At 51.0% G+C, this 69574-nt stretch overlaps 3 protein-coding genes across 4 annotated transcripts; 2 read left to right on the forward strand and 1 right to left on the reverse strand.

Annotated features, from left to right (window-relative positions):
• Positions 1-12450: 12450 nt before the first annotated feature.
• TRIM63 (tripartite motif containing 63) lies at positions 12451-28947 on the forward strand. The gene is made up of 9 exons (XM_054446907.2): positions 12451-12867; positions 13775-13947; positions 18889-19057; positions 19862-19957; positions 21590-21823; positions 22564-22586; positions 22886-23010; positions 26252-26323; positions 28368-28947. The coding sequence occupies exons 1-9, from the start codon at positions 12709-12711 to the stop codon at positions 28376-28378; spliced, it is 1062 nt and encodes a 353-aa protein (XP_054302882.1). The 5' UTR covers positions 12451-12708; the 3' UTR covers positions 28379-28947.
• Positions 28948-34266: 5319 nt separating this feature from the next.
• On the forward strand, positions 34267-42441 carry SLC30A2 (solute carrier family 30 member 2). The gene is made up of 8 exons (XM_054499545.2): positions 34267-34547; positions 35221-35441; positions 35993-36139; positions 36886-37039; positions 37738-37897; positions 38629-38734; positions 40517-40651; positions 41124-42441. The coding sequence occupies exons 1-8, from the start codon at positions 34498-34500 to the stop codon at positions 41267-41269; spliced, it is 1119 nt and encodes a 372-aa protein (XP_054355520.1). The 5' UTR covers positions 34267-34497; the 3' UTR covers positions 41270-42441.
• A 1563-nt stretch (positions 42442-44004) lies between these two features.
• EXTL1 (exostosin like glycosyltransferase 1) lies at positions 44005-58642 on the reverse strand. Of its 2 annotated transcripts, XM_054499517.2 has the most exons (11): positions 56992-58642; positions 51145-51238; positions 50733-50840; positions 49857-49976; positions 49193-49325; positions 48892-48998; positions 47967-48056; positions 47137-47223; positions 46596-46756; positions 45446-45614; positions 44005-45289 (listed from the first exon to the last, which is right to left on the reverse strand). In XM_054499517.2, the coding sequence occupies exons 1-11, from the start codon at positions 57768-57770 to the stop codon at positions 45107-45109; spliced, it is 2031 nt and encodes a 676-aa protein (XP_054355492.1). In that variant the 5' UTR covers positions 57771-58642; the 3' UTR covers positions 44005-45106. The 2 variants fall into 2 exon arrangements, with proteins under 2 accessions (XP_054355492.1, XP_054355500.1); XM_054499525.2 differs by lacking the exon at positions 50733-50840.
• Between the last annotated feature and the right edge of the window lie 10932 nt (positions 58643-69574).

The following is a 69574-nucleotide window of genomic DNA, read 5'->3' on the forward strand; positions in this document are numbered from 1 at the left end:
TTGCTTGACATTCTATTTATGAGCTTCCCTCATGTTGTTACGTGTGGCAAGATTTGTTTACTCTAATTCTGTATAATATTCCACTAGGTGACCATACGGCAATTTATTTATTTGTCCTATTGATGGACATTTGGGCTGTTTCCAAGGTTTTGCTACTGCAAACAAAATTGCAAAAACGTCCTGGTGTGTAAATAGCTCTCTATAGCTGCATATCTGTATCTATCTATCTAATTATATCTTTCTGTTATCTTTCTAGTCTTTTGATAAGATAGAGTCCTCAGAATATAATTGCTGAGTCACATGTATGTATTGTTAACATTTTTCTTTGTCAGATTGCACTCTCCTGCTCCCCCAGGGCCAAGAGCAGTGCCAGTGCCCATGTCCCTACCCCTCACCGAGCTTGGATATTATTAATCTTTAATACTTTTGTCTATTGGATCAAAGAAAAATCCGATTTTATTGTGGTTTTAATGTGATATTTTTAAATTAGTGAGGATAAGCACTTTTTTTCATTTTTGTTTTTGGGGACATTGACATTTATTCTTCTGTGAATTGCCTTTTTATATCTTTTGCTTATTCTTAAAATTTTAACGTATTATGGATTTTGACATTTGGTCTTTTCATGTTTCTAGTGTTTTTCCCCCACCAGCTTTGTTTGTGAAGCAACTGCTGGTTTAAATATAGTTTGTTTTCCTCCTGCTCACTGTTTATGATCTGGATAGTCCCTGAGGGTGTGTGTGGCAAACCCCAGGTTCAAGCTGTGGGGGTGGGGAGCGGCAGGCCAGGTGGGGTGGGCAGCTGAGCCCCCAAGACTGTCTCCCAGGGGTATAAACAAAGTAACATCTGGGTCAGCACTGAACCCTTGGACTTGGAGTTTCCCCCAGAGGCTTCCCCCAGTCCTGTTTCCAAGTCTTCCCAGTGGCACGTCGGGCCTCACTGTCAGTGAAGAGAGCCTCTCACCCAGCCAACGGGCCAGGCGGGAATCAGAGGGCGCCAGGGCCTGTGTTAGTCCCGGAGAAAGAGGGAAAGGTTAAGAACAAGGGCTAAACAGTCAGCGCTCTGAAGTCAAATCCTGAACCCTCTGAGTGCAAAGCCTCATGAGTCTGCTAAAATCCCACAGCTTGGGTGGCTTAAACAACAGAAATTTACTTCTCACAGTTCTGGAGGCTGGCAAGTCCAAGATCAAGGTGATTTTATTCTGAGTTCTCTTCTCTTGCCTTGTAGGTAGCTACCCTCTTGCTATGTGTTCACATGGTCTTACCTTGGTGTGTATGCATAGAGAATAGGAGAGAGAGGCAACGGCCCAACAGGTTCACCTTGCCTGCTGCCTAGACAGAGCCGATTTATCAAGACAGGGGAATTGCAATGGAGAAAGAATAATTCACGCGAAGTCGGCTGTGTGGGAGACTGGAGTTTTATTATTACTCATATCAGTCTCCCCAAGCATTCGGGGATCGGAGTCTTTAAAGATAATTTGGGGAGTAGGGGCTCCGGAAGTGGGGAGTGCTGATTGGTCAGGTTGGAGATGGAATCATAGCGGGGGTCAAAGTCAAGTTTTCTTGCTGTCTTCAGTTCCTGGATAAAATCGCAGAACTGGTTGAGTCAGATTACTGGCCTGGGTGGTGTCAGCTGATCCATCAAGTGTGAGATCTGCAAAATATCTTAAGCACTGATCTTAGGTTTTACAATAGTGATGTCCCCAGGAGCAATCTGGGGGAGGTTCAGACTCTTGGAGTCAGAGGCTGCATGACCCCTAAACCATAATTTCTAATCTTGTAGCTAATTTGTTAGTCCTACAAAAGCAGACTGGTCCCAACAGAAGAAGGGGGTCTTTTCAGGAAAGGGCTATTATCAATTTTGTTTCAGAGTCAAACTAAATTCCTCCTTAGGTTAGTTTGGCTTAAGCCCAGGAATGAACAAGGACTGCTTAAAGGTTAGAAGCAAGACGGAGTTGGTTAGATCTGAAATCTTTCATTGTCATAGTTTCCTCAGTTATAATTTTTGCAAAGGTGGTTTCAGAGAGACATAGAGACAGCCACAGAAACAGAGAGAGAAGAGAGGAGAGCAAGCTTTCTTGTGTCTCTCTTCTTTTTTTTAAAGATGGGTCTCTCTCCGTGGCCCAGGCTGGAGAGCAGTGGTGTGATCATAGCTCACTGCAGCAGCCTTCAGCTCCTGGGCTCAAGAAATTCTCCCGCCTCAGCCTCCCAAGTAGCTGGGACTACAGGTGTGTGGAATTACACCCAGCTAATATATATATATATATATTTTTTTTGGTAGAGACAAGGTCTGTTCTATTGCCCAGGTTGGTCTCGAACTCCTGGGCTCAAGTGATCCTTCTGCCTTGACCTTCCAAAGTGCTGGAATTACAGGCATGAGCCACCATGCCCATCTGCCCATCTGCTCAGCTGCCCAGCCTTGTGTCTCTTCTTATAAGGGCACTAATCCCATTGGACCTACTTTCATGAACTCATCTAACCCTAATTACCTCCCAAAGGCCCCATCTTCAAATACCTTCACATTTGGGGTTAGGGCTTCCATATGTGAATTTTGGGGGAACACAAGCATTCAGTCCATCACAACACCCCAGTCCATTTCCTAGAAGTGTAACCTTAAGTAAGTCACCTAATCTCTGTGTGACTCAGTTTTCTCATCTGTAAAATGGGGATGGTAGTGGTATCGATGTCATGAATTAACACTGAATTAATACCTATAAAACACTTAGAACAGACTGTGATCGCCTCTACGATAGAGCTCAATAATTCTTGCCTCCTGGTAATCAGGTCCTGTGCAGTTGCCTCCCGTACTGTATCAGGGTTGGTCTGTGTGTCCAATAGAATACAGTGGAAATGATAGTGTGTGACTTCTGGGGCTAGGTCATAAAAGATAGTACCACTTTTGTCTTGCTCTTTTGGATCACTGGCCCTGGGGGAAGCCAGTGCCATGTTATAAGGATGCTCAAGCAGCCCTATGGAGAGGTATGTGTACTGAGGAACTGAGGCCTCCCACCAATTTGCCAACCATGAGTGTGCCATCTTGGTAGTGGATCCTCCAGCTCCAGTCAAGCATTCTGCTAAACTCAACTGCAGCCCCAGCCTATATATATATATATATATATATATTTTTTTTTTTTTTTTTTTTTGAGACAGAGTCTCACTGTGTTGCCCAGGCTGGAGTGGCACTATCACAGCTTGCTGCAGTCTTGACCTCCTGGGCTCAAGCAATCCTCCTACCTTAGCCTCTTGAGTAGCTAGGACTACAGGGACGCATCACCATGTCCAGCTAATTTTTTTTTTTTTTTTTTTTTTGTAGAGACAAGGTCTCCTTGTGTTGCCCACACAGGTCCCAAACTCTTGGATCAAGCTATCCTCCTGCCTCCCAAACTGTTGGGATTACAGGCGTGATCCACCGCACCCAGCCCCAGCCAACATCTTGACTACAACCTCCTTAGAGATCAGATCCAGAACCACCCAGCTTAGCTGCTCTTGAATTCCTGACCCATAGAAACTGTATGAGATAATAAATGTTTATTATTGTCTTAAGCTGCTACATTTTGGGATAATTTGTTATGCAACAACAGATGGTAAACAAGTCATGGGGTTACCCATACTAACTGTTCAGTAAATGCTAACCCGTGTTATTCCCAACTGTGATAATGTTAACAACGTTTGTTAAGTGTCTGCCATGTGTCAAACGTGTGCTATGTGCCTGTGCAAATGGACTCCCACTTCTGTGCCATCAGTTTTCAGCAAGGCATAGGATGCTGGGGGAGGATAGTCACTAGGAACCCTTGACTCTCAGGGCTAGAAATGCCCACAGACATCATTACTCTACCCATTTGTCGTTTCATAGATGAGGAAACTCACACACACTGGTCACGTAACCTGCCCAAGATAAAAGAGCTGATATGTGAAGAAGTCAAAACTTGAACTCAGATCCGTTCGTCCTGGGGCAGCCTCTTTGTTGCTCTGCACTCTTAGGGTCTTATAGTAAGGATTTATTGCATTTCACAGTTTATATGTTGCAGTTTATAAAGCACTTTCAATACTTCATTTCAGGAGCATCAATGCAGAGCTCCCTCCTGACCCTACTTGCCTCCATTCGCCCTGGGGCAGTCCCTTTCTCTAAAGACCACCCACTCCCCAGAGCCCTTGTAGCTGTCCACAAGCATTATCTGGCCCTGGGGAGAGTGGGAGGAGGCCTGTGTGGCTCCCAGCCCAGGCCATGAGTGAGGAGGTCCTGGGACATTCTGCTCCCCTTCTGTGGCATGCAGGCCAGGCCCAGTGGACTTTGCCCTGGCACTGAGGGCACTGCTTCATGTCCCAGACCCCATAGACCTGCCTCTGCCAACTGCTCCAGCTTTAGCCACTAGATCAAATGACCCATTGGTTTGATCCTGTGATTTGGGATGATTCTTCAATGAGGATGACATCAAAGCATGTGATGGGATCTTAAACCATAAGAAAAAAACAGTTCCTGTGCCATGCCTGTTCCACTTCCTGAGGGTGTTCCAAGCAGAGGCTTGAGGGGAAATCCAGAGCAAGGCAGGGCAGACCTCACGTTCCTAGGGAGGAAATGAGGGAGAACAGGTACACACATGTGAAAAAGATCTGCTCCATGATGTACCAGGGAAGCACTTCCACAAGCCTGAACTATGTGGACATGAAAGGGGAGACGGACAGTTGTTTCCTCTCCAGCATCACCACCCCTTGGGCCTGTGTCATCACCGGAGCACTCCTCTGAGAACTTGGCCACTAGGGATGTGGAAGGACTGTCCAGGATCATCTCCTGTAGATGCCCCATTTGGCAGATGAAGAAACTGAGGGTGGGTGTGGTTTGCTGGGCATCACATTTCAGGTCTCCAACAGAGATGGAGATGGAGCCCAGGTGTCTGGGCCCTAGGCCAGGATTTTCTCCTCTGAACCAAGAGGCGTCAAAAAAAATCTCAGATCTCTGAAAAGTCCCCTTTCTAGAGACAATTAAAAAAAAAAAACATAGGCTGGTAACGATGGCTCATGCCTGTAATCCCAGCACTTTGGGAGGCTGAGGCAGGCAGATCACCTGAGGTCAGGAGTTAGAGACCAGCCTGGCCAACATGGTGAAAACCCATCTCTACTAAAAATACAACAAATTAGCCAGGCATGGTGGTGGGCACCTGTAATCTCATCTACTCGGGAGGCTGAGGCATGAGAATCGCTTGAACCCAGGAGGTGGAGGGTGCAGTGAGCTGAGATAGCGCCACTGCACTCCAGCCTGAGTGACAGAGAGCAAGACTGTCTAAAAAAAGAAAAAGAAAAAGCATAGACTTTAAGGGTTAAGCAGGCCTGTTGCAGCTTTGCCTACAAGAGCTGTGGGTCCTGGGGCAACTCCATACCCTAATCTGTGCCTCATCTGTAAAATGAGGACAATAAGTATGACATGTATACTTGAAAATTGCTAAGAGAGTAGATTTTAAGTGTTCCCACCACAAAACAATAAGTATGTGAGGTCATGCATATGTTAAATAGCTTGATTTAGCCATTCCACAATATATACATGTATCAAAACATCATGTTGTACACCATAAACATATGCAATTTTTACTTGTCGATTAAAAAAAATTTAAGGATAACCTATTTATGGTTGTTGTGAGGACTGAATAAAATAGTGCCTCAAAACTCTTTGTAGATGCCCAGCCACTTGCAAGCATTGAATCAATAAAAAAATAGCATTATAATTGCTATTACCCTCTACCTGCCCTTTTTCCTTGCCAGGCCTAGACCATTCTCCCTGATGCCTTGCCTGTCTTCTACCCAGCTGGGACCCTCTTGGGCACTACATCTTCCTACACTCGTGACACAGACTTTGGGAACAATTCTAAATGACAGGTCTGTCGCTTTGCTGGGTGACTTTCTACAAGTCACTTCAGCTTCAGTGCCTGATATGCAAAAATGAGAATCATAATACCCAGAATAATTCTCTGATAAATCAATGGCACAAAAGAACGAGAGGGATGACTGTTGTTACAGTTTAAAAGAGATCCATGAGACAAAAACAACAGAGGTCTCAGCCTGAGTAACAGAGTGAGACCCCATCTCAGAAAAAAAAAAAAAAAACTTTAATTATTGTTTGTTAACATAATGGCATGGTGATTATGTACCAAAAATCCTTATCTATGAGAAATGCATATTGGAGTATTTATGGGTGAAATGACTTGATGCCTAACATTTTCTTTAAAATATTTTAGAAAAGGCCGGGCATGGAGGCTGAGGCAGAGAATTGCTTGAACCCGGGACGTGGAGGTTGCAGTGAGCCAAGATCGCACCACTGCACTTCAGCCAGCCTGGACAACAGAGTGAGACTCCTTCTAAGAAAAGAAAAGAAAAGTAAAGAAAAAATGAAAAGAAAAGAAAAGAGGCTGGGTGCAGTGGTTCACGCCTGTAATCCCAGCACTTTGGGAGGCTGAAGTGGGAGGATCACCTGAGGTCAAGAGTTTGAGACCAGCCTGGCCAACATAGTGAAACCTCGTCTCTACTAAAAGTAAAAACAAAATTAGCTAGGCGTGATGGCAAGTGCTGTAATCCCAGCTACTCGGGAGGCTGAGGCGGGAGAATCACTTGAACCTGGGAGGTCAGGTTGCAGTGAGCCAAGATCACACCACTGCACTCCAGGCTAGACAATAGAGTGAGACTTTGTTTCAAAAAAAAAAAAAATTAGAAAAAAGAAGCGTGGGCCAGGCACGGTAGCTCACGTTTGTAATCCCAGTAGCTTGGGAGGCCGAGGTGGGCTGATCACTTGAGGTCGGGAGGTCGAGACCAGCTGGCCAACATGGTGAAACCCCGTCTCTACTAAAAATACAAAAATTAGCTGGGTATTGTGGCATGCGCCTATAATCCCAGCTACTCGGGAGACTGAGGCAGGAGAATTGCTTGAACCCGGGAGGCAGAAGTTGCAGCAAGCCGAGATCGCACCATTGCACTTCCAGCTTGGGCAACAAGAGCGAAACTCCATCTCAAAAAAAAAAAGAAAGAAAAGATAAAAGAAGTGTATGGGAATATTGGGGCAATGATGAACGAGTTAAGCTGGGTTTGATTACATGAGCTCATTATACTGTTCTCTCTAGTTTTGTGTGTTTGAAACTTTCGTTCATAAGGAATAAAAATAAATGAAGTGACTTGCAGAGCGGGAGGCAGTAAAAGTAGTGGTTAAGAGCTCTGGGTCCAGACACCCACTGGTGTTCCGTAATTGTCTCTTCATCTGCCAGTACTATAGTCTTACGGTATGTTCTCATAACTGTAATGATGCTGGTTTATAACTTCCTGATTCTGATGCTGGCTCTGCTACCCACTGCTGGGGGACTTTGGCTGTGTGACTGATCCTCACTGAGCCTCTGAAGCTCACCTGCAAAACAGGGAAAATTATGATCCCTGCTGTACCAAGTTATTTGGAGGACTGAACAGGAGGATGGATGGAAAGGACTTAGCACAACGCCTGAACATAATAAGAGCTCAGTAAATCTTCCAGTGAGGGGAGCACAGGTTGAAGAATCAGGCTGCTGTGGATATGAACCCCAGCTCGGCTCTGCCACTTGTGGCTGTGTGACTCTGGCCAAGCCAATTAACTCTCTGAGCCTCATTTCCTCCTGGGAAAAAACCCGAAGATCATAAAACCTCCCCTGCAGGACTGTGGTGAGGATTAAATGACATGTTTTGATGTCCAGCACAGCCCACGTGGGAATTTCCCTTCCTCACCCCTTGACTTTCAGCAGCACTGGCCTTGCCAGCGCCCCGGCTGGAGTCGATCCCACTGTCCATTTGTTTGGCATCTGCACCTGGACTGCCAAGTGCGGCTGGAGAAAGTCAACAGGGCCATGTGAATGGTTCCTCGCAAATGACACATCAGTACTGGGAAACATCAGCAAGGCTCTTCTTCCCCTAGACAATCCTTCCATTTCTCTCCAGGGCACTTCCTGTTGTGTTCCACACTGGCCAGTCCAAATCTTTTTCACCACTGATTCCTTAGCCTCAGAAGTTGACCTCAATGCTCTCTTGATCAAGGTCATCAAATATGAACACTTTCTCTCCATCTCCCAACACCTCCATCCATTCCTCTCCTTCCATCCTTCCAACTCAAAGGTTGGAGCATCCCTCTCCTTCCCAAGGCTTTAGAATTTACTCCATCATCCCCAAAACCCCATCTCCAGTACTTTTTTTCCATAAGCTGCACCATCTCAGCTGGGATCACGCCTGTAATCCCAGCACTTTGGGAGGCCGAGGGGGGCAGATCACGAGGTTAGGAGATTGAGACCATCCTGGCCAACATAGTGAAACCCCGTCTCTACTAAAAATACAAAAATTAGCTGGGCGTGGTGGTGGGCACCTGTAATCCCGGCTACTCGGGAAGCTAAGGCAGGAGAATGGCTTGAACCCGGGAGGCAGAGGTTGCAGTGAGCCAAGATCATGCCACTGCACTCTAGCCTGGTGACAGAGTGAGACTCTGTCTCAAAACAAAACAAAACAAAACTTGCTCAAGTATCTGAACCTTCTCCAAGTCTGACAGTAATGCAGCTGCTCCTTTATATTTAACCCACTCATTCACTTGTCCACTCATTTAAGAAACTTTTTTTTTTTTTTTTTTGAGACAGGTTCTCACTCTGTCACCCAGGCTGGAGTGCAGTGGTTTGATCACAGCTTGCTGCAGCCTCAACCTCCCAGGCTCAAGCAATCCTCCCACCTCAGTCTACTGAGTCGTTGGGACTACAGGTGGGCAACACTACACCTAGCTAATTTTTTATTTTTTGTAGAGATAGGATCTCACTATGTTGCCCAGGCTGGGCTCACACTAACTCCTGGACTCAAGTGGTCCTTCCACCTCGGCCTCCCAAAGTGCTGGGATTCTAGGTGTGAGCTACCGTGCCCAGCCAAGAAACATTTGTTGAGTGCCTACTATGTGCCAGGCATTGGGGGTACAGAGATGAATAGAGACCATCTTTGCCCTCAACGTCTTCAAAGTCCAGAGAGAGAGTCGGACTCACAAGCAGATGGTAATATGGCAAGTGAAATGCAAAGATGGGCCATGCCTGACATAGAGATTAAGTAGGCATGTGATAAGAAGAAGAGGGAGCCCTAAGATGACTCTCAGCTTCCTGGGGAGAGAGCTTAGGGGAGCTCAGCTTAGGGGAGCTCAGTTTAGGGGAGAGCTCAGCTTAGGGGAGAGAGAAGTCGGAACTGGAATTAGAGAGTTGAGAATCATCAGCATATGGGAGTTGGAATCTTGCATGTTTATGAGGTGCTTACTGCTTCAAGTAACAGAGTAATTACACTGTAATGGCATTTGTTATCTCATGTCTTAAGTAGTCAAGAGACGGGCAGCTCTAGGGTTGGATAAATTGGCAACAAAATGATGGTATCTCTAACCCAGGTGCCTCCTATGGTTCCTCTATGCCATCCTCAGGGTGTTGACATCATCCTCAGCCTTGTCCCCTTGTGGTTGCAAGATAGCTGCTCTACCCTCTCACAGCCCCATTCAAAGGTAAGGACGAAGCTTTCTTCTTGCACATTCATTTTTATCGTGGAGGAAATCCTTTATCTTTAGCCAACAGACATATCCTTGGGTCTCATTGGCCTTAACTGCATCATTAGGCAAAAGAGAATGGGGTTGTGTGGTAGGCTTAAACTGTATGTGACTCATCTCCTGTGGCAGTGGAGAGGGCCATCTTCCTGGAGCACAATGCTGCCAATTCCTTAACTAAACTGAGGTCCCATGAGCAAAGAAGAAGAGGTGGCCTTTTTTCAGTCAGTGTTGACTTGACCCAAACACAGTTCAATAGAGTCTACGTGAGGAGCTTGGGTTCCTAAGTCAAGCATATTTGGGTTCATGTCCTAGAGCCACCTCGTGCTATCTGTGGGACCTCATACAAGTCATTTTACCTGTGTGCCTGAGTTTCCTCACTTGTGGAATGGGGATATTATGGGTCTTTCGTTATTGGCTGTTGAGATGGTAAAATGAAATAATGCATACAAAGCATTTAGCACAATGCATAGCACATAGTAAGTGCTCAGCAAAACCTAAGTGCTCAGCAAAATTTTGGGGGGACAACTCTCTCCTCGAAATCCTCCAGCCCTTTGTTTTTAAGGCCTCCTCCTTTTTCTGTAACTTGTTCCTCTTCTTCTCCTCCCATTTCCTCTCTTCCAAGGTTTGCTTCTCTGCTCTATGTCTTGTCTCATTGCTCCCATCATTCCTCTTTCTTGAAATCCTTCATACTCCTCCTGAGTATTCCACGGCCTCTTAGGCTCATCTTGGGCCCTGATACTACTGCTCCATATCTCTGCCCCATCGCCTTGGACCAGATGACCCCACAGTCCTTTCATTAGATGCTACCTTAAAAACAGCTACTGGAGGCCAGGTACGGTGGCTCACACCTGTAATCCCAGCACTTTGGGAGGTCGAGGCAGGCGGATTGCCTGAGGTCAGGAGTTCAAGACCAGCCTGGCTAACATGGTGAAAACTCGCCTCTATTAAAAATACAAAAATTAGTCAGGTGTGGTGACACATGCCTGTAGTCCCAGCTACTCAGGAGGCTGAGGCAGGAGACTCACTTCAACCTGGGAGGCGGAGGTTGCAGTGAGCCGAGATGGCGCCACTGCACTCCAGCCTCTGGGCGACACAGTGAAACTCCGTCTCGGAAAAAAAAAAAAAAAAACCACCAGCCACTGGAACTGCTCTAATGACTTCTACTTGCCAACGTGGAAGATGTCCTAAAATACATGGAGAAAAGTTAAAATGTGTGCAGCGAGCTGAGGGAAGCCTTCTAAGTGTCCAGGCAGGGCTTTGTGGCACCGCATGAGGGGTTTCCCTTTCTTTCTTTCTTTTTTCTTTTCTTTTTTTTTGGAGACAGAGTCTCACTCTATCACCGGGCTGGAGTGCAGTGGCGCAATATCGACTCACTGCAACCTCCGCTTTGTGGGTTCAAACGATTCTCCTGCCTCCAAACGATTCTCCTGCCTCAGCCTCCTGAGTAGCTGGGATTATAGGCACGTGCCATCATACCCAGCTAATTTTTGTATTTTTAGTAGAGACGGGGTTTCACCATGTTGGCCAGGATGGTCTCCATCTCCTGACCTCGTGATCTGCCCACCTCGACCTCCCAAAGTGCTGGGTTTACAGGCGTGAGCCACTGCGCCCAGCGGGTTTTTCCTTTCTATCTCCCTTCCTGGGCTGTGAGTTTCTTGGGGCAGGGAAACAGATCACTCATCCATCTGTCATGTTGTGATATATACTAGTTACCTGATGTATACTAGTACTCAGAAAAATATCTGATGAATGAATAAAATTTCTGGCTTTGCCACTTACTTTCTTTCTTTTTTGTTTTGTTTTGTTTTGTTTTGTTTTGTTTGGAGATGGAGTTTCACTCTTGTCACCCAGGCTGGAGTGCAGTGGCGGGATCTCAGCTCACTGCAACCTCCGCCTCCCGGGTTCAAGTGATTCTCCTGCTTCAGCTTCCTGAGTAGCTGGGATTACAGGCGCGCACCACCACACCCAGCTAAGTTTTGTATTTTTAGTAGAGACAGGGTTTTACCATGTTGGCCAGGCTAGTCTCGAACTCCTGACCTTAAGTGATCCACCTGCCTCAGCCTCCCAAAGTGCTGGGATTATAGGTGTGAGACACCACGCCCGGCTGCCACTTACTTTCTAACTGACTTTGAATATAATCCTTTTCTTCTTTAGTCCCATTTCAAAATCTATAAGATGAGGGGACTGGACTGCGTTTCAAAGGAAGCTTTTCAGAACTAAGTGAAATAAGTGGCCGAGGGATGGAGGATGGGCTGGCCGGGGTGGGGGTCTCCATCATCTCCAGCAAAATGCTGTGCTGAAGTCTGAGGCAGAGGGATGGGCTCAGAGAGAGGGGCTGCCCGACCCCTTCCATCTAGGAGCTGCCCAGGACTCCAGAGGAAGGGATGGAATTGATTTAGGACAGTGAGGGTTTGAGTGGGGCTGGGAGGGGGTTGAGGTCAGGAGGCTGAAGGAGGAGACTTACTTCAACCTGGGAGGCAGAGGTTGCAGTGAGCAGAGATCGCACCACTGCACAATCCTTTCTATCTCCCTTCCTGGGCTGTGAGTTTCTCGGGGCAGGGAAAGAGATCACTCATCCATCTGTCACGTTGTGATGTATACTAGTTGTCTGATGTATACTAGTACTCAGAAAAATATCCGATGAATGAATAAAATTCATTCATCAGACATTTTCATCATAGCATTGGCTATTAACCCCTTCAATCCCAGTGGCTCACTTGCTGGGTCCCATCCCTGACCCATTAGCCTGGTGCCGGGGGGAGACCAATTTCTGGAGGAAGCTCTGGGTACCCAGTCTTGCCCTAAGCCTGCCTCTGAACAGGCTGTTCTTGTTTATGACCCCCATCCCAGCAGAACAGTGATTGCTCATCCCTGCATGTGATTTGAGAGGGCCAGTCTTTCAGGCCTGGAGGAAACTCAAGCCCCACCAGCCGCTTGGCATCGGAATGCTCAGCTGGTCCCCTCCTGGGACTCATGTGACCAAGATCTAGCTATAAATATCAGAGGGGCCTCAGACCAAGATAGAATTCGGGCACCAGGAGAAGGAAGCCAACAGGATCCGACCTGGTGTTTCGTGACAAAGGCAAGACCCCCCAGGTCTACTTAGAGCGAAGTTAGTAGAGGAGGCAGCTAGGCGCGGCTCTCATTCCTGCCCACAGAATGGATTATAAGTCGCGCCTGATCCAGGATGGGAATCCCATGGAGAACTTGGAGAAGCAGCTGATCTGCCCCATCTGCCTGGAGATGTTTACCAAGCCAGTGGTCATCTTGCCGTGCCAGCACAACCTGTGCCGGAAGTGTGCCAATGACATCTTCCAGGTAAGTGCTGAGTGCAGCTTCATCCAGGGGCCCCAGGTGGTTACTTGGCTTCCCTGTGATGAAACCCTTCTTCTCCCTTAGCCTTCCAACCTGGACAGGCTCTTTCCCCTTGGAAGTGAACCCCTGCAGAGGCCTCTGGACAGGGCTGAGAGGGGGCTGGGAGGCGGTTCTGGCTGCTGCGGTTCTTCTCCATGACACATGTTTCCCCTCCCCACCCTGCCCACAGCTCTCCCACCCCTGCCCTGAGCACTGCTGTTGACTCTCCAATCAAGAGTCAAATGCCTCAAGTGATAAGCGGGGGAGGCAGGGACAGGAGAGAGAAACCAGACCCCTGGGGCTGGAGCCAGGTCCTGGTGGCAAGAGGCCCAGAGCTTTGGGAGGAGGGTGTCAGGGAGGCAGTGGGCAGTAGAGGCATCTTCCCTTTCGAGGCTGTTCCCTACAATATGGGGACAGAAGGGGCTATAACTCCCAGAGAAAGGAAGGGGGTAGGTGTCCTGGCTGGGAGGCAGGATGCGAGGTTCCCGAGGGACACTTTACAAAATGTTCTTTCACGATATTATCTTTAAAGTAGCAGCCTTAGGAGCTTGCTTACAATTATGAAATTGTAATACCTATTTCATAAGTGAGCAAACTGAGGCCTAGACAGATAAGGTTGCTTGCCCAAAATCACTCAGAGAATAAACATGACTTGAACCCAGGTCTCCTGCCTCCCCATCCTGACGACTGCTTAGCTGCTTCTCAGGTGCTCTGTGTGTGACGACTGGTTCTCATCGCAGTCTGCGGAGCTCCAGGTCATTAGGTTTGACGGGGGTGGTTGGGATAGGCAGAGGAAAGGATAAGAGGAGATTAGAAAGGAGAAGGGCTGAGGAGGGAGCCCAGGCCTCACCTTGACCTTTGCCACCTGCAGGCTGCAAATCCCTACTGGACCAGCCGGGGCAGCTCAGTGTCCATGTCTGGAGGCCGTTTCCGCTGCCCCACCTGCCGCCACGAGGTGATCATGGATCGTCACGGAGTGTACGGCCTGCAGAGGAACCTGCTGGTGGAGAACATCATCGACATCTACAAACAGGAGTGCTCCAGGTCGGTTCTCGTGCCTGCTGGGGGCCCACCCTCCTTCCCAGCCATGCTGTGCCCTGCTCCCCCAAGCTCCTTCGCCCTCCTTCATCTGCTCAGGATCCAGGCCTCTAGCCGGACTAGCTACACGAGCCATTCAGAGACAGGACTGGGGACCCATACACCCCAACCCAGCTCTCAGGATTGCTCAGCAGATGGGAAGGGGCCCAGACATTAGGCTGCCCTTCCAGGCGATACCAAGAGAGAGACTGGGGGAAAGATGAGATGTGAGAGGGAGAGAAAGGCCCTGGGGCCAGCTAAGTGGCTCTGGTCAGCAGAGAAAACGCCTAGTGAGAAACAGCCAGGTTGTCTATAAGGATAGCAGCAGCTACTCTCCCGTGTGCCACGAGGAACAGCATCAGGCACTGGGAATGCTTCATCTAAGTACCTCCCAATAACTCTATGAATCAGACATGACTTTATTATCCTCATTTCACAGATGAGGAAACTGAGGCCCAAGAGGAGAAGTCAATTAGCTAAGGTTTCCCAGTTGGGAAGTGAAAGAGCTGGGAGTTGACCCAGTCAATCTAGCTCTGAGTCTTCCTGCTAATAAAATAGCAGCTCATTCATAGGCAGAATGTGTGAGTGGTGGAGGTTGTGAAGGGTTGGCCTTAAACTGGGGAGAGAGGGCCAGGCATGGTGGCTCATGCCCATAATCCCAACACTCTGGGAGGCCAAGTTGGGATCATTGTTTGAGGCCAGGAGTTCAAGACCAGTCAGGGCAACATAGTGAGACCCTGTTTCTACAAAGTTTAAAAACTAGCTGGGCGTGGTGGGGCAAGCCTGTAGTCCCAGCTCTTCAGGAGAATTGTTGAGCCAGGGAGGTCAAGGCTGCAGAGTCATGATTGTGCTACTGCACTCCAGCCTGGGTGACAGTGAGACTATGCCTCAAACAAACAGACAAAAAAACTGGGAGGCCGGGTGCGGTGGCTCACGCCTGTAATCCCAGCACTTTGGGAGGCCAAGATGGGTGGATCATTCGAGGTCAGGAGTTGGAGACCAGCCTGGCCAACATGGCGAAACCCCATCTCTACTAAAAATACAAAAATTAGCCGGGCGTGGTGGCGCATGCCTGTCATCCCAGCTACTTAGGAGGCTGAGGCAGGAGAATTGCTTGAACCAGGGAGGCAGAGGTTGCAGTGAGCAGAGATCGTGCCACTGCACTCCAGCCTGGGTGACAGAGTGAGACTCCATCTAAAAACACACACACACACACACACACACACACACAACACAACACAACACAAAAATTTGGGAGAGACACAGCTACAGGAAAGATCTTTACAAATCAGGACATCCTGGTAAGACTCCAGGAGTGCTGACCTCACAGCCTTTAAAGTCCAAAACCTTCACCAAGCATCTGCCTGCAGGCAGTGCCCAGCCCAAGGGAAGGTGACAGACCAGATCTCAGGTGAAAAAACCCCGGCCCGGGTAACTGTGCTTGCTAGTCAGCCTTTGTGACTAATGTACGGTACCATGTTGGGTAAGCCTTTAGAGCTTCATTTCCTCTGTCTGCAAACAGAAACAGTAAGATCTGTTATTGTGGCTGTCAAATAAGATATTAATGGAAAATGGTTAATGTATCAACTATTTATTGGGTACCTACCGTGTGCAGCCACTGTACTAAGTACTTTCAGGCATTTTCCCTATCTGCTTCTCATAGTAACCCGGGAAGGCATTCCTGTCTCCATTTTACCATGAGGACATGGAAGCTCAGAGAAGATGAGAGATTTGTCCAAGGCCACACAGCTAGCAAGTGGTAGAGCTAAGAGAGAGAGGGTGTGAGAATATTTTTTATTTTATTTTTTTTTTTTTGAGGCAGAGTCTTGCTCTGTTGCCCAGGCTAGAGGGCAGTGGTACGATCTTGGCTCACTGCAACCTCTGCCTCCTGGGTTCAAATGATTCCCCTGCCTCAGCTTCCCGAGTAGCAGGGACTACAGATGCGTGCCAACGTGCCCAGCTAATTATCATATTTTTAGTAGAGACAGGGTTTCACCATGTTGGCCAGGCTGGTCTCAAACTCCTGACCTCAGGTGATCTGCCCGCCTCGGCCTCCCAAAGTGCTGGGATTATAGACGTGCACTACCACACCCAGCTAATTTTTGTATTTTTTGTAGAGACAGGGTTTCACTACGTTGGCTGGGCTGGTCTTGAACTTCTGACCTCAGGTAATCCGCCTGCCTTGGCCTCCCAAAGTGCTGGCATTACAGGCGTGGGCCACCGCGCCTGGCCGGCCGGTGAATATTCTTAATTGCTGCGCTAGATTGCCTCTCATGTTGCTAGAGTGCAACACTACAAAATGCAAACATATTGTTGATCATAAGGAGTAATAAAGTCAATTCCACACCAATGTTAGCCTACCCAGTGCCGACCTATGAAGAGCATGTTGTATGTGAACCTTTGAGGCCTTTCCGCATAGTTGAATGACAATGACAGCTGCCCTCTATTGAGGGTCTGCTCTGTGCTGGGCACTCCACATTCATTATAGACAATTTCTACCATGATTGCAGTAGTTCTGGGAGGAATCCCACAGGCAAGAGAGGTGAAATCACTTGTCCAAAATCACAAAAATGAATGTAAAAGAACAATCTGGATATGAACCCCGATGCCAAAGTCTGAGCTTGGGAGGGTGGCCATCTGGGAGGGCTGTGGGCGCATGAACCAGACCCTCAGGCTCTTGCCTCACCTCTGCACTCCCTGCCATCCCTTTATCAGGGGATGGAGGCAGGTGGCAATGGCAGACCCCTGCCAGCATAGGGACCCTGGGGTAAAAGATGCAAAAAGGCAAGCCTGGAAAGGGGTTTATTTAAGAACTTGAGAGGACAATAGAGCCCAGGGTGTGATCAGTCATGTAAGGCTGTTTGGAGGTGAGGCATTGACACTGATGGGAACAGTCACCATTTGACATTTGCAAGATGTCTGTTCTGTTCGGGGCTGGAAATCAAAGGTAGCGTTGGCTTTCAATGAGTGTATAGTCTAGCTGGAGACAGAAGACTTAAAAAATCGAATCTACACCAGGCATGGTGGTATGCACCAGTTGCAGCTACTGGGGAGGCTGAGGCAGGAGGATTGCTCAGCCCAGGAGTTCGAGGCTGCAGTGTGTCTGTGAATCGCTGCTGCACTCCAGCCTGGACAATATGGTGAGACCCTGTTTCAAAAAAAAAAAAAAAAAAAAAAAAAAAAAGGCTGGGTGCAGTGGATCATGCCTGTAATCCCAGCAATTTGGAAGGCTGAGGTAGATGGATCACATGAGGCCAGGAGTTTGAGACCAGCCTGCCCAACATGGTGAAACACCATCTCTACTAAAAAATACAAAAATTAGCTGGGCATGGTGGTGCACGTCTGTAATCTCAGCCACTCAGGAGGCTGAGGCGTGAGAATTGCTTGAACCAGGGAGGCGGAGGTTGCAGTGAGCTAAGATCACACCACTGCACTCCAGCCTAGGCAAAAAATCAAAACAAAACAAAACACCACCAAAAATTCCCCCCCCAAACCCCAATGAATCTAGGTTAGGAAATGACTGATGTCCCAAGAGAAGCACAAATAACAGGTCGGAGGTCTCAAGGAAGAAAGGTAGTTCTAAGCATATGTGTTAGGGGAGAAAGCAGAGGAAGAGACTTGGGCCTTTGGAAGAATCTCTGGACTAGAAGTCAGGCTTGTGCTGGGCTGTTGGACAGCCCTGGGCTACCCACTCACCAGTCACCATGACATGGGGCATACACGCTGCTCCTTCTCTGAGCCTCAGGGGCAACCTCATGGCTCAGAGAGGGTCAGAGGTTTATCCAAGGCCATACAGCTAGAAAGTGATGAAGCTAAGAGAAAGAGAGAGGGTGTGACTGACGCTGTGGTGAATATTCTTTTTTAAAAAAATTGTTTTCTTATGGAGAATCTTAAGAAATTCAAGATGGTGAATATTATTGACTCCTATGCTAGTTATTTATTTATTCTTTCTTTCTTTCTTTCTTTCTTTTTTTGAGACAGAGTTTTGCTCTTGTTGCCCAGGCTGGAGTGCAATGGTGCGATCTCGGCTCACCACAACCTCTGCCTCCTGGGTTCAAGTGATTCTCCTGCCTCAGCCTCCCGCGTAGCTGGGATTACAGGTGCATGCCACCATGCCTGGTTAATTTTTTTGTGTTTTTAGTAGAGACGGGGTTTCATCATATTGGTCAGGCTGGTCTCGAACTCCTGACCTCAGGTGACCCTCCCACCTCGGCCTCCCAAAGTGCTGGGATTACAGTCATGAGCCACTGCGCCCAGCCTTATTGATTTATTCTTTCTACCTTTGTTTAATTACCACCTCCTCTATGCCAGGCACTGTACAGTGTAGGCACAGGGGTGAAGAAAACAGGCAAGTTTCCCTACCCTGATGGAGGTTACAGTCTGGTAGATTAAATATAGAATTAAATGAGGCCATCAGTATAAATTTCTTAGCTCAGAGCCCAGCCTGCAGTAACCAAAGCTAAGGTGACTATAATTAGAGCAACTGAACTCTAGCCTCCTCTGCCCTTACTTGCTGTACGACCTTGGACGCGTCAGTTCACTTTTCTGGAGCCCAGTTTCCTCTTCTCTAAAACATCTCCAGGTCTGACTCTGGAATTCTGTAGTCCTTTCTGTGTCCTTGGCACTGGCAGAGCCTCAGGCTAACTCCATCTTAGGATGTGGGGACACATTTGGTGTCATTGTCTTCCCAAGTCCTTGGTCCCAGAAGATGAAAAGATTTTAGGACAGCCAAACACTGAGAGCCCAGGGCATAAATCTGGAGATTCAGACACACTGCAGCCTCGAATTCCTGGGCTGAGCAATCCTCCTGCCTCAGCCTCCCCAGTAGCTGCGACTGGTGCATTGGAGCTGGGGAGGGGGATGCAGGGACACAGGACCCCCATGACTTGTGACTGTTCTCCACTGCAGTCGGCCGCTGCAGAAGGGCAGTCACCCCATGTGCAAGGAGCACGAAGATGAGAAAATCAACATCTACTGTCTCACGTGTGAGGTGCCCACCTGCTCCATGTGCAAGGTGTTTGGGATCCACAAGGCCTGCGAGGTGGCCCCATTGCAGAGTGTCTTCCAGGGACAAAAGGTACTGGCTCCAGCCACTTTTACCCCCAGCCTGGGCCTGCTGGGCACGGCCTGATGATTTAGGAGGCAGATTTGATCCCTGTAGATCTGCTGATCTGGCCTTTCAGGAATAGTCCCTCTGGAGGGACTTCCCAGGCCACAGGGACAGCAGCCCTGGCCTTCCTGGGGGAGGCAGCTGAGCTCATGGTTATACTTAGAGCCACTCGAGAGCACCTGGGTGTGGCCACAGGGGAGCGGTCAGACGCCCCAACCAGGCCACTGGGGTCCTCTCAGGCCATGGCTTCTCCATCCCCCAGACACCTCTTCCTGTGCCTCTCACCTCTTCTCCTAGACTTCACATTCCCCCGAAGCAGGAGGCAGCTTACAGCCCCCTCCCTGGGCCCCTGGGCCTGTGGGGGCCCACCACCCTGTCTGTGCAGTAAGCCGTAGCCACCCCCTTTCCATACTCTCTCTTCCCCACTCCCCACTCTTCTCTAGGTCTCTCTCTTCTAGACGTCTCCAACTCTATTTCTTTTTTTGTCCCTTCTTTCTTAGAAACAAGCCCTTCCTCTGCCAGTTCCTTGCTGTGTGTTTTGGGCAGCTCAATTGCCTGCTCTTGGCCTCAGCTGTAAAATAAGGGATGCAGTATCTTTCTAATATCCTCTACTCTGGAGCTGAGCTATACCTGAAAGAGGGGCCAGATCCCTACTGGAGGCTCTTTCTAGCAGAGAGGGGAGGGAGGGAGCCATGTTGCTGCCATGCCCCAGTGGGTAGGCCCTGAGGCTATTTGTGTCTCTCCTCTCCTGACCCCCACACCCCCATCTAGACTGAACTGAATAACTGTATCTCCATGCTGGTGGCGGGGAATGACCGCGTGCAGACCATCATCACTCAGCTGGAGGACTCCTGTCGAGTGACCAAGGTGAGGGGACAGAATAGTCCTGCCTGGGGATTTGGAGCTTTCCAGGGCAGCCTGGTCTCTGGGGAAGGCTCACCCGTAGGTTGTGGCTAAAGGTTGGGGCCTGGAGCCTGGGACGGTCAAGCAGGGATGGTAGGGGAGGGACTAATCCATTCATCCACTCTCTCAACAAATGCTTCTTAAGCACAGCTGTGTGTCCGGCCCCACCCAAGATGTGGGGGATGGAGGAGTGAACCAGACAGACGTGGTCCCTGAGCTCAGGGAGTGTCCCATCAATAATTCTCAGTATTTATTCAGCACAAATTGTTTTCAGAGCACAGTTCTTCAGTGTGCCATAGACCAACACTTCCCAAACTTTAAAGTGCATGAAAATTACGCTGGGTGTTGAAATTCAGGTTCTGATTCAGTTGGTTTGGAATGAGGCATAAGAGCTGCATTTCTAGCCAGTTCCCAGGATTTGCCCAAGCTGCTGGGTCCACAGACCACACGTTGAGTAGTGAGACTGTTGAGGGCAGAAGGGAACTTTTCTATCCCTGAAAAAAGCTTCCATGATTTTCCATGTTCACTTGGGGTAGGGATCTGGAGATGAGATGAGGGGAAGGGGTCATCATAATTGCTAGTGGATGAAGAGTTGGGCGAAGGATAGGAAGGAGGGGAACATTGTGATCACCCATGAGAGGCTCCCGGTCTGATGAGATGCTATTGTCACACCCATTTTACAGGAAAGAACATAGAGAGAAGGGAGCTTCAGTTGAGAAGGATGCTAGGAAAGGAGCTGTTTTTCCACCTCTCCTAGGACCAAATGATGCAGAGCTTCCCGAATCCAGTCTTGGTCCTGAAAGGGAGGGAAGATTGTGACCTGGGACATATGGGAGGCCCAGGAAACGTTAATTTGCTGAAGGTCACACAGCTAAAAGGGAAACACAGCTAAAAGGCAACAGAGAGCCGGGCGCAGTGGCTCATGCCTGTAATCCTAGCACTTTGGGAGGCCAAGGTGGTCGGATCATGAGGTCAGGAGATCGAGACCATCCTGGCCAACATGGTGAAACCCCATCTGTACTAAAAACACAAAAAAATAGCCAGGCGTGGTAGCGTGTCTATAATCCCAGCTACTCGGGAGGCTGAGGCAGGAGAATCGCTTGAGCCTGGGAGGTGGAGGTGGCAGTGAGCCAAGATTGCACCACTGCACTCCAGCCTGGGCAACAGAGCGAGACTCCATCTCAAAAAAAAAAAAAAAAAGGCAACAGAGAAATACAGGGCAGATCCCACACTGGGTGACTGTCGCATTGGTCTGAGAGGTGATGCTCCAGTGACCAGCTGAGGTTGGGAGACAGGGGGAGGGTGCAGGAACAAGGAAGAACATGTTGTGTCATGTGACCCTAGAGCCTCTATTTTGGAAGAAGGGGCTAGCTGTTTTTCAAGGCATCAGCCTCCAAATATCACTGGCGTACTAAGTAGCTTTGAGGCCAGATGAGTGTTTTCTTGTTAAGTCTTTGTTTCATCTTCTGTAGTGTGGGGATGTGTGTAGTGAGATCTCTTCTAGCTTTAGATTCCTTGCTACTGTCCCAGGAAGGGAGTGTAGTGGACAGGGAATAAGGGCCCTACAGAATGTGACCGCAAGACTTCCGTCCTCAGGAGAACAGCCACCAGGTAAAGGAAGAGCTGAGCCAGAAGTTTGACACACTGTATGCCATCCTGGATGAGAAGAAAAGTGAGTTGCTGCAGCGGATCACGCAGGAGCAGGAGGAAAAGCTTAGCTTCATCGAGGCCCTCATCCAGCAGTACCAGGAGCAGCTGGACAAGTCCACAAAGCTGATGGAGACTGCCATCCAGTCCCTGGACGAGCCTGGGGGAGCCACCTTCCTCTTGGTGAGCAGGACTAGAAGGGTCTGGGTGGGGTCAGTTCAACTCTACAGCTCTAAGGTTCAAGTTATGCTTCTCCACTGACCACCCATGGGCCCTTGGAAAAAGCCATTTAAACCTCTGTGAGCCTCAGTTTCCTCATCTGTCAAATGGGCATGTAACACCCCCCACCTTCCTCTTACTGATTTTATGATGATCAAATAAGAGGATGTTTATGAAATGACTTTGTAAGCTGCAAAATACAGTGTCCCATTTACAGACTATTAATTGAGCCCCTACTGTAGGCCAGGCACTGAGGTGGAAGACAAGGAGATAAACCAGACACAGCCCTGCCCTCAAAGAGCTTGTTGGGGAGGACAGAAAAGGCTCAGTTATAAGACTTCATAGTTCAGTTCAATAAAAATGTTCTAGGCTTCTACTGTGGGCCAGGCTTTGTGCTAGACATTAAGTATGAAAAGGTGGTTAGGACTGGGGAGTTCAGGGTTTAGGAGTTTTGGGATTGATACCCCTAGAATCCAAGCTTCCTGTCAAGACAATGGGTCCTAGGGTGATGACCAAGACCTGTATAGACCACAGACAGAGGGAAAAATTCCCGATTCTGCTCAGTTTGGGGTGGGGAGCAGGTCACAATTGGGTTAGGAAATGGCACCAAATATCCACCTACAACACCTATTTCACTGGTTTTGCTGATTTCCTGGAGTTACCTCTTCTGCAGTCCTAATACTTTGTTCTCTCTCCCCCTGCAGACTGCCAAGCAACTCATCAAAAGGTCAGTGTCTCCCCAGAGGCTATGATCCAAGCCCCTAGTTCCCACCTGGGCCTTTGTCCAGGAAGCCTCATCCTGGGCATTAGGCCTGCTGGGAGGGTCTCACTCCAGGCTGGTTTCCCTGATCCTTTGCATCCCTGACTTTTTGGACCACTCCTTGTGCTTGAGGTTGGAGAGGAAATACTCCATCCCTCCAGGGGAGCCTCTGGGTAAAAGCCCTGGGTGTGGGCAAGGCATGTGCCCTCTCCTCCCTGCACTGAGCCCCAGAGACCTCATCCTGCCTCTCTCTGTCTCCCCTGCAGCATTGTGGAAGCTTCCAAGGGCTGCCAGCTGGGGAAGACAGAGCAGGGCTTTGAGAACATGGACTGCTTTACCTTGGATTTAGAGCACATAGCAGACGCCCTGAGAGCCATTGACTTTGGGACAGGTAAAGGAGGTGGTGATGCCACTTGTCTATTTGCCTGTCTGACCCCTGGAAACCAGCGTCCCTCCCACTGAGCCCCATGGGAGGCAGATACACTAATAAAGATCCCCAAATATCAATCAAACTCATATAGCCAACTTCTGGCCGGCTGTGGTGGCTCATGCCTGTAATCCCAGCACTTTGGAAGGCCAAGATGGGCGGATCACTTGAGGTCAGGAGTTTGAGACCAGCCTGACCAATGTGGTGAAACCTCATCTCTACTAAAAATACAAAAATTAGCCAGACGTGGTGACACGTGCCTGTAATTCCAGCTACTTGGGAAGCTGAGGCAGGAGAATCACTTGAATCCAGGAGGTAGAGGTTGCAGTGAGCCGAGATCATGCCACTGCACTCCAGCCTGGGCAAAAGAGCCAGCCAAACTCTGTCTCAAAAAAAAAAAAAAAAAAACACCAAAATTCATATAGTCAACTTCTAGATGAGCCCAGAGCCTAGCACAGTGCCTGGTGCAGAATTCCTGCTTCATAAATTACATATGGATCCATGGCAGGGAGGCCTCTTGGGGCAGTAGAAATAATATGTCCTCTGGAATCAGACAGTTCTGAGTTTAAATCCTGGTTCTGCCATTTGTTTATCTGTGTGACCTTTGGCAAGCCCCCTTCTGCCTGAGTTTTGTTTTCTAGTTTAAAAAGTCAGGTTAGAAGTGAGCCCTCTAATAATGAACAACTCATGGTGCTGTTGCAAAAAATCAGATATCGATGCAGAAAGGTCCGGTAGAGCCCTAAAGATGTACTGGTTAATGCCTAAAGGTAGTCTTAGCTTCAGTTTCTTAATGCTATCACCTATGATACCCAGGCACCTTAATTGATCAACATCATGTCCTCATTTCTGTTTATAATTACTCTTCCATAGAGTGCCTATAATAATTGTAACAATGCAACCGTAACAATAATAAGGGTGAAAATAACAAAGGAAATGAAGAAACTGAATGGAAGCAAGTATGTTAATTTGCTAAAGGTCACACAGCTAAAAGGGAAACACAGCTAAAAGGCAACAGAGAAAGAGAGGGCAGATCCCACATTGCTGACTGTTGCATTGGTCTGAGAGGTGGTGCTCCAATGACCAGCTGAGGTTGGGGGACAGGGGGATGATGAAGGAACAAGGAAGAACTGTAAATGGGCTGGCGTGAGAAAGAGAAGAGCTTCTTGGCACCTCCTGTGTCGCTCTCCTGAAAACCTTCAGTATCTGGTGCTAAGTCTGTTTTCAGAGCCCCAGATATACCCCATTCATAGGTAAGGACAAAATACATCCCAAAGCAGAGATACCAATGGCTTTGGGGACATCCACTGTGGTAGTGAGCTGCTCCACTGTCGGCTTCCCTAAGCTAAGATATTCAAGAGTGGGTCGACTGGGCACAGTGGCTCACTCCTGTAATCTCAGCACTTTGGGGACCCCAGGTGGGCGGATCACCTGAGGTCAGGAGTTCCAGACCAGCCTGACCAACACGGAGAAACCCCGTCTCTACTAAAAATACAAAATTAGCTGGGCGTGGTGGCACATGCCTGTAATCCCAGCTAACTTGGGAGGCTGAAGCAGGAGAATTGCTTGAATCCGGGAGGAGGAGGTTGCGGTGAGCTGCGATCACACCATTGCACTCCAGCCTGGGCAACAGGAGCGAAACTCCGTCTCAGAAAAATAAAAAAAAGAAATAGATTTTCAAGAGTGGGTGATACGGTGTGAACATAACATTGTGAAGTCCTGCACTGGCCTTCATAATCTCCCTGAGCCTCAGTTTCTCCACAAGTAAAATGAGGAGAGTACCAACGGTCACCAGTTACTGAACACTCTGTATGTCCTAGGCACTAAGCTCTTAACATAAGTTTTATCATTTAACACAACTTCATGGGATAGGTTCTGTTACCATCTCTATTTTGTAGTTGAGGGAACTTAAAGCTCAGAGAGGGTAAGCCACTTGTTCAAGGCCGCACAGCTAGCAAGTAGCCGTGCAAATTCTACTGAGGGCCATTTGGCTTGCAAAACTCTTGTGAGGATTTTATAAGATGATGCAGATTCAACTCTTAGCACACTACTTGGCACATAGTAAGTACTCAGCAACTGCTATTAAGAGTAGTCATTGTGATAATGATTAAACAACAGAACTCCCTGGGTTATACTCTGATCCCAGTTACTTGGCTGGAATTTTGGTTGTCATTTTGGAGATACTATTTTTTTTTTTTTTTTTTGAGACGGAGTTTTTTGCTCTTGTCACCCAGGCTGGAGTGCAATGGTGTGATCTCAGCTCACTGCAACCTTTGTCTCCCGGGTTCAAGAGATTCTCCTGCCTCAGCCTCCCAAGTAGCTGGGATTACAGGTGCACGCCACCACACCTGGCTAATTTTTTGTATTTTTAGTAGAGACAGGGTTTTACCATGTTGGCCAGGCTGGTCTTGAACTCCTGACCTCAGGTGATCTGATCGCCTCAGCCTCCCAAAGTGCTGGGATTACAGGCATGAGCGACCAAGCCTGGCCTGAAGATACTCTTGACAAACGTCCTGACTCTGTGGTGGCCCCTTCAGGGCCCCAAAAGATTAAGGAGGTGGCTTGGGAGAGGAGTAGGGGAGGGAGATGTTCCCTGTTAAAGCCTGACGGTGACATCTCAGGATGAAAAAATGGGGACATGAGTTGCAGCTCAGTCACTGTCCCTCTGGTGCTCGGCTTCAGGGAGCAGAGGTGGCTCCAGAAGTGCTTCCCCATCATGTCCACCCCTCCCCTCCACAGGCTAAGGAATGAGGAAAACGGGACAGGGGCTGCTGAACAAGCAGATCTCATAGGCTAAGTAGCTTCTTTCAAGACAAGGACTCTGATCCCTGAGGATCGAGGAGGTTTTTCCTCCCCAGGCGATGTTTATCTGCCTACCTGAGAGATGTGCAGAAGCACAGAATGTGCTTCCTCAGAGTCCCCTCTCTGGTCACAGGCAGAGCAGGTGATAGAAGCTGCTGTTGCTGGAGCAAGGAAGTGTCTTGAGCCCGGCTCCCTGGGACGGAGTGTGGGGGATTGCAGAAGCAGGGCCTCTGTGCAGCGTGGGTCTGGCAAGCCCATCCCCTCCCAGACCACTGCCGTCTCTGTGTGGCTGTTTGACCCAACTGGGCACAGGAAGGGGTTTAGACCGTGCTCTTTCCTGCCTGGTTCCTCTTCAAGTAGCTCCTCAAGGAACCGGCCCCATCCTAACAAATGTTTTTTGTCACAGATGAGGAAGAGGAAGAATTCATTGAAGAAGAAGATCAGGAAGAGGAAGACTCCACAGAAGGGAAGGAAGAAGGTAAGAAATTCATCTACCTCCATTCCTTCATTCCTTCACTCATTCCACAACAACCTGAGGTACCTACTATATGCAAAGCACCGTGTTAGACATTGGCAATGATGCTGAGACTTGTCCCCACCACGTGCTTTAACCCTATTGAGGGTAAAGTCCTGTTCTCTTTACCCTTAGAGAAGAAAAAAACCCCAAACTATTCATAATAAAATGCTCCCATTTCACATCTAAATGATCTTCTTAAATGGAAAGCAATATGGCACAGCAGAGGGAAAAGACAGGGGCTCATGAGCTAGTCTGGGCCCATTGAGGTGTTTTGTTTGGCCAGCAATGTGTTTAAATTAAAAAACAAAACAAAACAAAAAAAAAAACTACTTGCTGGACAGGCACGGTGGCTCGAGCCTGTAATCCCAGCACTTTGGGAGGCCAAGGCCAGCCTGGCCAACATGGTAAAATCCTGTCTCTACTAAACATACAAAAAATTAGCTGAATTTGGTGGCAGGCGCCTGTAGTCCTAGCTACTTAGGAGGCTGAGGCAGGAGAATCGCTTGAACCTGGGAGGCGGAGGTTGCAGTGAGCCGAGATCGTGCCACTGCACTCCAGCCTGGATGACAAGAGTGAGACTCCATCTCAAAAAAAATAAATAAATATAAATAAATAAATAAATAAATAATTACTTGCTGGCTGGGTGTGGTGGTACATGCCTATAATCCCAGCACTTTAGGAGGCTGAGGCGGGAGGATTGCTTGAGACCTGGAGTTTGGGACCAGCCTGGTCAACACAGCAAGTCCTCATCTTTACAAAAATAATTTAAAAATTAGCCAGGCGTGGTGGTACATGTCTGTAGTCCTAGCTACTCGGAAGGCTGAGCCTGGAGGATTGCTTGAGCCCAGGAGGTAGAGGCTGCAGTGAGCTATGATTGCACCACTGCACTCCTGCCTTGGCAACAGAGAAGGACACTACACTGTCTCTTAAAAAGAAAAAATTAATTGCTAACATTTTTTAAATTAGGGTTTTTTTTAAGGGTTAAGAAAAAGGAGATTTGAACTAAGAATCTGCATTTTCACCTTGTGAAAGTTTAGAAAAAGCAAACAATGGTGGACTTGAACTTCCTTGTAGTCCCAGAGTGCTGGCTCTGGGCAGTGGCTCTTCCCTTTAAAGGGGACATGCTGGCATGGTAGCTCAGGCCTGTAATCCTAGCACTTTGGGAAGCCAAGGCAGGCGGATCACCTGAGGTCAGGAGTTCGACACCATCCTGGCCAACATGGTGAAACCCCGTCTCTACTAAAAATACAAAAATTAGCCAGGCGTGGTGATGGGCACCTGTAATCCCAGCTACTTGGGAGGCTGAGGCAGGAGAATCGCTAGAATCCCACGGGGGGAGGAGCTTGCAGTGAGCCGAGATCACGCCACTTCACTCCAGCCTGGGCAAAAGAGTGAAACTCCGTCTCAAAAAAAAACAAAGAAAAGAAAGAAAAATGGGACATGCCCTTGCCAGTTTGCCTAGCCCCACCACCATCAATCCCGCTTGCTTCACTCATTCATGTTATCTGCTGGCTCCTTGTAGGCATCTGAGTTTGCCAGCCTGGCAGAGTTTGATTAGGAGCCTGGGTTCTGAATCACAGCAGCTCACAATTTCTCTGAGTCTTGGGCTACTCATCTGTGTATGGGGGCATAACTGTACTGATGTCAAAAGTTTGTAGTGGGGAGTGAATAAGATAATCATTTAGCACGGTGTCTGGTGCATAGGAAGGACATTTGCTAATTAGCACATGCTTGCAAATGTTATTTTTCAAACCACAGGTACTGAAACTCAATTCCAATCCAGTTGAAAACTATAGGGTAGTCTTTTGGAGTTTTGTACTGATGTACAATCCATAATGTTTGGGCAGCTAAATTCTATTTTGGTTTTAAAAGGAAGAGACTGGGAGGAATTGGAGTTTGATGTTTTATTCAAACTCCTGTTTGAATAAACAGTAGCTTGGTAAGCCTTGGATCCTCCTGAGTCCCTGTCTCACCACTTGCCTCTGTATCTTTTTCTTCATTTCAGGACACCAGTAAGGAGCTGGATGAATGAGAAGCCCCCAGATGCAGAGAGACTGGAGAGGGTGGGGAGGGGCCCAGCGGCCTTGGTGACAGGCCCAGGGTGGGAGGGGTCGGGGCTCCTGGACGGGCAATGGGAAGGTAATGTCTTCTCTCTGCTCAGAGAGCAGGGACTAGGGTAGGACCCTCACCGCTGCGTCCAGCAGACACTGAACCAGAATTGGAAATGTGCTTGAAACAATCACACAGGACACTTTTCTACATTGGTGCAAAATGGAATATTTTGTACATTTTTAAAATGTGATTTTTGTATATACTTGTATATGTATGCCAATTTGGTGCTTTTTGTAAAGGAACTTTTGTATAATAATGCCTGGTCGTTGGGTGACCCGCGATTGTCAGAAAGAGAGGAAGGAAGCCATGTTGATACAGCTGCCCACTTCCTTTCCTGAGCAGGAGGATGGGGTAGCACTCACAGGGACGATGTGCTGTATTTCAGTGCCTATCCCAGACATATGGGGTGGTAACTGAGTTTGTGTTATATGTTGTTTTAATAAATGCACAATGCTCTCTTCCTGTTCTTCAAAGGAGCCGGGGTTTCATTCAGCCTTTTTTTCCTGGAGATGAGGGTTGAGTGTGAATGAACAGGACCCCTGGTAGGAGGCAATGGCAGGGCTAGGCTTAGGTCCCAGGAAAGGAGTTCTCGACACCACTGTTTCCCAATGTGGACTCCATGGAAAGCCAGCCCTGAGCTGGTCCTTCAAGAACAGGTTCAACGTGTTGTTGCTCTGGTTCTCCAGAAAACAGAGCCTGAGGCAAAATTTAAATGCTTTAGTTGCAGGTTATAGGGACTTCCCCATGCTCACTGAAGGTTCACTGAAAATCATCAAGAAGAGGCAGATTAAGGCTGGGCAGGTGCAGTAGCTCATGCCTGTAATCCCAGCACTTTGGGAGGACGAGGAGGGAGGATCACCTGAGGTCAGGAGTTCCAGACCAGCCTGACCAACATGGCGAAGCCCCGTCTCTACTAAAAATACAAAATTAGTTGGGCATGGTGGCACATGCCTGCAATCCTAGCTACCTGGGAGGCTGAGGCATGAGAATCGCTTGAACCCAGGAGGCGGAGGTTGTAGTGAGCCAAGATCGCACCACTGCACTCCAGCCTGGGCAACAAGAGTGAAACTCCATCTCAAAAAAAAAAAAAAAAAAAAAAGAGGCAGATTAATAGGAGAAAAGGCACACAAGTGCACAAATTTATTTGACCATGGTTTTATGCGATACAAGAGCCTTCAGAATGAAGACCCAAAGATATAGGAGAAACTGTCCATTTTTAGGCTTCAGTTCAACAAAGTGTGGACGGCTGTGTAGAAATACGATTGACAAAAGAGCCTGATCTAATGCCGACAGACTGAGTGGGGAACCCAGCGAGGCCTGTCTGTCGAGATTCTTTCCGGCCTCTCTGCGCAGCATTCCTTCCTTCCTCACATGGATGGGGATGGGGGTCTTCTGACCTACAATCAGACAAAGGGCAAATAATTTCCTATGGCCAGTTTTACACAGAAAGAAAGGGGAAAATTAGAGTAATATTTTTAGGTTTTACGGCAGGCTTTTGAGGAAGAGGGATTATAGTTTTTATGGCTAGCCTTGGGGGAGAATAAGGGATCAGAGACAGGAGGGCAGGAGAAGGTCAGAAATGTTTGCTTCCGAGGGAGGCCTTCATTTCGGGGTATTGTTTTCTGAGACCCTATGAGGTACACTCCCAAGGCCAACAGAGGGAAGGAAAATGGAGGCGAGGCAGGCAAGGAGGGAAGCAAGCACAAGGTGTTGCGTGGCTGAGCTGGCCACAGCTTCACCAAAGACTGGGCTGGCTGCTTAGTCATGTGAGATGTTTCCAGCAGGCCATAAAGAACAGAATATGATTCAAAGTCCTTCATCTGAGAGAAGAAAAAAAAAGAAATGTGTCTGCTGGCTCCTTCCTGTCTCCCACCTCCCATACTGTTCATTCCGCCTTGACTTCAGGTGGTGCAGCTGCAGGGGGAGCAAGGTCACCTGCCACATTGGGTGGTACTTCAGTTGAGTCTGGAAATGGTGGGAGGTGCCAGGGCCTCCATGGTCCACTTGGGTTGGACAAGGGTGGGGCAGCTGCTGCCTCCACCTCGGTGAACACAATGGGGGCCAGGCTGGTGCCCAGACTCATGCCAGGAAAGGCCAAGTCAGCCACCAGCAGTAGGGGATGAATTCATGACTGTGGCCCAGTAGCACCCAGGATCTCCATGAGCAAGAAGCCAAGGGCCTGGAGAGAGGCAAGGCTGAGCGAATCCGAGGCAGCGCATTCACCTGGGCTGATACACCAGGGACGTATAACTTTGAGGAGAATTGCAGAGCCTGTTCCCCCTTTTAGACATTCAGATCACAGTAGCAAATTAAGGGTTCTGAGTCGTCCCACCGTAAAGAAAGCGAATTAACTTTAGACGAGGACCATCAAGTTCACGGTGCTTGGAATGCTGCCTGACCCTAAGTCTCTCATTTTGTGTGTGTGGACTGAATTTCCCAACCTGTTCATATGATATCCCCCGGAACTAGAGTTATGTGGAACTTGCTTTAGGACAGCACTCAAAAACCCTCGTAACCTCTGCCCATTTTCACTTCTGGGAGTTTTTCTAAGGCTAACTCAGTTCCTAACTTTGAATTTCAAAGAATCAGATTTTGCTCTCATTTCCAGTCCTTTCTCAAGTTCTGAAGCATTTTGTTTTAGTTTTTAAAACACGGCGTAATACATACACACACCCTTAAAAGTGCACAAAACATCGTAGAGTTTAATAACCTATTGTAAAATGAAACCCTATGTTACTACCACTCAGGTAAAAAAAAAAAAAAGAACATCGCCAGCCCTCAGAAGCCCTCCATGTGCCCCTCTACCACGTCACACATCGCCAGCCCTCAGAAGCCCTCCATGTGCCCCTCTACCACGTCACACATCGCCAGCCCTCAGAAGCCCTCCATGTGCCCCTCTACCACGTCACACATCGCCAGCCCTCAGAAGCCCTCCATGTGCCCCTCTACCACGTCACACATCGCCAGCCCTCAGAAGCCCTCCATGTGCCCCTCTACCACATCACAGCTCCTCTTTCTGATTGGGGTAGCAGAAAGATGAGCAGTCATTTTTTTGTTTTTTTGACAATCACATACTTGTTTTTCTTTATGGTTTGGTCTCCTAAAGTATCCTCCCATAGAAAACTGAAGGGATTTGAGTCCAGAAGGAGAAATTTGAGGCCAGAAAGAGAGAGGCTTTCATCACCTTGAAATCACAAGAATAAGTATTATAATGTGTGTACATTCTATTACTTCTCCAGGCTACTGATCATGTAAGCAACAAGCATTTCAGCCCCATAGCTTGTCACTTATGGAAGAGAAGAGAGAGAAGTTGAGACTTTGGGTAATCAGTTAAAGATTAAATTCCAGGAAGATACCTGTTAATTGCAACTAAAGGGATCTTTCCTTTGCCATAGGAAGGGCTCTTCCTGTACTTGCAAACTAGAACCCTTAAGATGGTATGAAGGGTTCTTGATCAACATGCTTCCTTTAAAATCATGCTTCAAGAGAGGAAAGCTGGCTTCAAGGGGGTTCTTCCAATGAATCTTGAATACAGTTCCATGGGCTGCTACATCAGAATTGCCAGGAAAGGTTTATTTTTCCCCAAGTCTTTAATTCTGAAACTTTTTTTTTTTTTTTTGACAGAGTTTCAGTTTTGGTTGCCCAGACTGGAGTGCAATGGCATGATCTTGGCTCACGGCAACCTCTACCTCCTGGGTTCAAGCAGTTCTCCTGCCTCAGACTTCTGAGTAGCTGGGATTACAGGCATCTGCCACCATGCCAGGCTAATTTTCTTATTTTTAGTAGAGATGAGGTTTTGCCATGTTGACCAGGCTGGTCTCGAACTCTTGACCTCAGGTGATCCGCCCACCTCAGTCTCCCAAAGTGCTGGGATTATAGGCATGAGCCGCCGCACCCAGCCAACATTTTTTAAATACTGAAAAGTAGAGGGAATAGTTATAGTGTACCCCATTTACTCATCACTCAGTTTCAACAGCTGGTGACATATTTGTTTCTTCTATACCAGTACTGTACTCTCCCCACTGGGATTATTTTAAGGCAAAACCCAGATGACATTTTATCCCTGAATACTTTAGATAAAGGTTTTCTTTGAAAAAAAATCATAACCTCAGAACCAGCCTGGACAACATGGTGAAACCCTGTCTGTACTAAAAATACAAAAATTAGCTGGGCATGGTGGTGGGCGCCTGTAATCCCAGCTACTCAGGAAGCTGAGGCAGGAGAATCACTTGAACCCGGGAAGCAGAGATTGCAGTGAGCTGAGACTGCAGTCGAGCCTGGGCAACAGAAACGAAACTCTGTCTCAAGAAAAAAAAAGAAAAAAAAAACACTATACATAAAAATGAACAATAATGCCAAAATAGCACCAGAGAATTTTATAAATACAGATTCCCAGGCCCTGCCCCAGACCTGCTGAATCCTGGAAATATTCAGGCTCCACACCTAGAGATTCTGGTTCGGTTGGTCTGATGCAGGGACCTGTAACCTGCATTGTAACACCTTCTCCAGGTAATGCTGAGCCTGCTAGTGCTCAGAGTAGACCTGAAGAAAATCAGGGTGTCTGAGGTTTTCCAGAAGAAAACCAGAGTCCAGAGAAGGCAGAGAGGCACTCAGTGAGGACCCAAGCAGAGCGGGCTCACCTCACATCCTCACTCCTGGCACCCCACCTCCTACAAGACGAGAGACTGAAAGATCCCCTTCCTGTCCCCAGTGGTGTGGGCAAGAGGCCTGCGCCTCTGACTCTTGTCTCTGTGAAAGGCCATATCCACCAAGCCTATGGTCCTAGCGACCAAGGGTGCTAGGGAGACGAATTGACCAGACAGGGAGGTCTCCAGCAGCTTCTTTCTACACAGAGGGCACCTGTCAGAGGCCAGCGTGGGGGCCACAGGCTCCCCAATCCCCAAGAACCGCCAGGGAAGGAGGCTGCTTCAAGTGGGTGGGGCACCAAGCTGGCCAGGAAGGACAGGGCTTCTCCCAGCGGTACCAACACGGTGGCACCTCCGGCCTGCATCTCCCAGGCTTGCTTGTCGGGCTTCCTGGGGCTCCCAGGAGCCGCTGCGGGGGAGGGGAGAAGGGGTGGCAGCAGTGGCAGTGGTCGTCTCTGCCCCATGGTGACTGCCGATGACATTGTTCTCTGTGCGGGTAGAGACAAAGCCGGCTACTCCAGATTCTCCTGCGCGCAGGAGAGGAGGAGCTGGCGCTGCTTCAGTGGCGAGGATGGGTCGATCAGTCTCAGCCGGTCCTAGGGAGAGACACTGCCCCAGCCTGAGGGCGGCGCAGCCCACTCCACCCCGGGACCCTCCTAGCAGGAGGGCAGGAACGCAAGCCGACCTCGGGGGGTCTCCGGCCTGAGAGGGCAACATGATCAAGCCCAGGGCAGCCGCCAGTCGGAGGGGGCAGACGCGGCCCCAGTAGCCTCTGGAGACCCTTTTCCGAGGCAAGGAGCCACATTCCTGCCGTCGGGACCACCAAAGCGGATTTCTACAAACCAAAGTCGAGAACTTTTCGGTGGGGACGCGGCCCACCCCACGCGGGAGAGGGGGCGCAGGCGTCACCCCGTCCTCACTCAGCAACAACCGGCGCCGCGCCAGGCTAAGGCTGGCAGACTTCTCGCGGCCGGCAGGTGGGCTCCGCGGGCCCCACGGGCGCAGGCACAGGTGTGCGGGGCCACAGCCGGGCGCCCTTTGCAGCCGGCCACCGCCCCCCCTTCCCCGCGGGCGTTTGCACACGACGCGCCGACGGCCGCTTCACACGGGTTGGCGACGGCCGGATAAAGCCGGCGGCCACGGGGCGCAGCGGCTGACCCGAGACGCGGGAGCGCTTGGCGCGCGGAGCCAGAGCCGGAGCTGCAGCCGCAGCGGGAGCCGGGGGAGCTCAGGGGCCGCAGGAGCCGGGCCGGAGTGAGCGCACCTCGCGGGGCCCTCCAGGCAGGTGGGTGAGCGCCACCCGGAATCCCGCGCGCAACTTCCAGGGCGCACTCGGCGGGGCGGCCGCGCGGCTGCTGGGACTCGGCGCGGGACTGCATGGAGGGCACGGAGAAGCAGCACCTGTTGGACGCCGGGCCCGCAGTCCGGTAAGGCGAGAGCTTGGGGACAGGCGGGAATTTTGGCGGCAGCCGACGCACCTCCGCGTTTGCCATCCTAGCAGTAGTTGGCTTTGGCGGCGGCTTGAGCTGGGACCATGCAGGAGGGGTGGGGTGAGGTGAGGGAACGAAGATAATGGGCTGTGGCCCAAGGACCGTCTCTCCCTTGGGGCCCAGCCCAGATCCTGACCTCTGCCCGCGGGGGGCCTGGAGCCGGGGGATTGGCGGTTCTCATGCCTGGAGTCCCGCCCCGCCCAGCACTTTGCCCCAGGCAGCCCCGCCCCGGGGAGGCCCTGTGTCCCAAGTGCGCTGGAGGGGGCCTGCTCTTCTCCCAGAGCCTGCGCTCTGTTCCTTCCCCGCGCTCCACTGGACAGCACGCCCTTGGCCGGTTCCCAGGGTCTTCGCCTCCTCTGGCCTCTGAAGGGACTGGGGAGGAGGGAACACCCCGGGCCCCGGGCCCCGGGCCCCAAGACTCCCATTCCCCTAGTATCCCCGTCTGAACACAGGCTTCTCACCTCTGGTCACTCATCAGAGATTGTCGAGCTCCGAGCGTCCTTAGCTATTTTTCCCAGTGGACACAAGGCCTCACAGAGAAATGGGACTAGAGTCGGCCCTCCTTGCCTCATCTCAGAGCTGAGCGTTCCCTCTCTTCCTCTCTGGCCAGGTCATACACGGGATCTCTGTGGCAGGACGGGACTGGCTGGATCCCTCTGCCCCGACCTGGCCTGGACTTGCAGGCCATTGAGCTGGCTGCCCAGAGCAACCATTACTGCCATGCTCAGAAGGGTCCTGACAGTCACTGTGACCCCAAGAAGGGGAAGGCCCGGCGCCAGCTGTATGTAGCCTCTGCCATCTGCCTGTTGTTCATGATCGGAGAAGTCGTTGGTAAGCTCTTTTGGGCTAATTAAATGAAGTTGGTGCGTGGATAGACTGGATGTTCCCAGCAATACTGACACTAAAAGCCCCACTTACTGAACACACACTATGCTAAGCCTTTATATACACATTATCTGATGCAGGTCTAACAACAACCTGTGTTATCACACGGGTGACATTATTCTCCTTATTTTACAGATGATGAAATTGAGGCATGTTCAGGTTAAGTAACTTGCCAAAGATTACGCACAACTAGTAGCTAAGGGAAGGCCTGAATTCCTAGAAGGAAAGAGCATTTACTAAGTATCTACTATGCTTTCCAGTCCCTATTTGAACTTGATGTGCACATTCACCCTCTAAGTAGATATTGGTGGCCCATTTCACAGAGAGTGGAAATTGAGGCTCAGAGAGAGTAGGTCACGTGTCACGGTTGTACAGCTCATGGGGAGAGAGATCTTGAGCCCGGAATGTCTTCTTCCAGAGCCTGTGGTCTCCCTGCTGCACACACAGTCTTGGGAGCCAGCTCTCTGGGGAGCTGATAAGGACCCTCCACCCTGCAGGTGGGTACCTGGCACACAGCTTGGCTGTCATGACTGACGCAGCGCACCTGCTCACTGACTTTGCCAGCATGCTCATCAGCCTCTTCTCCCTCTGGATGTCCTCCCGGCCAGCCACCAAGACCATGAACTTCGGCTGGCAGAGAGCTGGTGAGGATCGCGGTTCGGCTGGAGATGGGGTTGAGAGAGAGGGTGGGTTAGAACAGGGGTTCTTAGTTGGCTGTAATGGGTGGATCCCCCATTCCTCCCCTGAGTGAGGCCAGGAGGGTGATCTGGATGGGGGAAGAGGATGTCAACCATGGCCTGTGTCCTCTGGGAAATCCTAGTCTGATGGGGGAGCCCTGGTCCCAGTCATCCAGGAGCTCTCAGTCTGCAGGGAAGCAAAGTTGACCTTCCTAAGAAGTGCAGTAGCCAAGCTTCAAGAACAAATGACAATGGCATTAACACTGCACATAACTCTGTGGATCAGCTCTGGGGGGACGGGAAGGCCGGCAAAGGCTGCTGGAAGGTATAGGCTTTAACCTGTCTTCCATTCACCCTGGACTGCATCATCACCTTCCTCTTTGTGGGAGATGGCCCAGCCTGTCTTCCCCAGAAGCCTCAGTTTACTAGCTGAACAAAAGGCACATATTTTAATAAGTCAGCTTCTTTACATGTACAACCAAAAAGGTGGACTCAGATGATGACTTATTAGTTCCTTCTAGCTCTTACATTCCTGGATATATGAGGGGTGGGGTAAGGGGCAGCCATGCCGACCATACCTTCAGCAGAGCCCAGTGGGACCCAGGCCCTGACTCTGTGTGGGGGATAGGTGGGGAGGATCCTGAAGGAAGGGGGAAGCCTCCTTAGTCTCAGGCCCATGCCAAGGTGGTTGTTGGGTTTGGGTTCTTCCTCAGAGATCTTGGGAGCCCTGGTCTCTGTACTGTCCATCTGGGTCGTGACTGGGGTACTGGTGTACCTGGCTGTGGAGCGGCTGATCTCTGGGGACTATGAAATTGACGGGGGGACCATGCTGATCACATCGGGCTGCGCTGTGGCTGTGAACATCATGTGAGTGGGGCCCCAGTTTCCCTTGTCTCCCCTCCTCCTCCCGCCTCTCACACCCACACCTATGTCTGCTTTGCGGAAGGAGACCGTGCCACTTTCCAGCACACGCCACAGGGACAGAACTTCCCTAATGGTCTGAGCTCTGGCACCTGGAACACCTGGGTCCTACCTTAGGCCTAGGCCAAGAACATTGGGAGCTGTAAATCAGAGTCTTCATCCACTCTACCTACTCCCTGATACATGTCAGGGACTAACCTTGGTGGCTTCACACCTGAAGTGGGGCGGGAAGAGGCCAGTTGTTGCAGGAGTAGCTGTCCCTAGGGGCAGAACCCAAGTCTGAAATTGCTCTCAGTTAGAGACAATGGGTGTCTCTTTCGGGGTCTTTCTCGTCTTTGTTCAGAGGCCTCAGTTTCCCCATCTGTGACATGATGGAGTGAACTTACAGTGACCTCCCTAATCCCCTCCTGCTCTGAGATTTGGCATTGTGGCATTGTTGTGCCCAGACTCAGCCGGGCATTGGCGCTGGGCCCTATCTCTCATGGCTGTCTAAACCAAGGCCGTGTGGGTTGGACTTCTCACATGGCCAAAGAGATCACGAGGTTTGGGGGCTTGAGATTTTTGCCCTACAAGTTGGCTAGTCCTAATAGGTGACCTCCATGTGTGACCTCAGTGAGCCCTTGGCTTTGTCTCCACTTCCATAGAATGGGGTTGACCCTTCACCAGTCTGGCCATGGGCACAGCCACAGCACCACCAACCAGCAGGAGGAGAACCCCAGCGTCCGAGCTGCCTTCATCCATGTGATCGGGGACTTTATGCAGAGCATGGGCGTCCTAGTGGCAGCCTATATTTTATACTTCAAGGTCAGAGCTGGGACACAGGGTGGTGGGGGTGGCAGGGGAGTGTAGAACACCTGAGTATACTCTCTACAGGGGGTCCTTTTCAGATTCTAGCTCCCTCCCAGTTCTAGGGAAAAGGGTGGGGAGAGGAAAGGAACATTTATCCATACCTACCAAGTGTCAGCACTTCTGATCCTCACAACAACCTGAAGGGTAGGTGGTAGTGTTTTCTGTAGCTCAGAAAGCTTCAGTGACTTGCACAGTGTCACACAGCCGGTAAAGCATAGAGCCAGATTCAAACCTATGACTGTGTGTTGTCAAACCCTGGGCAATGCCCATCACATAGAGGAAGGGAGCTGTAGTGGAAAGAGGCAGGCATTTGCCCTGAAGCTTGGCTCTCCTTGCTAGCCATGTGACGTTGGGTGAGTTTGCTTGCTCTAATGGCGCCTCAATTTCCCCATCTGTCAAATGGGGATGGATGGCGGATCAGATGGTATCTAAGATGCCTTTTTGCTCTGTCCATGTCTCAGCTCCTTGAGAAGGAGGGGTGGGAAGGGACTGCCTTATTCTGAACTGTGGTCTGTCCTTTCTGCTCTTGCAGATGTGAAATAAAGAGCAGAAAACTGGGAGGCAGGGCCAGGGCGAGGCTCATGCCCACCCAGCAGAGAGAGCACCTCTCCCCAGCAGTGCTGGGTGGGAGGGGAGAAGGGAAGCTGAGGTGTTAGATGTTGAACTCCAGGTCTGTCTTCCTGCAGCCGGAATACAAGTATGTAGACCCCATCTGCACCTTCGTCTTCTCCATCCTGGTCCTGGGGACAACCTTGACCATCCTGAGAGATGTGATCCTGGTGTTGATGGAAGGTAACCTGGGCTTTGTGGCTCCCTTTTTGCTCTTGGCTCTCAAGCACTAATCAGCTCAAATAGGGTATGTGTGTGTCTGGGGTATCCCAGCACATGGGCGGGGAGCCAGGATCTGGAGCCCCGGCATAGGCTGGAAAACCTCCTGGGGCCCCTGGGCTGATCTTGACATAGAGCCTGGGCTTTCAGATGTGGCAGTTCCTGGAACCGTCCCCCAGCCCGAGTCTTCCCTTCCCCCTACCCCTAAGGGTGCCTCCTCTGCCTAGTCAGGGGGCTTCTGGGGGATATCTGTAGCATCTGGAGCTCTCCAGCCCTCCCCTATACACTTCCCCAGGCTCTGGCTGCCTTCTCTCAGAAAGAGAGAGGGGGTGAGGATTATACTTCCCATTGCACAGAGGGGCAGACTGAGGCTCAGAGAAGGACAGTCAGCCTTGGACAAAGCTACTGAATCCACTGGAGCGCAGGCCTTTCCTACATCTCAGGGACCAAATAATACCACACCCTGGGGGGACATGGCTGTACTTTGTGGGGTTGGAGAATGGTCAGTGGTGGAGAATGATCTGGTCTGCCCTGAATTACCTTTTTTTGTTCTTTTTGAAACAGGGGCTTGCTCTGTCATCCAAGCTAGAGTGTAGTGGTGCCACCACGGCTCACCGCAGCCTCGACCTCCTAGGCTCAAGTAATCCTCCTGCCTCAGCCTCCCAAGTAGCTGGGACCACAGGCGCATGCCACCATGTCTGGCTAACTTTTAAATGTTTTGTAGAGATGGGGGTCTCACCATGTTGCCCTGGCTGGTCTCGAACTTTTGGGCTCAAGCGATCATCTCACTTCGGCCTCTCAAAGTGCTGGGGTTACAGATGTGAGCCACCACACCTGGCCCTGCACCTTGGCTTTCTTATGCTCTAGGCCTGGGGTCTTGGGCCAAGGTCATAGGCCTCTGCGTGCTCAGGGTCAGTCTGGAATGGAGTAGGATGCTGGCCTGGGCTTAGCAGTATTTGGTTGCAGGTCAGAGCTTTTTCTCCAAGTATATGCTAACCCAGATAAAAGCGATAATGATGAAGATGATGATCGTGCCCTGGGTGGGTCCAAGGATTCTCAGGATCTGTTCTTTCCTTCTTTCCATTCAAAAATATATTTATTGGCCAGGCGCAGTGGCTCACACCTGTAATCCCAGCACTTTGGGAGGCTGAGGCAGGCAGATTACCTGAGATCAGGAGTTCAAGACCAGCCTGGCTAACACAGTGAAACCCTGTCTCTACTAAAAATACAAAAATCAGCCGGGCGTGGTGGCACACGCCTGTAGTCCCAGCTACTCAGGAGGCTGAGGCAGGATAATTGCTTGAACCGGGGAGGCAGAGGTTGCAGTGAGCCAAGATCGCACCACTGTACTCCAGCCTGGGTGACAGAGCAAGACTCCATCTCAAAAAAAACCAAAAAATATATTTATTGAGCACCTACTATGGAGTAGGTGCTGTTTTAGGCACCGAGGATACTGTGGTAATCAAAGGAGACTGTCCTGCCCTCATGGAGTGTCCATTTTAGAGGGAGAAACTGACAATAAGTACATTCATAAATAATTTCAGTGTTAAGAGTGGAGAGGAAATACAACAGAGTGATAGGGCGGAGAGCTTGGGAGGTGAAGGCAGCCTCAGACCTGCAGGCCAAGGAGGTCTTCTTTGAGGGGATGACGCCTGAGGATTAGGAGCCAGCCCTGCACCAGTGGGCAGGCGTGGGAGGGGTAGTTTCCTAGTTTCCTTTAGTTTCCCCTGTCCTTGCTGTCCTCAGGGACCCCCAAGGGCGTTGACTTCACAGCTGTTCGGGATCTGCTGCTGTCGGTGGAGGGGGTGGAAGCCCTGCACAGCCTGCATATCTGGGCACTGACCGTGGCCCAGCCTGTTCTGTCTGTCCACATTGCCATTGGTGAGTGCTTGGGACACTCAGGGTGGGGTGGAAGACAGGCAGCCAAAAGCCTAGTGCCATCCTCAACGGGTCCAGGTGACCCCAGATGCTCACAGTGCCCATGCATCAAGCCCAGCCTCATGATGCTGAGTACTTGATACGCATTATTCCATCTGATCAGCACAATCATTTATCCATGAAGAAACTGAGGCTGGGGTTGGGTAGTAAAGTTACTTGCTCAGGCTTTTACAGCTAGTATATGGCAGTAGGTGGCAGATTCCTGGCCTTAAGGCCAGTGCTTTACCAGCTCTTTCAGGCATGAGCCAGGTCTGGGCTGGGAGGCTACCTGGCAGAGGAGTGGAATCTGGGGGCTTCTCCATGTTCATCGTCCCCCATCCTGTTCTGCTGGGGATGGGGTATGAGATTTGGGCTCCTGATGGTTCCAAAGGGCCAGAGTAAATGGCATCCCCCGCTGTGTCCTCTCGGCCCCCAGCTCAGAATACAGACGCCCAGGCTGTGCTGAAGTCAGCCAGCAGCCGCCTCCAAGGGAAGTTCCACTTCCACACTGTGACCATCCAGATCGAGGACTACTCGGAGGATATGAAGGACTGTCAGGCATGCCAGGGCCCCTCAGACTGACGGCTCAGCCAGGCACCAACTGGGGCATGAACAGGACCTGCAGGTGGCTGGACTGAGTGTCCCCTAGACCCAGCCAGGACTTTGCCTACCCCAGCTGTGTTATAAACCGGGTCCCCCCTCCGACCTCTGCTCCACGTTCAGTGCAGAGCCTTGCCCCACTCCAGGAATGGAGCTCTTCCCAGCCTCCCATCTGACTACAGCCAGCGGCCAGGGTGGGGACTCAGCGGGTATAAAGCTAGTGTGACCCTGCTCTTCCAGCTCCTGGGCCAGCTCTGGAAGGGGCTGTATTTGGGCCTAATCCTCAGCAAATGTCTTTCTACCACTCACAGGGGCAAAGGCGGTAGCCACGGGACGTCCAAGGGGAGGCTGGCCCCAGCGCACCCATACCGCCTGCCTCACCCCCCATTCTCAGCCTGGCTGGCCTTTGCCATTATGAATCTGAGCCCCTCCCTCTGCCTATAGCAATAGGCACGGGGGTGAGGACCCTCACACTCTCATTTGAGCCTCCCTAAGGCAGGGAGCCAGGAGGCACCTGAGGCCTGTCTGTGCCTTAGTCACTTCAGCTGTGAGCCAAATGTTCCCTTTCCTGGAGGGGAGAGGCTTCTTACTAGGTAAGGGACAGTTTTCCTCTTTCCTTATTCCCTCAGCTGTGCCAACACAAAAAAAAACTTTGGCACAGGTGGTGGGCGGGGGGTAGAGAGATTTCAGCTTGGGTTCTGCGCTAACAGCCTCCAAGCCCCCTGGCACTTTTGTTGCCCTGAGAGTGTCCCAGGGGATTCAGAGTCTCCAGAAAGATATGGCTGGGCCAGCTCTGTTGCCTATCTGGCCTGACCCAGTCGGAGCGTGGCATGGTGGAGGGAAAGGGAGAGAAGTGGGGCTGCACTCGGTCCAGAGGCCAGCTAGGAGGGAAACCGCGGCTTCCTGGGGCTTGTGTGTGAAGATTCCTGACTTAGGGGTGGCTTGTGTTTATAAGATGCAAGAGGGGAGACCTGTCCCCGACTCATCGAGACAACATGCCCAGTTATCAGGGAGTCCTGTGTCACAAGGTCTGTCTCTGCCATTGTAAGCAAGTGCCTTGGGCGAGTTGGCCTCTGCCCTACAGTCTCATCTGTAGACCGACAGGGTTGATGCCTCCCTCACAGGGTTGAGAACAAGAGCCAGTTGGCCAAGTACCTGTGGTCATTGAAGACTGGTTACTTTTACCATCCTGGAGACAGGGAACTCTGTGGCCCGAGGCTGCCTCACTGAGGAGCCAGGAGGGCTTCCCAGCCTCCCCAGGGGCAGCGCTGAGTTTGTCTTGACTGTTCTGGACCGTGGAGGGAGGAGGTGGGTTTGGTCACTTGCCTCCCACTTTAAATCTCTGTCTTTCCATCTGTGAAATGACCTCTTTGTGCCTTCCCAGCACTGTCATCCTGATTGCCTGTGTTCTAGGTAGGTGGGTCCTTCAGCCCCTCCAGGTCTGTGAAAAGTCTGTGGAAAGCACTGGCCTGGAGAGGGGTGGGGGGTTGCTGGTGGGTGCTCCATTCCACCACAATCTCAGGGGACTCAACCTCCCCCACCCAACTCCCCACCCCCCACCCAAGCCATGGCAGGCCCCAGGAACTTGATCCTGGGCTTTGCTGTATGCCAAGTCCTTACACCCCTCTCAAGAGACAGTCATTGGCTGGGCACAGTGGCTCATGCCTGCAATCCCAGCACCTTGGGAGGCTGAGGCAGGCAGATGACTTGAGGCCAGGAGTTCGAGACCAGCCTGGCCAATATGGCGAAACCTCATTTCTACTAAAAATACAAAAACTAGCCAGGCGTGGTGGCTTGTGCCTGTAATCCCAGCTACTCGGGAGGCTGAGGCAGGAGAATCGCTTGAACCGGTGAGGCAGAGGTTGCAGTGAGCTGAGATCACACCACTGCACTCCAGCCTGGGCGACAGCGCGAGACTCTAGCTTAAAAAAAAAAAAAAAGGAGACCATCACTGCTGTCCTGCATTCTTATAGATGAAAACACTGAGGCTCAGAGGTTGAATCGTTTTCCTGAAGTCACACAGCCAGTGCAGGCAGGTCTGGGATTTCTGCCTCATTTCGGTTGACCTTCCTCTACAGCAGGGTCTGGGGACCTGGTCTGGGCTACCTGTTGGTACAATACGAACCCCTGGGACCAGCAGTGCCCAGCCCATGGGTAAGGACATGCCAAGGCAGTTCAGTGTCCTGGGTGTCACACCTGTGATTGGAAAGATGCCTCTTTCACCTGGCTGGACCTGGCATCCAGCACCCTCCCCACCCTGGGAAGGCTGCCTGGGTCCCAGCTGTATGCTTTCCCACCCACCCTCAGTTCTTGACTCTGGGCCAGACTGCCTCTCCCCTACCTCTTTAATTTCCAGTCCGCCCTGTACCTCAAGCATCTCACAGCACCACGCCTCCCAAGGGTAACCCACTCTGCCACTCAGCTGTGACTGGCTCTAGGGAGGACCTGAGTCATCCAGGGGCCCGCCGAGGTCAAGCTGGGGGGTGGGGGTAGAAGGCCTTGGAGAGGCCTAAGGGGACAGTATGTTCCTGCCAGTGAGACAGTCACGGGAGTTTCCAGAGCTGCGAGGCCATCAAAGCAGGAAAACACCTGACACCCTGGACCTGGGCTGGACCCACCACCCTCACCCTCTGGAGTCGCACGCGCTCCCAGGCGAGCCCTGAGCCCTGAGCCCCTCCCTCGAGCAGCTGCTGTAAGGGTATTTATAGCCTGGAGCGTGAGGGGGCAAGGACACGCGCTTTATTTCGGAAGTGATAATTCCAGCTCCAGGTGGGTGAACCCCGGAGGACCTAGTGTCCCCCCCCAACTCCATTCTCACCTATACCGCTCGGGACAGTCCCTGCTCGCGCCCAGCCCACCTAGAAACAGTCCCTTCTTACTGAGTTCCAAGTGTGCAGGCGAAAGAGATGGGGCTGTTCTTCAGATTCCTCTTCCCAGCTTTCAGCCCCCGAGCTGCCCACAGCGCTCACCCTCCACATCCCGGTCGCCGTCTGGCCATGCGGTGAAGAGTGCGGCGCGACGCTGACCTCTAGTGGTCTTCCTCGGTAGTGCAGGGCAGACGGCCGAGGCTGAGCCGCGGGCCATGCGGGGAACAGGCCACTTGTTCCCATCCCGCTTTCCTCGCCCCACTCCTCGTTTACCCGCACCCCTCCGCTCCTTGGCTGAGGCTCAAGGATTGAGCCTGACAACCCAGGCGTCTTTGGGTAGCTGCCTTCCCCGGACTAGGAACCCTAGGAATGGGTGGCGGGGTGGGGCGAGGGCAGTTCTGTCTCTCCGCTCACCCTGTCCCGCCGCCGCCCTCATAGGGCCAGGCACGCAGTTAATGTCTGCCATCTATCTATTCGTCAAATATTTGCGGCACACCTGCCTAGCCAGAGAGAATAGGACACGACACGACCCGCGCCCCTCGGAGCTCGCAAGCCAGTCCTGGGGCCTGACCGTGCGGGAACCGCGGCAAACACTGGGCTGCGAAAGCGCAAAGGAGACCGAACCCATCGGGGGCGGGGGGTGTGGAGGGCCAGGCAAGTTCCTGGAGGAGGCAATGCTCTGAAAGACAAGCAGAAGTTAGCTGGGTGGAGAAGCGGAGAGCGGCGCTCCGGGCGCGGGGCTCACCCTCCGCAGAGGCTCCGCGGCTGAGGGCGGGCAGGAGAAGGTAAGGCCACGCCCCCCTGTTGTGACTGGCCAACCGGGGTCCGACGTGTGGGCCCGCTGGCTGCCATGATAGGTTCTCCGGTGTCCCAAGAGCGGAGCCCGCCGGCAGGCGCCGCGCCCCCTGGGAGCTGGGCTGGGACCTCTGCTGGGGTCTCCGCGGGTCGCCCCCTAGGGCTTCTCCAGGCTGCGGTACTTCTTGCGCTGCACGGACACCGGGTCCTTAAACAGCACCGGGTCCAGACGCAGACAAGAGGACAGCAAGGGCATGTGGCCGAACGCTGCCGCTATCTGGTTGATGCAGTCGGGGGCTGGGGCCTGCGGCTTTGACCTGGGCCCCGGGCCCCCAGGCGCCTAAGAGGGAAAGAAGCAATGCATTAACGGGCTTCTCTGCCCTTCCGAACTCCCCACGCCCGTGCAGCAAGAAAGACTGGAATTAGACAGAGGGAATCCTCTCCGGCATCCCCACCCAATCCCTGCCAGTTCCGACCAATCCCCCTCAGCCCTCACCAGTGGAGCAGCCTCCTGGCGCTGCTTGCCATAGGGCACCTTGATAGGGGGCAGCTTGGTGACTGCTGCTACTATGAAATTCATCAGGACGTCCACACAGGTGGGTGCCTCATCTGCCAGGGTCCTCAGAGCCTTGGGTAGGGAGTGAGTGAAGAGAGTGTGGTAATACCTGGGCAAGGGGAAAAGACAGGGAGAGGCTGCAGCCAAATCCATCCCCAGGCCCCGTTCTCCTCCCTCCCGACCTCACCTCTCCCTTTGACCCTCATCCCCAAGTCTCTGAGCCCTGGCTACCTCAGAGAGCTCCCATCCCTGGCGTGAACAGCTCTCCACTGTGCTGTGCCCCGTGGCTTATCTGCAGTCAGTGGTGTGTTCCCTGCCCTCTCCCTCACAGCTCCTTGGGCCCCCCATCCTTGGGCTCTGAGCGCTGAACTCAGAGCCAGAATTAGATGGGTTTGGATCAGCTGGTTTCAAAGCCATCAAACATAGAAGCCCAAAGAACAGTTGTGGATGAACCGGGCTGATACTGCTCCGGGTGAGCTCACTTCACACGGCCCTCAGACAGGCCAGCCTCATCTCGCAGACATTAGGTTATTCTTCACTCTACTGAGAATTCCCTGCAGAGCTCCTGAGTAATCTATAAGAGGTTCCAGGTTATGCATATTTGATTTAAACATGTTTAGGAACCCCTCTAAAGAGGTCTTACAGAATTCAGTCCCTGCCCCAAGACCGGAGCACTTCAGGCAGCTTCTGGAAGGCCTGGGATGTTCCCCAACTCATAACATCCACATTCATAAAGCATCAGGACTATTTTCTTGTCACCCCACCACCAGCAAACCCACACACTGCCCTTACTCACTGCATGGCTCTACTTAAAATAACAATAGCTACCATTTGTGGAACCTCTGTGCCAGGGACTTCATTTAATGTTCACACCAGCCCTGGGAGGTGAATCCATCCCATTTTACAGATGAGAAAACAAACTCTAGAGAAGCGAGGAGATTTGACCAGGATCCCACAGCTGGGAAGTGGCAGATCTCGGCCTTGAACCTGGATGCCTGGAGTCTAGGCCACCCTGCTCCATTCGGGGTGGGGGAGGGGGGATCTCTGGTCCTCTGATCCTCTGATCCCTGTGCAGGGTGGGGGTCTGTACCTATGGTAGAAGGCGGCTGTGGTGAGAACCATGGAGAATTCATTGGTCCTCTCAGCAGTGTAGCCCCAGCCACCATGGGCCTCGTCCCAGAAATGGCTCAACGTCAGGAAGCCCACCATCCGCTCTGGGAAGCTCTGCCACACCAGAAAGGCAAAGTCCACCTGGAGAGGGACTCAAGTGAGCTGTGAGGAAGGACCTTCTAAATGCCTAGAACATCCAGGAAAATGGAGGCAGGGGCAGTCTGGCTGAGGGGCCAGGGCAGGACTCAGGGGAGAGGGCGTGGGAGCCAAGACTTGGAATTGGCTGGAAGTGTGGCATGAAAGCTTCCAGGGGCCACAAAAACAATTTCTCAAAAGAGTCCGTGGAAAGCCTCAACGAGACTCCTAAAGAGGAGGCTGCCTGGCTTGCTGGGGTGGTTTCAAATGCAAGAGGCTGGACCTCATGACCTGGGGTCCCCTCAACCCTGGGAACCTGAGGGGCTGCCAGGGCCCTCTGGCTCTGTGTCTACCCACACTGGGCTTCTCTTGGGCCCAGCCCTCACCTCACTTGTGGAAAGACTGCTGCGGGCATCGAGGCTGAGGATGGCATCTGTTCTGATGGTGCTATATGGGTAGAAGCGATCACTAACCTGCAGGGAGCGGGGGAGGGGGACTCAGCCATTGGAACCTTCCCCCAACCCCCATCCAATAAGTAGGAGCCATTCAGGCACAGTGTAGACACCTGGGCCATGAATAAAGCCTCCCTTCTGGCACAGTGTAGACACCTGGGACTCGAATATGGCAAGCCTGTGCAGAGCTCGTTTTGGGATCTGGGCAACTCATATGACCTCTTCGGATTTCAGTTTCCCCTTTGGGCAAATGGAGCAGTTGGTCTCTAGGGGCCCTTCCACTTTTGACATCTTGGGATTCCTCCATTGTCATATTGTCGCATCAATTCTGGGAGGAGTTGTCAAACATCCCTCATTTGAAAGAAACAGATCTAGAGAGACGAAGGGACTTGCCCACAACCATGCGGCAGGCAGGTGGTTCACACCAACCACGGTTCCCAGAAGCCTCCCCTTCCTGGCCCCGTGTGCTGCCCTTGGTCCGTATTTTCTCAAGATCCCGGGTTTCTCCTCTGTTCCTCATCTGAGATATCAGCGCACTCCTCTGTCTTCCCCCATCACGTAAGAACCAGTGCTCTGGAAGCACAGTTCACAGGGACCAGGGAGGGAAGAGAATCATTACTATTAGCCCTGTGGCTGAAACCTACTGTGTCACTCTTCAGGCCCAACTGAGGCTCAGGCCCAGGTATTCATAAAACACCCCATGGGTGCCCTCCCCCAGCTCCCAGCATGGGCCCACCCCTTTCATGGCTGTCCTCATCCCTTACCTTCCTGTGCCCATCAATGACTGTCAAGGGCACGGCTGTCTCCGGCCACCTGGATGGGAGTGGCCTCTCATTGCTCCAGAGAACCAAGATCTAGAGGATAGGGGGTTGTTCCTGAAGTCTGGGGTCTGGGGCAGAAGGCGGGTTGCGAGGGGCAGGAGTGATCTTTCTCAAGGTGGAAGACGTTTGAGAAGTCAGCTTTATAAACTGCACATGGGAGAAGGGTTTTAGTTGGATCCATGGTCCTTTCACCACTGCTCTGTCCTTGCCTCTGGGCTTGTAGAAGGCAGGGATTCTGATGACATGAGGGTAGTGACCTGTGGCTTTAGAACTCAAGAGAGTTGTCTGTGGTAGTCCCTAGCCTGGGCCCTGACTCCATGCTCCATCCCCATCTTTTCTCGAAGCCTTCATTCTCTTCCTCAGGCTCTTTTATGACTCCCAGCCCAGCTCAATGGCCTGTTTGGAGCCCTCCTGTGTGCACCCTGGCTCAGCTAACTGCTTCACTTCCTCTACAAGGACTCTTAGTAATCTATCTGGCTTCTCTAGAAGTAAGATTAGACAGTCTGTGTGCTGGAAAATGCTAACCCAGTCTGAATCTCTGGGCAGAATCCTTCCTTCCTTTTTATCTGCTCAGCCTTAAGCCCAGGGCCTAGTGCTCAGAAAATGACTGCTGAGTCAAGGAATGAATGTTTCCTTCTCCAGCCTCCCCAAGAGACATCTGCTTTTCACGTGGCTTCATCAATTTCCATGGGGAAAAGGCAACAGAATCTTGGGACTTATAGAAGAAGGCAGCAAGAACACTTGGAAATCTTCCCCGTGCCTTCCCTCAAATAGTGGTCATCTTTGGGGGTCTGGAAGTCATCAGGGCCCTGCCCTGTCCCTTACCCCCACCCTGGATCCCAGGACTCCAGCTGGGAAGGGGGCAGACCTGGGCACAGTGCTGGGAGCCTGCCACCGCCTGGATGAGCTTCAGAGGGGGCTGGCCTGGGGGCGCCACCCAGATCAGGGCGCTGAATCTGCCCTCAGGGCGGGAGCCTGGGGGAATGAGACACAGGCTATTAGAGTGGGAGGGAACAGAACCCCATGAAGAGTGACCTGAGTAGGGAATCCCAGGGGCCAGGAGAAATGTCGGGGCTTGGGAAGGGTCTTGGTGGGGCTCTCCAGATGAGGCTGGGGCAGCCCTGGGTAGAGCTGAGGGGACTTCAGGTTGTCCCATCCCCAGGGCATACCCTGTTGCAGGTGGTAGAAGGGGAAGTCCTGGGGGCTTGTAGAAAAAGTAGACAGGGCCAGGAGTGCCCCTGGGGGGCTGTTCCACAGCAGTGAGGGGTGAGCTGATGTTCCAAAGATCCGGTCCTGAATAACCTGAAATGAGAGAGGAGCTGAGCAGAGCGAGTGGCCTGTGTGACCATGGCCACACCTCCCCTTCCAGGCTCTGGGGAGGGTGGCAGCTGCATCACCAGACCCCTGGGGTCAGAAGCTGAGGTCTAGAGTAGGGGGCACTCCATGATGTTGCTCCAGAGGTGGGAGATGGTGGCAGGGTCACTGCTTCCCCTTCCTTCCTCACTTATGACAGATGTCACTAATGGGTCATGACATTCTTTCAGGAATCAGAATCCCTCCCAACATAGCACCCGAGGCAGCCGTCGGCGGTCAAATGGCATTGGTGCATGCTTTGAAATCTATTTGCCACAGCGGTCTTCTCTAAAGATGGGGAAACTGAGGCCAAGATTGGAGAAGAAACTTGCCCCAAATCTCACAGCCAAGTCTCAGATTCATCCCAGGACCATCTTCAAGGGCGGGGGTCCCCAAACACTGGGGCAGAGAAGTATGGAGAGGTGACAGGGATGAAGCAGGAGTCAAGGGCCAGGACCCCCATCAGGTGAGCCCCCTCACCTCCAGAGTGGTATGGATGACCTTCTCCACTGAGGAGAAGTAGGCATCCCATAGAAACTGGGTCTGCTGACGCAGGGCGAGGACCCGTGCAGGGGACATCTCCTGGAGGGCAGCCAGGACCTGGGGCAGAGAGGGAGAAAAGTGCCAGGTAATAGAGCAATTTTCAGCCCAGGAGGTTGAGGCTGCAGTGAGCCATATTCATGCCACTGCACTCCAGCCTGAGCAACAGAGCAAGATCCTATCTCAAAAAAAAGAAGCATTCAGAGGTCACACAGAGTTGGGTCTGAATGCCACTTGGTAACCAAGTGACTGTGGTCGAGCTATTTAATCTGAGTATTTGCTCATTAATTGCTTAGTACATTGTAGAGGCTCAATTAAAAAAATGGTAATTACTATTAACCCCTTCTACCATTCTCAGGGGATTCAAGGCAGGTCACACATAGATTTTTCAGAGCTGGACAAAATTAGTTTCATCAGATGGAAAAGTCGCCATGCATTTTGCTTTCCCACTCCAGTCCCCATGGAGGCGCTCTGAGTTTGAATTTTTTTGTAGCCTTCCCCTAAATTGGTATTTAAGCAGTCACAGGCCATTGGAGCTGGGCCCATGGGGATTGTCTGGTCTAGCTCATCCTATTGTAGAGATGGGAAAACTGAGGCTGGAAGAGGATCAGGACTTGCTCTCAGAACCCTTAGGAATCTCTAGCTCCATCAGATCCTCTGGGAGCCCCAGAGGGGAGACTTGGTGCTAGGAGAAATTCACCAGTATCCATAGAAGGCAGATAGGAATGAGGACTGAGGCCAACCTCCATCCAGGATTCTGGGTCCCTCCCCTGTCGTGGGTCCAGTTCCCACCCTGTGGGCAGGGCTCTGAGCTACCTGAAGCGGGAGCCTCTCATCAGCTACGATGGCTGCCTTGGTCCAGTCGATGACCTCGGAGAAGGGCAGCTCCCAGCGGGGGCTGAGAAGCACTGGGATGCAGCCGGCCTGGGGGGCGGGGAGGTCACGGGGGAGCCCAGCCCCACCCTGCACATACTCACCCCCCGCCCAGTTCCAAGTCAGTAGCTGCTGCTGTTGGGGGCAAGGGGCAAAGAGGACAGGAACATGGGGTTTTTCAGGGAGGGGAGGTTATGGTTGTTCTGCAGAGGGTGCAGTGAATGGAGTAAAGGAGTCCAGGAGTAAAGGAGCAGGCAGCTTACTGCCCCTTCTCATTGGCCTGGACCCAGAGTACCCTGCCAGCTCATGAGTGCTGGGCAACAGTGGACAGGTGATGCTCGAATTGGGGTTGTACCTGCAGGGCTTGGAGGAAGCGCGAGGCAGCCTCGGGACGGTGGCCAGAGATGAGGCAGAAGGTGGCATTGGGCAACGTCTCCTGGTGCTGGGTCCTAAAGAGGCACATGGGGAGGTCCCACCACACATGAGCCTGGACAGTGCCCTTCGCCCCCCGGGCTCCCTCAATGGGAGCACCCCACCCCTGCACCCCACACCTACACTCCCAAATGTGTAAACCCACTCATGCATATGCACAGCCGCACACTGACGCACTAACACAAACACAACCCTCACACCGGCCACGAATCTGTGGTTGGACTAGGAGGCAGGAGCCCTGCATTCTAGCTCTGCCTCTGCCCTCAGTGGCCTTAGACACCTCCCTTGCCTTTCTCTGGCCTCAGTTTCGTCATCTGTAAAATGGGAGGCAGAGGACGCTGATGTTTCCGAGGCCCTGCCTGACTTAGACATGCACATCTGCCCTCCCCCACTCGGCCACAGGCAGACTTTCAGCACCCCTTGCCTGCGTGGCCTCTGAGCCCAGCCCTCCCCGACACTTAAAGCCAGGCCCGTGAAAGGCTCCTCTGTCATGAGGTGGGCTGGGCCCCCAGCCTGGAACCACACAGGAAACTGCTGCCCAGAGGCCCCCTGGCCCAGAGGACAGGCTCCCTCTGTTTCTCCCACCTACCCCCTCCACCGCCCTAGCCCAGGGTCACACTCAGGCTGTGTGTGCCTGTGGGGGAGGGCAGGAGTCCCAGCCTCCTTAGAGCCAGCTCAGCAATTGTCCACCCAGGGGACCATTGCCTGTGACCCAGCCGGGGGAGGGATAAAGGGAGGGACCAGGACACAGGCCTGCTCAGTGTGGGACTCATGACTAGGGCCCAGCGGGTCCTAGGACCCTCCTCAGTTACAGCCTGTTTGGCTCTGAGCCTGAACCTCCAAGAAGCAGACCCGGGAGTACTTAGGCAGCCTCGGGGCCATGCCCCATTGAACAGATGGGGAAACTGAGGCCCAGAGAGACCCAAGGACTGGCTCAGGGTCACAGATAGGGTTGGGGTGGAGCTGGGACTAGAGCAGAGATGTGCCAGCTCCTGACCCCGAGTTATCTGAACCACCCCAGAGCTGCTGCTTTAGGGGTCTTCCAGGGGACCCCAGCCTTCTTTGTCCTCCCTCTATGCTTAAGTGTCCACCAGGCCCTCCCTGGAAGAAGCCACAAGTAAGCATCGGGACACCCTTCACCTCATGAAAAGCCACAGCAGAAGCCAACCAGGTACAGCCCGCTTCACCCCTAAGTCAACCTCTAAGGAACTGAAAACCTCTAGGTTAAGGCTGAATCAACTGCACCACTGAGCCTTAACCTCCCTTGATCCTCTCTGCCTTTAAGATCCCTTCTCCCTCACGTTGGAGGGCCCCTCCCTGCCTTGTCAGCCTGAGGAGGTCTCCTACTCATCTTTTTCTTCTGAGACAAGCTCTTGCTCTGTCACCCAGCCTGGAGTGCCGTGGTGCCGTCACAGCTCACTGCAGCCTCGACTTCCCAGGATCAAGCAATTCTCCTGCCTCAGCCTCTGGAGTAGTTGGGAGTACAGGCACGTGCTGGCTTTTTTTTTTTTTTTTTTAGAGATGGGGTCTCTCTGTGTTGCCCAGGCTGTCTCAAACTCCTGGCCTCAAGTGATCCTCCTGCCTCAGTCTCCCAAAGTGTTGAGATTACAGACATAAGCCACCACACCTGGCCTTCTCCTACGCTGTCTTAACGTCTAAGCTGAAACATCACCTCCTCTGGGAAACCCTCCTTGATCTCTTCAGAGATGGCTCTTTCTGCTCCCACCTCCCAGCGGACTGCAGTAGTAATGATCCAAGCTAACCTATATTGAGTATGTACTTTGCTCCAGGCACTGTTCTAAGTGCTTTACATGTATTAACTCAGTTAATTCTCACAGCATCTCTATGAGATAGGAGGGGAGGTATGCACTGTTATTATCTCATTTTACAGATGAGAAAACTGAAGCCCAAAGAGGTCACACAGCTCTTGAGTAGAGGAGCCAGGGAGGCAGCTGGTGCAGCCTCTCTCTGCTTAACAATGTGTGTCAAACAATTGACTTGCCTGTCTCTCCTACAAGGCTGAGCTCCTTGAGGATGGGGCTGTACCTCCCTCATCTCAGTATCTCTAGGGCATAGCAGAGTGCCTGGTGGAGAATGGGAGCTCAGTGGGTGCTGCCAAATGCTCAATGAGACACTAGGGAATAGATCTGGGACCAAGAGACCAGGTATCTGGGAGGTCAATTTCAGCAGAAATTCTAGTGATGGAGCTGGCTGAGCGTGCAGCCAGTGGGTGGTCTTTGGAGGTGGTGAGTTCCCCATCAGTAAAGGTAAATAAGTAGAGACTGGATGAGCACCTTTGGCGGGGAACAGGGAGTGTGTTACAGAGGAAACTTGTGCATCTATGTGGTGACCACTGAAGAAGTCTTAGGCTTCTGTGACCACGTAAGGTACCTGCCATAGACTCAGGGCCTCAGTGCCCAAGGGTGGTCAGCGTGGCCGTGCCCATGGCCTCAGTGCTCTGCTGGGGCCTGGCCATAGGCAGGGCTGCATTGTGACTTCCATGCGCCCTACTAGGCACTTTGGCCTTCACAGTCTCTCCTGCCATAAAAAAAGAATATAGTTGATAACTGTGTTGGTATAAAAACAAGCAATATTATATATTAAAACATTTTCTGCTGGGCACCGTGGCTCATGCCTGTACTCTCAGCACTTTGGGAGGCCGAGGCAGGCAGATCATTTGAAGTCAGGAGTTTGAGACCAGCCTGACCAACAAGGTGAAACCCCATCTCTACTAAAAATACAAAAATTAGCTGGGTGTAGTGGCGTGTGCCTGTAATCCCAGCTACTCGGGAGGCCGAGGCAGGGGAATCGCTTGAACCCAGGAAGTGGAGGTTGCAGTGAGCCAAGATTGTGCCACTGCACTCCAGCCTGGGTGACAGAGCAAGACTTCGTCTCAAAAAAAAAAAAAATTTTTTTTCTTCTACCTGAAAGTTCATTTTTAATTCTGCCTTTTTTTTTTTTTTGAAACAGATTCTCTCTCACTCTGCTGCCCAGGCTGGAGTGCAGTGGCATGATCTCAGCTCATTGTAGCCTTGACCCCCTGGGCTCAAGTGATCCTCTCACTTCAGCCTCCCAAGTAGCTGGAACTACAGGCTTGCACCACCACACCCAGCTAATGTTTGTAATTTTTGTAGAGACAGGGTCTCACCATGTTGCCTAAGCTCAGGCGATCCACCCGCCTCAGCCTCCCAAAGTGCTGGGATCACAGGTGTGAGCCACTGTGCCCAGCCCTGATTTTCAAAAAATGAAAATATTTTCATGAGCCTATAAAAGTATCATGGGCCCTAGGTACTGACTGTGCCCCTTGTTCCCAACGGATACAGCCTGGGGGACTTTGAAGCATGCGTCAAATTTATGGTAAAAAATGGGGGAGAATATACATATTGCTTGTACACACGCAGAGTTTCTCAGAAAAGACACATAAGAAACTGGAAGCAGTGTTTGGCTCCAGGCAGGAAAACTGGGTGGCCGAGAGACAGGGATAGAAGGGAGGCTTTTCACTCTATGCCCTTTTGTGCCTTTGGAATTTTGTACCATGTGAATGAATTACCTATTCATAAAAATGAATAAATAACAATTTGAATGGGTGGAGATTTATTCCAAAGCAACAAGAGACCGTTCAACCAAGGTGGAAAAACATGGGCTTTGGAGCCAGAAGTACAGGGTTGAATCCCAACTCCACTGCTTCCAAGCGCCTGATTAGAAAAGTGAGGGGCCCATGGAGAAGAGGGAACCTTGTCACCCTGGGCTACTCCACCTTTCTGGGCCTCAATTTTCCATTCCCTGAAATGGAGATAATAATACCTCCCTTGAAGGGTGCATGACAGGATCAGCAGTGACTTACATAAAGTGCCTGGCACAGCACCTGGCCCAAGCCAGGCACTCCTCAAATGTAGCCTCCTCTCCTTCCCACTCTCGCAGGGCTGAGTGAATGTGGGGCGGTGGCAGGGACTGTGAATGGCCTCTTTCTCTGGCCGGGACTTGTTTATTCAGGCTATCTCTCTCACTCTGTCCCTACGCTGTCTGGCCCAGGCAGCTGCCTGGCATTTCGGAGAAACTGAGGTTCAAACCACTCCAGAGATGACAAGTCCTGTCACCTTTAGGGAGGCTGAGGCCAAAGACAAAACTTGAAGGTCAGAGTCCAAGGCTGCCAAGCTTCGTCCCTGGGAAATAAACTTACCAAAAATGCTACTCAGAGGGTTACCATGCTAATTAGAAAACCGTGGCCGGCTGTGGTCAATTTCAGATCCGTTAGTAAACATTTAATGAGCACCTACCTGCTGTGTGCAGTTCCCTAACTTCCAGTTTCTCAAGGAAGTTCAGACTGAAATCACTTTCAGGTTCATCAGTAATGAACTGTGCTTAGCGGTAACTAAAGTCAGCTGAAAAAAGAACTTCCTGCAAGCAAGAGCACCTGAGTGCCTCATCGGAAAAGTGAGGGAGGGCATGGCAAAGGGAGAGCCTTGTCGCCCAAAGTGAGCTTCTGCCTGAGCGCTGAGCTGCAGGGGCTTGGGGGAGATCCCTGACTTGTCAGGCTCCTGCCTTGGAGACCACTAGGGATAGGTCCCGGCAAAAGGACACTGGGGCTGACCGGGACAAGTCCATTCTTACTCCTGGCTGTGAGGACTCCCTGGAGGCCTCCATGTACCTTCAGGAAGCGGAAGGATCCCATTCCCACAAGAGCCCTTTGGCCTAGAGAAGTCCCAGGAGCCCCAAGCAGAGGCAAGAATTCCTGGGAGGGAGTGGAGCTCAGAATAGCTGATGTTGTTCGAGCAGAGAATAGGGAGAGAGACCTGAGGGAGGAGCAAAGGGCGGATACCAGAGTGACAGTTCCCGACTCAGGTCGGCCCTGGGAGAGGGTGGGATACAGAAGGAACCCTCTGCCACCAGGGCCCTGGACAACCTCAGCAGGACTCCCATTCTTGCCTGCCCAGCTAGCCTTTAGAGGCTGCTGGCCTGCTGGGGACACAGAGGGTTAGCGTGCTTAGGGGATAACTATCACCTGAGGCACATCACCCCAGCTAGCCCAGGTGGAAAGAGTTTCTGTACAAGCTCACCACATCCCACAGGCCCCTTATATATGTCAAGGGCCTCTCACTGGCAGGAAATTCTTCTTTAGATCTGACCGATGTCATATTTGCTATAACCTAAGGCTCTTTCCGTGAGAGGTTAATCCCCAAAATTAGACACAGGAGCAGCTTCCAGCTGTGACTGTGAGGCCCTTCTGAGGCATTTGATGAGGTTGATCATAAACTTCTGCTTAAAACTCAGAATTCTCATACTGAAGGCTTTGGACATAGGCAATTCTGGATCAAAATACTGGCTCTTTCCGGCTGGGTGGCCTCAGAAAAATTACTTAACCTGTCTGAGCTTTCGTGCCTGGTACACAAACACTTAAATGCTAACAACTAGCATATTTTACTATAATCATTATTTATATAAGTGCTTAGCACAGAGTAAGCACTATACAAGTGTATGTGGGAAAAAAAAATATTAGGGTAGGAGGTTTGGAATGAGTCGTGTTTTATGTTTTGAAATATCCCCAGGGGAGAATTCCAAAACCTACCTTAGACACCCCTTGCTTCAAGTCCCCATCTTAATGGAAGTGCTCTCTGCCATCTAACCTGGCTCCCTCCTGCTGCAGCTGAGGCCTAAGTCTGCCAGGACTACCTGGTTCTCCCATCTCAGTCCTGCCTTCTACCCTCGTCTCTGGGCTTGCGTCTATTCCAGCCCCCTCCCATCCAGCCCCCAAGGCAAAAGGTTTACTTACTGCCCAGGTCCAGGGTCCTGCTCACAGCGCCCATCCCAGGGGCAGGTAGAGGAGCCGGTGTCTGCTGTGCGCCACCCACCCCTCTCCTCTTCCAGGGCCAGCAGGGCTACCCCGGGCTGGGGGCTGTGTTGCCGCAGCTGGCCAGGAGCCCCACCTCGCAACGGGTGGGCTTCAGGGAGAAAAGGGAGGGCCACATCAAAGCCGGGCCGGAAGGAGTCCACTGTGGGGCTGGCCTCAGCCACCATAGCCTGTCCCAGCTGAAAGGTCCTGGGGCAGGCAGCTGGGTAGAGACGGAGGACCAGATGGTTCCTGCCCCTGTTCCATTGCAGAGGCATTGAGCTGCACTCTCCAGTCTGGGCGTCCAGGCTGAGGAGGAGGAGGAGGCAGGCCCCAGCAGGGCTGAATGTGTGGAAGCGAGAGCCCTCAATGGAAGCCAGGATCCTGCGATGAGTCTCAGAGATGGGTCCAACCGCTGGGTACATGAATACCTTAAGGCCATCGCCCCTGCACTTTGAGGTATCAAAGCAGGCTTCCCAGTTGCAGCTGCCACCATGAGGGGCTTGAGGAGGTGAAGCGGTATCTTCTGGGAGCTCTCTAGGCTGGGAGAAGCTCTGCAGGAGCTCTGCGTCCAGCCAGCGGGGCCAGCCTTGGGAAGCCCCGGGCCGAGGTCTGGGAGGCAATGCCAGGCGGAGAAGGGAGAAGCCTCCCAGCAGGACAAGCAGGAGCCAGGAGGCTGACAGTGCCAGCCAGAGGGACTTTCTTCTCCTCCACGACTGCATGTGGCCACCCACAGTCGGGGCTGGGGAAGCTGGGAAGCCTCTGCCAGCAAGCAGGAAGAGCAGGGCCTGGGGCAGGAGACCAGAGCTGGGACCGACCTGCTAGTCCTGCGCTGTCATTGTACAGATGGGAAGACTGAGGCTCATCGAGACCAGGCCGCCTGTCTAAGGTCAGATAATGAGTCACCAGCTAGGCAGGAGGAGGCCAGGTGGGACCCAGCTTGCTGGCCTGGCCCCCCTGCTCTCAGGACTCTGCCTTCTCGGCCTTTGGACAAACCAAGCCAGCCTTTTCCCTCCCAGCAAGGACCCCTGCCCCTGAGCACTGCTCTGGCTGATGCAACCCCTGTCCAGAATGCAGGGCCGTGTCCCCCTGCCCTCTTGGCTGCACCCCTTGACCTTGCCCTCAACTGAGAGGAGGGCTGTCTGCCAGGCCATGGGGACCAGTCAGAGCTCCCACAGGAGGTGGCTTGGCCAGGGACAGGCTGGAGGGAGCTGGGCTGGTCTTCCCACTCCTCCCCTTGCCTGAGCAGCCCTGGCTGCCCCTGTGCCCGCTGGCAGACACTCCTGGGCTGTGGCCCCTGTGGCTGGGGCTAAAATTAGACCCTGCATCCCATGTGGATCATCGGAGTCAGCTGAGGTCACAGCCTGGGTGCAGCCGGTGTCCCCCGCCTTGGAGGGCCAGGCGGGCTCGGGGTCCTGGTCCTTATCCACTCTGCCGCTGCACCAGCTCAGGAAGTGCAGCCCCTCTTTCCTGCAGCCCAGCAGCTGCCCTGCACCATCTGGCTTGGAGCTATCACAGTGCAGAGGCCAGGGCCGCTGTGCCAAGCCCCCCAAACCCTATGGTGTCTCCTCCCATCCCTCTCCAGTCGGCATCTGGCCCATCCTGATCTCTTTCCTTAGCAGCAGCCTGGCTCCTCCCCTGCCAGCCCTGATTCGCTCCTGGCTGGGAGGCAGGGTCTCCATTTAACCCCTTCCAAACCAGTTTCCTCAATTGCTAATCCAATCAGCAAGTACTGCAACTCACAGCTGGCCATGAGCTATCGCAGCCTCTGTCTCTCAGTCCTCCAGCCACCCTCCAAGGCAGAGATTTACCTGTCATTTCTTACAGATGAGGAAAGCTCAGAGAGGGGATGAACTCTTCCTAAGGTGACCCAGCTAAGAAGTGGCAGGGTGGGGATTTCAATCCTGAGCTCCTGATCGTTGGTCACCCCAGCTGTGGGCCCCGTGGCTGGAGCAAAAACTAGACCCTGCACCTGCTGTGGGCCATCAGAGTCAGTGGAGGTCAGAGCCTGAGTGTGAGGAATCTCCGAATCGGCAGATGAGAAGGTCAACAGATGAGACGAGTGAGGAGTTAAGGGGTGGGGGTGGAGGAATTGGGTAAGGTGCCCCCAACTGTCCCCAGGATTGGTCTCTCCTCCTTCAGCAGCGCCACCCCCAATCTCCTCCAATTCCCAGCCTTTTGCTCCAGTCCTTATGGAAAGTTCTTCCTGCACTTGACTCTTCCATAGTCCAGGCCCCATGGAGGGATTTCCCCGGTCAGTGCCCTGTGAGGGGAGTCAGGAGTGGGTGATGTCAGCTACTGAGGAATCTCTGGGGTGACAGGGGAGACACACTCTGGCCATGAGGAGTTCTGGGCTGATGAGGGAAGGCACAGGGAGTGGGCAGACTTGAGTGGGTTCTGCCTCTTCCCCTGACTGCCTTGGGGGTGTTGGGCCTCTGTCCCCTTATCTCTGGGATGGGCATAATGTCAGCCAGGAATGGGTTGCCGGGTTGACGCAGGCCTGTCCCCTGGGGTCCCTCAACAGGTGGTGGCCTCCTTTCCCCTGCGTGCCTCCCTTTGATCTTGGAGGGCTGCTGATCAGACCAGGGAGCCACCATGGGATGTTTTGCCCTTGGTGAGCAGCCAGTGTAAGAGTCCTAAAAATGGCCAACAAAGGGGACACTGGCCTCTTGGCACTAATGGCTCAGCCACTCGGTGATGAACTGCAGTTCCTACATACCTCAGTCCTCCCACACTGAGAGGCACACACAAAGGCCACTGTCTGCTTTGTACGCCCCCCCTTTCACCGTGCCCAGCCAACTCCTCATCCTGCAGGAGTCAGCTGAAAGCTCCCTCCCCACAGGAAGCTTCTCCAATGCTCCACAGGCTGGGTTAGAGCCTCCCTCTAGGTCCTCATGTCAGTCCTTCATCCCTCTATCCCCATACACAGTCATCCATTCATCTAACAAACACTTATGAGTGTTGAATATGGGCCAGGTTCTGAGCTAGGCCAGGGGACACAACCCTGAGTAAGAGTAATCATAGCTGACACTCGTATTGCACTTACTGTGTGCCAAGCATCTCTCTTTTGTATCAGCTCGTTTCATCCTTGCCCCAACCCTAGGAGGGAGAAACTGTGGTGATCCACATTTTACAGTTGAGAAAACTGAGGCCGAGGGAGCTTAAGTAATTTGCCTAAATTCTCACGGCTTAGCCAGGACGTGGACCCAGGTAGTGTACTCCTATAGCCGCTGCACCATTCCAGCTCCCAACAGGGAGGGAGACAGACGCATCCCCACCCTCCAGAGCTCGCTGTCCTGGAGAAGACAATTACAGAACTAGGCAATTGCAGGCAATTACAGAATGAGGGGAGGGGACCCTGAGAGTACACAGAGGGGCTGCCTAGCCCAGGGGGCCAGAGAAGGCTTCAGAGGAAGTGATAGCTACCCTAAGACCTGAAAGAGAGCAATGTGGTTTTTAGAAAAATCACTGTGGCTGTCTGTGTGGGATCAGACAGGAAATGGCAGGACTGGAGGCAGGGACAGCTTTTTGACTGGTCTGTCACCCCACAAGTCTCTCATTCATTCAGCAGCTATTTAATGAACCCCTACTGTGGGGCCAGGCAGGTCTTAAGGGCAGTGAGCAAAGCAGAAAAAATCTTGCCCTCCTGGAACCTACCCTCCGGGAAGGGGAAATAGGCAAGAAACAAAATGAATAAATATCTCATACTATTTGACAATAACTGCTGGGGAGATGGGATGGGTTGCAATGTTGGACAGAAATATGGGAGGCCTCATAAAAAAGCTGGCATTTGGGAGGCCAAGGCGGGCGGATTACCAGGTCAGGAGATTGAGACCGTCCTGGCTAACACGGTGAAACCCCGTCTCTACTAAAAATACAAAAAATTAGCCAGGCGTGGTTGCAGGCGCCTGTAGTCCCAGCTACTTGGGAGGCTGAGGCAGGAGAATGGCCTGAACCTGGGAGGCGGAGCTTGCAGTGAGATCGCGCCACTGCACTCCAGCCTGGGGGACAGAGCGAGACTCAGTCTCAAAAAAAAAAAAAAAAAAAAAAAAAGCTGGCATTTGTGGCCTGGTGCGGTGGCTCACATCTGCAATCTCAACACTTTGGGAGGCCGAGGTATGCAGATCACTTGAGGCCAGGAGTTCAAGACCAGCCTGGCCAACAAAGCAAGACCGCATCTCTACTAAAAATACAAAAATTAGCCCGGCGTGGTGGCGCACACCTGTAATCCCAGCTACTTGGGAGGCTGAGACATGAGAACTGCTTGAAGCTGGGAGGTGGAGGTTGCAGTGAGCCGAGATCACGCCACTACACTCCAGCCTGGGTGACAGAGCAAGTCTGCCTCAAACAACAACAACAACAACAACAACAAAAAACCTGGCATTTGTGTAAATTTCTGAGAAAGTGAGGGAGTAAGTGAAGAAGTATACTTTTAGGGGAAAATCGCTCTAGGCAAGAGGAACAGCTGGGCCACAGGTTCTGAGGCAGGAGTGTGCCTGCCACGTGATGGGTACGCTCTGACCTTGTTTTCACAGCACGACTCAGGCTGCAGGGAAGAGGCTAGCTGTAGGATCAGGGACAGCAGCAGGGAGCCCTGCTGGGCCAGGCTGTAGTGCAAGTGAGCCACTGCGGTGGCTGGGACCAGGATGGCAGGGGTGGGATGAATAGAAGTAGTTGGATTCTGGGTATATTTTAAGCCAGGGCAAATTGACAGATTTGCTGATAGATTAGATGTGAGGTCCAGCCTGCATCACAGACAGGGTGGAGTTGTCATTAACTGAGATGGGGAAAACTGAGGGGAACAGTTTTGGGGAAGAAGATCAGGAGTCTGGTTCTCATACATCCTTCTCATCCCCGGCAATAATAAAATAAATGTCCAGGTTGGGCACAGTGGTTCACACCTGTGATCCTAGCATTTTGGGAGGCTTAGGCAGGAGGATCCCTTGAGCCCAAGAGTTTGAGACCAGCCTGGGCAACATAGCAAGTCTTTGTCGCTACAAAAAAAAAATTTTTTTTAATTAGAGCTAGTGGCTCATGCCTGTAATCCCAACTACTCGGGAGGTTGAGGTAGGAGGATTGCTTGATCCCAGGAATTTTAGGCTGTAATGAGCTATGGGTGCCACTGCATTCTAGCCTGGGCACAAGAGGAAGACCCCATCTTTAAAAATATAAAACAAATATAAATAAATAAATAAGCCAGGCATGGTGGCATGCACCTGTAGTCCCAGCTACTCAGGAGGCTAAGGTTGGAAGATCAGCGGTAGGATCTCTTGAGCCCAGGAGTTTGAGATCAGCCTAGGCAACATAGCAAGGTTGTCTTTATTTATTTATTTATTTTAAGATATATGTATCCAACAAATACTTGTTGAATGAGTGAAGGAATGGAGGGATGGACAAAGTTGAGATGGCTAGGAAGCCAAGCCCAGCTGGTTTGGGGTTTGGAGGAATACCTAATCCCGTTCTATTAATAGCTCTATGTGTCCCCCACCCCAGCCCTGGGGACCCTGGCTGGCTCCTGCCCATGCCCATATTTGTGCACACACATAAGCCTTCTTCTACCTTCATCCCTGTGGAGGAGGCTCTCAGGCCAGCTGGAATCTGGGCTTGTCTAGCCTGTGATTCACTTGGTTGCCCTGGGGCTTGGATGGAGGAAGAGAAGGCAGGGGCATCCTGGCAGGCAGGACTGAGGTCAGGGATCTGCCAGGGGCCTCCATCGGGCTTTTCAGTCCTCAACAAAGCCACCAGGAGCCTCCATCCTATACCTGGGCTCTGATCAATGGGACAAAAATGATCACTTTGGGCGATGGGAATGAGCCAGAGCAGGAAGGAGAGGACAGCACTGAGGGGGAGGAGAGGGTCTGGCCTCAGGTGCAATGAAGGAGGCTTCCTGGAGGAGGCAGAGGACTTGTTTCTTACAGGACAGGATTGAAGCAGGCCTTTGTGTGAATTTGAGGACACAGATGCCTCTGGAGGCATCGTGGAGCTCTGAGCACTGCAGCGTGTGTCATAGCTGTGGTGGTGTCACAGCTGCCTGGGGACTGCCTGGGCATGAGGGTGCTTCCTGCCTGAAGCACCAGGTATCATATTGACTAGGACGCCCAGGCAGAAAATGGGGGCTAACAATACCATGTTTCACCTGAAGTGTTTCCTCTCTGCACCCTGCTTGGCCTTCCTTCCCTCCCTCCCGCTTCAGGCTGGGCCTGAAATTTCCAGAAGGAATGGCGCTGGCCCTCAGAGGAAGGGACCCAGCACTATAGAATGCTGTGGTTAAGAGAACAGCTCAAGTGCTCTTAACAAGCCGTGTGTTCCTGTGAAGTTACTTCACCTCTCTGTGCTTCTGTTTCCTATCAGTAAAATGGGGATGCTAATAATAGGTCCTTCCCTAAAGGCTTACTGGGAAGGAGATTAAAGAAATGAGGTAGTGAGTGTGCAGCATTCAGCATACCACTCCTGGTGTGGAGCAGGCGCCTAGCAAATGGCATCCTTCTGTCCCTCCTCAGACCCAGGGAGGTGAGGTGACTTGCCCAAGGAACGCCAAGGTATCCATCTGGGTGGATCGGGACCAAGACTTGGGCTTCCCCCTCCCTGTTTCTCTTGCTGCACCTCCACCTCCACCTCCATTCAGGAAGAAAGAAGATACTTGGACTCCAGGAAATGATCACCGTGGAAACCCATCTGCTCCTTCTTGTCTACGGCTGTTTGTTCCTCCAGCTCTGGGCTGCCTGAGTGTCTCAGCAGAATTAGCAAGTGCGGAGGCTGGAGGTTTCTAGAGGCTCTGAGGTCGCAGCTCTCACTTGCTTGAGTGCAGGTAACCATCAGCCATGGTGAATCCCAAGACTCTGCAATATCAGTCAACTCCAGCAGACACTTCAGTCTGGCCCTGTAGACCACCCCCTAACCCCCGCCAGGATGCAGAGCAGTTCCTGGACCCCACAGGGTGCAGGGCCAGGCAAGCCATCTGGGGGACCTGGGGACGGGGATTGGAGAGAGTAGGTTCTAGCCTCTGCTCCTCTTCTAGGCATGGCTATGTGATCTTGGACAAGTCACACCCTTTTCCTGGGCCTTCATTTTCTTTTTTATTTATTTTTTAAATTTATTTTTTATTTTAAAATGTGTTTCAGAAACTGGGTCTTACTCTGTCACCCAGGCTGGAGTGCAGAGGTACAATCACAGCTCACAGCAGCCTCAAACTCCTGGGCTCAAGTGATCCTCTCACCTCGGCCTCTTATACCGGGACTACGGATGTGAGCCATCAGAACTGGTCCCAGGTTTTTCTTTTCTTTCTGTTGTTTTTTTGTTTGTTTGTTTGTTTGTTTTGAGACAAAGTCTCGCTGTGTCGCCCAGGCTGGAGTGCGGTGGTACGATCTCCACTCACTGCAACCTCTGCCTCCCAGGTTCAAATGATTCTCCCACCTCAGCCTCCTGAGTGGCTGGGATTACAGGCAACCACCACCACGCCTGGCTAATTTTTGTATTTTTAGTAGAGACGGGGTTTTGCCATGTTGACCCGGCTGGTCTTGAACTCTCGACCTCAGGTGATCCACCCACCTCAGCCTCCCAAAGTGCTGGGATTACAGGCATGAGCCACCGCACCCAGCCTCGGGCTTTCATTTTCTTATCATCAACCTGAAGTGGTAGCAGAACTAGGCTTTTCAAAGCAAAAAGATCTGAAATTCTTACTCAGAAGTAATCCTGACACAGCTTGGAAGGTCAATCCTTCCATTTCCCATCCTGTCAACACGACTTTGTTAAGGAAAATTTTGTAAAGCTTGGAAGTGAAGCAATGAGGAGCCTGTGTGGCCTTAATCCTCCCACTGGGGCATTGCGTAACAAGCCCTCAAGTGTTGTAGGACTCCCTAAAGGGAAGTAACTTTGTTTGACCTTTTTTTTTTTTTTTCTGGAGACAGGGTCTCGCTCTGTCGCCCAGGCTGGAGTGTAGTTGTGCGATCATGGCTCACTGCAGCCTTGACCTCCCAGGCTCAAGTGATCCTCCCAACTCCACCTCCTGAGTAGCCAGGACTACAGGCCCACACCACCACACCTGGCTAATTTTTTTTTTCTTTTTTAGAGATGAATTCTTTCTCTGTTGCCCAGGATGGTCTCTAACTCCTGGGCCCAAGCCATACTCCTGCCTCACCTTCCCAAAGTGTTGGGATTACAGGCATGAGCCTCTGTGCCTGGCCTTGTTTGACTTTTTACTCCCTATGTATTGGGGCACAAACTTTTGTTTTGTTTTGTTTTGTTTTTGTTTTAGATGGAGTTTTGCTCTTGTCGCCCAGGCTGCAGTGCAATGGCGCGATCTCCGCTCACTGCAACCTCTGCCTCCCAGATTCAAGCAATTCTTCTGCCTCAGCCTCGCAAGTAGCTGAGATTACAGGTGCCCACCATTACACCCAGCTAATTTTTGTACTTTTAGTAGAGACGGGGTTTCACCACATTGGCCAGGCTGGTCTTGAACTCCTGACCTCAAGTGATCCACCCACCTCGGCCTCCCAAATGCTGGGAATACAGGCGTCAGCCACTGCACCCAGCCTGGCCCAAACATTTAATAAGTCTGAGAACTATGGTGCTAATGTATAGAAAACAGATTTTTGTCCAAATGTATAGAAAACAGATTTTTGTCCAATAGTGATACAAATGACTTCTGACCAATAGGGATCACCCCTAAAGGTTCTAGTTCATGCACTATAGAGCATTCCCCAATTTGGAATCTAACTAGCAATCTTGTTCCGGCATTCTCTGTGCTTCCTCACCTCCCATCAGTGGGTTCTCTGAACCAGCTCTGTCATCCAGAGTTGCCTCATGAATAAGTGAAATAACAGAGACATGTGCTTACTGTGTATTTGTATGATTTTTTTTTTTTTTTTTTTTTACATTTAGAGGATTATAATTTGGGAGCTCGCCAAGCCTCATTTTCCTCTTCTGTAAAATAGGAAATTCAAGGGAGAAGTTGAATATGTGTCAGGCACTACTGAGCTCTTTAGATCCAGAATTTCATTTAAGCCTCACAACAAAACTGCCAGGGCAGATGGCTATTCCCCTGATTTTACAGATGAGGTTCAGAGAGGTGAAGTGATTGCCCCAAGGCCACACAGCCAGTGAGTAACAGGCTGGATTTGAGCCATTGCACCACAGGGGGCTGATTCCCTCCTCACAGGCTTACAGTGGGACTCGTTGGATGAGATAAAGGTGGAAAAGTGCTTGGCAAACTGTACAGGTAGATACACAACTGATCATTACAGTCAATCCAAGCCTACTTTGCCTTACCTTTCTCCTCATGCCACCTTGCCTGAGACCAAGTCTAACTCTAATTGATGTTGTCCCAAACCCATATGGACTTCCACTGGGATGGCACCAGCTTCAAGAGGCTACAGAAGAGAACTGAAGCCAGAAAATGAGACATAGGACTTATTTGAGGAGACTTACATACAGGATGGTCCCATGGTGGCAAGCTGGACGGGAGAACCACAACTGCTTGCAAAAAAAATGCAGTTTATACAGTACCCTCGGCCAGGCACGGTGGCTCATGCCTGTAATCCCAGCATTTTGGGAGGCCGACTGGGTGGATCACGAGGTCAGGAGTTCGAGACCAGCCTGGCCAACATGGTGAAACCCCATCTCTACTAAAAATACAAAAATTAGCTGGGCGTGGTGGCGGGCGCCTGTAATGCCAGCTACTCTGGAGGCTAAGGCAGGAGAATCGTTTGAACCCAGGAGGCAGAGGTTGCAGTGAGCCGAGATGGTGCCATTGTACTCCAGCCTGAGTGACAGGGCAAGACTCTGTCTCAAAACAAACAAACAAATATATATATATATAAAATACATTTATATATATATAATATATTTATATATATTATATATAATGTATTATAATATATTATATATAATGTATTAATAATATATTATATATAATATATAATGTATTATAATATAATTATATATAATATATAATGTATTATAATATAATTATATATAATATATATTATATATAATATATATTATATAATATATATAATATATAATATATATTATATAATATATATAATATATAATATATATAATATATAATATATAATATATAATATATATTAATATATATTATATAATATATATTAATATATATTATATAATATATATTAATATATATTATATAATATATATTAATATATATTATATAATATATTTATATATTATATAATATATATTATATAATATACGTATATATGTATATACATATATACGCATGTGTATATATACACATATACTTATATACGCATGTGTATATATACACATATACATATATACGCATGCGTATATATACACATACATATATACGCATGTGTATATATACACATATACATATATACGCGTGTATATATACACATATATACGCATGTGTATATACACATATACATATATACGCATGCGTATATACACATATACATATATACGCATGCGTATATATACACATATACATATATACGCATGCGTATATATACACATATACATATATACGCATGCGTATATACACATATACATATATACGCATGTGTATATATACACATATACATATATACGCATGTGTATATATACACATATACATATATACGCATGTGTATATATACACATATACATATATACGCATGTGTATATATACACATACATATATACGCATGTGTATATATACACATATACATATATACGCATGCGTATATATACACATATACATATATACGCATGTGTATATATACACATATACATATATACATATATGTGTATATGTATACACATATATACATATATATACACATATATATGTATATATATATAGCATCCTCACATAGCACCCTCCCTCAGCATCCTTCATGTGGCAGCTCTTGTTTCTTCAGTTATTGCTGTCAGGTGCATCTACCATACACCAGCCACCCCTAAACACCACCCAGGCTCTCTCCCTCTGGGAGGTGGGTCTCTGCTTCCTCTAGAGTGAGTTTCTGTTATCCAGAGAAAGCCAGCGGGGATTAAGGTGACCAGGCATCCCTGGTCCATCCCCTCACACACAGGACCTTGTTCATACCTCAAGCTGCAGGTTGAGCTTTTAGTCCTGGCCACCTCTTTGGGGGCTGTATTCCTGGGACAGGGGTCTGGGGAACATCCCATATTCCTGGGACAGGGGTCTGGGGACAAGCCAAGTGAAGTAAATTTCAAACCCTGATCCTGAAGTCATTCTGTGCCATCCTCCTGAATGTCTCACCTGAACTGGACCCGTTTGAAGGCTACAGAAGCCGTGCCCAGCCTCCCTCAAGTTAGTTTCTGGACCCTTCTAGAGCAGCCCACCTCTGAACACCTCAACTCTGCGTACCAGGGGGTTAATGCATGGAGCCAGCTTGGCAAATGTTTACCTAACAGGCAGGCTGCTGCCAACCCCAGGTAATTAACAGTCTGCTTTCCAAAGCCCAGACAGGAAGATTTCTTTCTCCTCTCCTCCTTTCCCAGGGATGCCTCTTGGCAGAGTGAACACAGCTCTCTGTTGACTCTTTGAGAAGATGCCCAGCAGAGGTGGGAGCTGAGGGCAGGGATCAGGCCTGGAGGAAAGCAGGCCCAGAGGTGGGCACCAAGGAAGAGATGGAGGTGGCTTTGTCCCATTTCTCTCTGAGTCTTGGCCCCATCTTGGGAACCTGGCCCTAGACTGCCATTCTTGAAGTGATAATTACTGCTATAATTGGTGGAGCCCCTGCAAGGGGCTTACGTACTTTGCCTCACTTAACTTTCACAACTACTAGAAGAGCGAGGCCCTCTTATCTCTGCTTTCAGATTAAGGAAGGGAGATGCAGGGCGATGAAATCACTTGTCTAGGCTGGGCACAGTGGCTCACGCCTGTAATCCTGGCACTTTGGGAGGCCAAGGTGGGTGAATCACAAGGTCAGGAGTTCGAGACCAGCCTGGCTAACATGGTGAAACCCTGTCTCTACTAAAAATACAAAAAAAAATTAACCGGGCGTGGTGGCGGGCGCCTGTAATCCCAGCTACTCAGGAGGCTGAGGCAGGAGAATCGCTTGAACCCAGGAGGCGGAGGTTGCAGTGAGCAAAGATCACACCACTGCATTCCAGCCTAGGTGACAAGAGTGAGACTCCACCTCAAAAAAAAAAAAAAGAAATCACTTGTCTAGGGTCACCCAACCAGTGTGGGGTAAACCCATACTTGAACCACGGTCTATCTGGCATCAGATCTGCTGGATTTTTTTACTTTCCCTTATGGAAGAAAAAGCAGTGGATTTGTTCAGTACCTACTATGTACTGGACACTATGTTGGACACTTTATGTTTACCCCTAATCCTGGAGGTGTCATTTCCTTAAACTGCTTTAATAAGCCATTAGCATCAGAAGAGTGAGATAGTCACTTGAGCTCAGGAGTTCAAGACCAACCTGGGCAACATAGTGAGACCCCCCCCCCCTTTCTTTTTCTCTCTCTCTTTTTTTTTTTAGATGGAGTTTCTCTCTTGTTGCCCAGGCTAGAGTGCAATGGTGC

This window comes from Pongo pygmaeus, chromosome 1, assembly GCF_028885625.2.
Source record: "Pongo pygmaeus isolate AG05252 chromosome 1, NHGRI_mPonPyg2-v2.0_pri, whole genome shotgun sequence".
In the NCBI taxonomy this organism is placed as follows: Eukaryota; Metazoa; Chordata; class Mammalia; order Primates; family Hominidae; genus Pongo; species Pongo pygmaeus.

Excerpts from the sequence above, each read along its gene's own strand:
- SLC30A2 (XM_054499545.2), top strand. The coding sequence starts at position 34,498 with ATGGAGGGCACGGAGAAGCAGCACCTGTTGGACGCCGGGCCCGCAGTC. Across the intron at positions 36,140-36,885 it reads CTTCGGCTGGCAGAGAGCTG|AGATCTTGGGAGCCCTGGTC; the intron begins GTGAGGATCGCG and ends GTTCTTCCTCAG. Across the intron at positions 38,735-40,516 it reads GATCCTGGTGTTGATGGAAG|GGACCCCCAAGGGCGTTGAC; the intron begins GTAACCTGGGCT and ends TGCTGTCCTCAG.
- TRIM63 (XM_054446907.2), top strand. The coding sequence starts at position 12,709 with ATGGATTATAAGTCGCGCCTGATCCAGGATGGGAATCCCATGGAGAAC. Across the intron at positions 22,587-22,885 it reads GCCAAGCAACTCATCAAAAG|CATTGTGGAAGCTTCCAAGG; the intron begins GTCAGTGTCTCC and ends TCTCCCCTGCAG. Across the intron at positions 23,011-26,251 it reads AGCCATTGACTTTGGGACAG|ATGAGGAAGAGGAAGAATTC; the intron begins GTAAAGGAGGTG and ends TTTTTGTCACAG.
- EXTL1 (XM_054499517.2), bottom strand. The coding sequence starts at position 57,770 with ATGCAGTCGTGGAGGAGAAGAAAGTCCCTCTGGCTGGCACTGTCAGCC. Across the intron at positions 51,239-56,991 it reads CAGGACCCTGGACCTGGGCA|GACCCAGCACCAGGAGACGT; the intron begins GTAAGTAAACCT and ends GTGCCTCTTTAG. Across the intron at positions 45,615-46,595 it reads ACAGCCGCCTTCTACCATAG|GTATTACCACACTCTCTTCA; the intron begins GTACAGACCCCC and ends CCCCTTGCCCAG.